The sequence below is a fragment of the Nicotiana tabacum genome, chromosome 19 (assembly GCF_000715075.1).
Source record: "Nicotiana tabacum cultivar K326 chromosome 19, ASM71507v2, whole genome shotgun sequence".
Lineage (NCBI taxonomy): Eukaryota > Viridiplantae > Streptophyta > Magnoliopsida > Solanales > Solanaceae > Nicotiana > Nicotiana tabacum.
In genome coordinates this window covers 141,255,628-141,327,716 of record NC_134098.1, presented here as the reverse complement: position 1 = coordinate 141,327,716, position 72,089 = coordinate 141,255,628, and positions in this window count along the sequence as shown.

Sequence of the window (72,089 nt, the reverse complement as noted above, 5' to 3'; positions counted from 1 at the left end):
GAACGGAGCACCATTATGGGTTAATTTGGTCAAAGGTGCTGCAATAGATGAAAAACCTTCCACGAACCAACGATAATAACCTGCTAAACCCAGAAAACTCCTGATCCCAGTCGCCGAAGTGGGACGATGCCAATTCTAAACTGCCTCAATCTTTTTGGGATCAACCTTAATGCCCTCGCCCGATATAATATGCCCCAAAAATGCTACAGACTCAAGCCGGAACTCACATTTAGAGAACTTAGTATATAGCTTTTGTTCCCGCAATGTTTGAAGCACTACTCTCATATGCTGCTCATGCTTCTCCTTACTGCGCAAGTAGATCAAAATGTCATCAATGAAGACAATGATAAACGAATCAATATATGGCCTGAATACCTTGTTCATCAGATCCATAAACGCTGCCGGGGCGTTAGTTAAACCGAAGGACATTACTAGAAACTCATAATGACCTTATCTAGTTCGGAAAGCAGTCTTCGGAACATCCAAATCCCGAATCTTCAACTGATGGTACCCCGACCTCAAGTCGATCTTAGAGAACATCCTAGCACCCTGCAACTGGTCAAATAGATCATCAATACAGGGCAACGGTATTTGTTCTTAATAGTGACTTTGTTCAATTGGCGATAATCAATACACATTCGCATAGTACCATCCTTCTTCATCATAAATAATACGGGTGCACCCCAAGGCGATACATTGGTCTGACGAACCCTTTGGCTAGTAACTCCTCAAGCTGTTCTTTTAATTCTTTCAATTCTTTTGGAGCCATGCGATATGGTGGGATAGATATAGGCTGGGTATCTGGAGCCAAATCAATACAAAAATCAATATCACGATTATGTGGCATACCTGGAAGATCTGAAGGAAATACATCGAAGAACTCCTGAACTACATGCACTGAATCAATAGTTGGAGTCTCTGCAGTAGTATCCCGCACATAGGCTAGATAAGCTAAACAACCCTTCTCAATCATATGTTGAGCCTTTATAAAAGAAATAACCCGATTAAATGCACTAACAGACGGACCCTTCCACTCCAGCTTAGGAAATGCTGGAATAGCCAAGGTAACAGTCTTGGCATGACAATCTAGAATAGCATGATATGGAGATAACCAGTCCATGCCCAGAATAATTTCAAAATCGGTCATCTCAAGCAATAGGAGATCTGCTCTAGTTTCATAACCATAGAATGTAATAATACAGGACTGGTAGATCCGATTCACAACAACAGAATCGGCCACATGAGTGGACACATAAACAGGAGTACTCAAGGACTCACGAGAAACAACCCAGAAATTGAGCAAATAGAGATGACACATATGAATACGTAGATCCTGGATCAAATAATACTGACGCATATTTGTCGCAAACAGAAATAATACCTGTAATCACAGCATCTGAGGCCTCTACATCTGGTCTGGACGGCAAAGCATAGAACCGAGCCGGAGTGCCAACTAGCTGGCCTCCACTTGACTGACCTCCACCTCTTGGACAACCCCTACCCACCTGTCCTCTACCTCTTGGTGGTCGGACTAATGGTGGAGCAACTGGTGCGGTAATCATAGGCTGCTGACCCTGCTGCACTGGCCTACCCCGAAGCCTGGGGCAGAATCTCTGTATGTGACTGGGATCCCCGAACTCGTAACAAATCTTTGGTGCGATGGCCTGCTGACTAAGTGTCTGGCCCTGGGGACCTGAATACCCACATGAAGGACCCTGAATAGCTGGTGGGCAATAAGAACTTTCTAGTATAACACTAAAATAATGTCGCACTAGAGCACCCCGAGGAGGTGGTGGTGCTGGATATGGGGGCCTGCTGGACTGCCCTCTCACGAACTGAGCTCTGCCCCCAGATGGAGCACCTTTGAACTCTCCAGAATACCTAAACTGCTTATCTCTAGTAACCTACTCTCGGCTACGCTGACGCACACCCTCAATCCTCCTGGCTATCTCCACGACTAGTTCATAAGAAGTACCCATCTCAACTTCTCGAGCCATAGTGGCCTGAATGACAGTATGTAAATACGCAACAAACCTCCGCACTCTCTCCGCCTCAGTAGGGAGTATCATAAGTGCATGGCGAGATAACTCAGAGAACCTCGCCTTATAATCAGTCACTGACATCTGACCCTGCTGGAGCTGCTCAAACTGAAACCGCAACTCTTCCCTCTAGGAGGGTGGAATATACCTGTCCAGGAAGATACGGGTGAACCTGTCCCAAGTCATGGGAGGAGAATCTGCTAGTCTACCAAGAACATAAGACTGCCACCATCTATGGGCTCTGCCCTCTAGCTGAAAAGTAGCAAAGTCTACCCCATGAGACTCTAATATCCTCATGTTGTACAGTCTATCCTTGCACCGATCAATGAAATCATGGGGATCCTCATGTCGCTCACCCCCAAAGACAGGAGGATGTAGTCTAGTCCATCTATCCAATAGTTTCTGAGGATCAGCGGCTGCAGCTGACCTGGGCTCAGGTGTAGCTGCTGCCACTGGCTGGGCTCCACCCATAGGTAGTGCACCCTGGGTCTGATATACAGCAGCTGCCTGTCCATGAGGATGCGCGGTAGGGGTCTGTGCTCCCCTGCCCGCCTGAGATATGGCTGGGTCTGCCAAAAATAAACCGTCCTGAGTCATATTGTCCATGAACCGCATCATACGACCTATGACATCCTGAAATCCCGGTGCAAATGTGAAATCCACCGGAGCTGGCTCTGCCATAGGCACCTCACCCTGTTTCTCAATAATGGGATTCTCTGATGGACCCACTGGCGGCATAACTGGAATAGTCCTGGGACATCCTTGCTCCCTACCACAGGCTGGAGCCCTCCCTCTGCCTCTGCCTCTAGAAACTGGGGGAGTAGCTCTTCCCTAGTCTAGAACCTCATTAGAGCACGTTCTCACCATCTGTGAGAGAATAAGAGAAGGATATTTAGTACTACATTAATTGCACGATGGAATATGAAGAAAGGTAGTTTCCTAACACCCTATAGCCTCTCGAAGATAAGTACAGACGTCTCCGTACAATTCCGCAAGACTCTATTAGGTCTGCTCATAACTTGTGAGACCTACGTGAACCTAGTGCTCTGATACCATGTTGTCACGACCCAATTTAACTTATATGTCGTGATGGCTCCAAACACTACAGCTAAGCAGGCCAACAAATAATTAAACATATATCAATTATTTTTAGAATAATTTTCTAAGAAATTTTATTATTTTACTAGCAATATTAAGAAATTAGAAAAGATACCGATTAACTTAAATCCAAGAAAATAATACAATTCCAAATTCTACCAATGTGTGTGACAAAACATGGTGTCACAAGTGTATGAGCATCTAGTAAATTATACAAAACTCCAAATACTGTATGAAATAAAAATAGACAGAATAAAAATGCAAGAAGAGGCACTGGTAGCTGCAGAACAACTCAGAAAGGCAGCTCACCACTACGCCTCTAGATAACGTAGATGTGCGATGATAGGCCCTCCACTAGTACCTGCCTCAGATCCTGCACAAAAAGTGCAGCAAGTGTAGCATGAGTTTGTAAACATCGTGTACCCAGTAAGTACCAAGCCTAATCTCGAAGTGGTAGAGACGAGATGACCGACTTTGGCACTCACTAAGAGTCAATAATAATAAATAAAATAAAAATATCAGCATCTAGATAATAATAAATAAAATAAAAATATCAATATCTAGATCAACATAATTTATAAAATTTACAAAGATTTTCTTTAACCAACAAATATAATTAAATTCCTTCAAATGCAACAATTCTCAATATATTAATTAGCCTCATTTACAAGGATAACAATAATTCCTTAACAAGCAGAGATAATTAATTCTTTAAATTCCAAAGATTTCCAATTTATCAATTAGCTTCACAAGCTCCAATAAACTATCAAAAGTATCGTGTAATTATTATTATTAGGCACGATTTCTGCCGAGGTCGTACGGGCCGATCCAGAGTGTCGTGTACACTGCCGAGGGACGTGCGGCGCGATCCATAGATGCATCTATCCTGCTGAGGCGTTCGGCCCGCTCCACAAGAAAGGAGGACATTTTCTTATGTACCCCCGGAAGGAGAGTATATTTATTATAAGATAAATTCGGGAGGAAGAATAATTTCTCTTAACAATTAATTAATTTAAACAGAAAATCAAGTATATGAGATTTCCATCCTTTAATATTTTTATCTAACAATTCACAATATATATATATATATATCAAATAATATTAATTAAACAAAGAATACAATTTACACAAGTAATTCATGCTTTGAGTCCTAAACTACCCGGACTTTAGCATTAATAGTAGCTACGTACGGACTCTCGTCACCTCGTGCGTACGTAGCCCCCGCAATTAGCAATAATTATTTAATTTAATCCCTATGGGGTAATTTTTCCCTCGCATAATTAATCTACTAGTAGACTCTTTCCTCGATTATCCAACTATGAATGGCTCGAATCTAACAAAAATAATTCAATACAGTCACCAAAAATTATAGAATCCGACAACCCATTCCCGAAATTAATTAAACATTCGTCCGTGGGGCCCATATCTCGGAATCCGGCGAAAGTTACGAAATTCGACAACCCATTCAATTACGAGTCCAACAATACCAGTTTCACTCAAATCCGACTCCGTATCGATACCGAAATCTCAAAAATTCGTTTCTATGAGATTTCTAAAAATTTTCCAAATTTAAATCTCAAAACACTAATTAAATGGTGAAAACAATTAAATATTCATGAATATTGACCAAATCCGAGTTAGAGTCGCTTACCCCAATATCTTTTCCTTGAAAATCTATCAAAAATCGCCTCTGCTCAAGCTCCAATTTGTTAAAAATGGCGAATGGGACGAATGCCCTCCTTTATAATTCTGCCGAGGCAGCCCTCGATCCTCGGCCTCGATCATGGTTTGATCATGACCCTCTAGCCTGGGTCTTCGATCATGACCTCGATCCTCGGCCTCGATCGTGGCTTCGATCATGGCCCTCGAGCTTTTGTCTTCGATCTTGGCTCTCGAGCATGGGCCTTTGATCATGACCCTCGATCCCTGCCTTCGATCATGACCCTCGATCATGGCCTCGATCTAGGGCCTCGATCTTGGGCTCGATCTTGACCCAGAATTTCCAGTAGAAAGGAAAAATTGCAGCAGCTATTTTAAGTCCAACTTTTGATCCGTTAACCATCCGAAACTCACCCAAGGCCCTCGGGACCTCAACCAAATATACCAAGAAATACTAAAACATCATACGAAGTTATTTGAAACCTCAAATCACATAAAACGACACTAAAACCACGAATTATGCTCCAATTCAAGCTTAATGAAACTTAAAATTTCCAACGTCTACATTTGATGTCGAAACTTATAAAAATCAAGTCCGATTGATCTCAAATTTTGCACACAAGTCATAAATAATATAACGGAGCTATGAAAATTTTCAGAACTGGATTCCGACCCCGATATCAAAAAGTCAACTCCCCGGTCAAACTTCCAAACTTAAATTCTTGTTTTAGCCATTTCAAGCCTAATTTAACTACGGACTTCCAAATAAAATTTCGAACACGCTCCTAAGTCTAAAATCACCATACAGAGCTATTGGAACTGTCAAATCCCGATTCCGAGATCATTTTCTCAAAATGTTGACCGAAGTCAAACTTAGCATTTTAAGGCTAACTTAAGGAACCAAGTGTTCCGATTTCAACCTGAACACTCCCAATCTCGAACCAACCATCCCCGCAAGTCATAAATTAATAAAAGCACATAAAGGGAGTTTTATTTAGGGGAACAGGGTTCTAAAAATTAAAATGACCGGTTGGGTCATTACAAGAAACCTAGTGCAAACAGTAATAACCGCACGACAGAAACCTCGTGCAACAATAACAACAACACGATAGAAACCTCATGCAAACAACCAAACGATCACCTTTACAATAACACGAAAGCCAAAACACAACTAAATAAATGATATTTCACAACTTACACCTTGCCTTAAAAGAACCACGGCCTTGCAATTCAACACCAAACTCAACAGCAAGATATTTCAAGGATAGCAATTTCAAGTTAGGAATTCCACAGTTAAGTAATGAATATGGAAATCAAGAAAAGCATATAATTCAACTAAACATGTGATACAAGTTGCAAATAGGAGATAAGACAAGTAGACACGTGAAATTAGACTAAACATAATGACTACAACATGCGAAAGTAACTCAATTAAGGCATGAAAAGGAAACAACGTAGAAAATACCGAAATTTCAACATTTAGCCCGTGCACGCACTCGTCACCTCGCGTACACGACCTTTACATATCACAAATTATCACCACAGTACTAAATCCTAAGGGAAATTTCCCCCAGACAAGGTTAGACAAGTCACTTACCTCAAACCACACTCAATCAATCAATTAGAAGGCCTTTCCCTTGATTTTCCAACTCCGTACGACTCGAATCTAGTCAAAACAATTTCATACTATAAATATAACTATAGAAAACTAGTTTAAATAATGAAATAATGATTTTTGCAAGAATTGAAAAACATCGCTCCAAAAATTTGACTTGGGCCCACATCTCAGAACCTGACCAAAATTATAAAATCCGAACACCCAATCGATATCGAGTCCAACCATACAAAAATTTACCAAATCCGACCTCATTTAGCCTTTCAAAACCCAAACACTTGGTCTAAGAACTTCTACTCCCCCCCCCCCAAATTTTTAAACTCCAAAACCATAATTAAAATGTGTAATTAACAGTAGATTCATGTGAATTAATAAAAAATGTCACGACCCCAAATTTATCCCTCCATAAGGTGTCGTGATGAACATATTGTGAATAGCCAGGAGTAGTACCACTCGGCATATACAAAATATATTCCCAAGACCCGGAATATCACTAAGTCATAAGCTACTATAATCTATGTAGCTCTATACAAAAGTCTGAAGATAATAAAGAAAGTCTCTAGGCGAGGGAGTAGAAGGGGACTCCGAAGATCTGCGGACGCAAGCAGTAGTACCTTGAAGTCTCCTAAAATCAGCAACACGCACTAACCCCGATGCTGATAGCTTGCACCTGGATCTGCACACGAAAACATGTGCAGGAAAGGGCATGAGTACACCACAATGGTACCCACTAAGTGCCAAGACTAACCTCGGTCGAGTAGTGACGAGGTCAGGTCAAGGCCCTACCGGGGTAAATATAATAAATTAAATAGTAAAAGATATAAGTAAAGTTTACTGTAACACAGTTAAAGAAATTCTCGAAAATTTAACAGTTAAGGGAGCCCTCGGCTCAGAACAAGGTAAACATAGTGGGGAAACTCCCGGGATACCGTCCCGTAGTTCCAAATGAATATGCCGTACAGAGGGATCTACCGGAATACGTCCGTAGTCCTAAAGTAAATATGCAGTGCTGGGGGATCTTCCAAAATACGTCCGTAGTCCCAAAGTAAATATGCAGTGCCGGGGGATCTCCCAGAATACGTCCGTAGTCCTAAAGTAAATATGCAGTACATGGGAGATCTCCCGGAATACGTCCGTAGTCCCAATTTAAATATGTAATGCAAGATGAAATGGCAGGTAAGGCATCGAGTTATACAGTTAATACTGGACACAGATAAGGGAACTAGGGACTTAACTAAGTATGGAGCACAGAAGGTCAATTAGGTAGTTAAAACACATAAGCATGCTTCTCTAATCCAAGTTTAACAATTAAACATATCCGTGCAATTTAATAAGGAAAAACACTTTATGATTTAAAAAGGAAAAACAGGATTTTTTGCAATAATAGCCTGTGTACGTACTCGTCACCTCACGTACACGGCGCCCACACATCAATTAATATCAAACATCCTAAGGGAAAGTCCCCAACACAAGATTAGGCAAGCCACTTACCTCGAACTGCTCAAATCAACTCGATATCACGTTCTTGCCACGAGTATTCGATTCCAAATGGCCTAAATCTATTCAAATTAATTGCATAATATAAATATAACTACTAGTAACTAATTTAGCTAATTAATTCAAAGCTAAAGCGTGAAATTAGGAAAAACGCCGAAAAAGTCTCCCCGGGCCCACATCTCGGAATCGGGTAAAAATTATAAATACGAACACCCATTCACTCACGAGTCTAACCATATAAAAATTTCTCAAATCCGACCACAAATCCCCTTTCAAAACTCGAAATCTTTGTTGGAGAAGTTCATCCAAAGTTTCCCAATTTCAACCCTAAAATCCGAAATTAAATGATGAAATAAACCATAGATTAGTGGAATATAACCATAAAAGAGTTAGGAATCATTACCCAAAAACTTCCTCCGAAAATCTCTCCAAATTTCGCCCTTTACCGAGATCTCAATCAATTTGTTTTGTGTTGTGAACTCAACCCTCGTTTTTGAACCTTAAATTCTACCCAGGTGCGTTCTTCTTCGCGAACGCGACATCACGATCGCGAACACGATGAACAATCTTCCACTAGCCCAAAATTCCTCCTTCGCGAACGCGAGGGGACTCTCGTGAACGCGTACCTTCCACTGACGGACCCTTCGCGAATGCGGGAACCTCTTCGCGAACTCGTAGAATTAATGCCCGAAGCTTCCTCTGCCCCGTTCCTCTACGCGAACGCGAGGAGCATATCGCGAACGCATAGGCTGAAGGTCCCACACCTTCGCGAATGCGGGAACAACATCGCGAACGCGAAGAACAACTTTGCTGCCTTTGCCAGATGCTCTATGCGATCGCGAGGTACCTCTCGCGAACGCGATGAAGGGTTTTTCTGCAATAAAACACCAGAAATCTGCTACTTCTCTAAGTCCAAAGATGACTCGTTGAGCATCCGAAACACACCCGAGGTCCCCGGGACCTCGACCAAACATACCAACCAATCCTAAAACATCATACAAACTTAGTCGAGCTCTCAAATCACATCAAACAACGCTAAAATCATGAATCACCCTCCAATTCAAACTTAAAGAACTTGAAACTTCAAAATTCTACAACCGATGCCGAAACCTATCAAATCACGTTCGATTGACATCAAATTTTGCGCACAAGTCATAATCAACATTATGGACCTACTCCAACTTCCGGAATCGAAAAATGACCCCAATATCGAAAATTCCACTAGCGGCCCAAAACTCCAAAAATTTAACTTTCGCCATTTCAAGCCTAAATGAGTTACGAACCTCCAAAACACAATCCGGACACGCCCCTAAACACAAAATCACCTAAAGGAGCTAACGGAACCGACATAATTCCATTCCAAAGTTGTTTTCACATAGTTCTGACTACGGTCCAAATCCTAAGGCTTAAGCTCTCATTTAGGGTCTAAGTGTCACAAAACACTCCGAAACTCAAAACCAATCATCCTGGCAAGTCACAATAGCATAAATAGATATGGGGAAAACAGTTAATAGGGGTTCGGGGCTCAAACTCTCAAAATGACCGGCCGGGACGTTACATCCTCCCCCTCTTAAAATAATCGTTTGTCCTCGAATGAGCATAGAGGCATACCTGAAGTGGTGAAAAGATGAGGATAACGGCTGCGCATATCCTGCTCGGTCTCCCAAGTCGCCTCCTCGACCGGTTGTCCCCTCCAATGAACCTTCACGAAAGCAATGTTCTTTGATCTTAGCTTTCTGACCTGCATGTCCAAAATGGCTACTGGCTCCTCAACATAAGATAGATCCTTGTCCAACTGGACTGAGCTGAAATCCAATACATGAGTCGGATCACCGTGATACCTCCGGAGCATAGACACGTGGAATATCAGGTGAACTCCTGCTAGGCTGGGAGGCAAGGCAAGCTCATAAGCAACCTCCCCAACTCGCTACAATATCTCAAAAGGACCAATGAACCTCGGGCTCAGCTTGCCCTTCTTCCCAAATCTCATGACGCCCTTCATAGGCGATACCTGAAGCAAGACCCGCTCACCAACCATAAATGCCAAATCACGAACCTTCCGGTCCGTATAACTCTTCTGCCTGGACTGGGCTGTGCGAAGTCTCTCCTGAATCACCTTCACCTTATCCAGGGCATCCTGGACCAAATCTGTGCCTAACAATCGGGCCTAGCCCGACTCAAACCATCCCACTGGGGACCGACACCGCCTACCATACAAAGCCTCGTACGGTGCCATCTGAATGCTGGACTGGTAGCTGTTGTTGTAAGCAAACTCTGCAAGTGGCAAGTATTGGTACCATGACCCTCCGAACTCCATCACACAGGCACGGAGCATATCCTCAAGAATCTGAATAGTGCGCTCGGCCTGCCCGTCCGTCTGAGGGTGAAAGGCTGTGCTCAGCTCCACCCTAGTACCCAACTCCTGCTGTACGGCTCTCCAAAACCGTGATGTGAACTGTGTACCTCTGTCTGAAATGATGGATACTGGAATACCATGAAGGTGAACAATCTCTCTGATATAAATCTCAGCCAACCTCTTAGAAGAATAAGTGGTTAACACTGGAATAAAATCGATCCACGATCACCTAAATAGCATCGAACCTTCTCAAAGTCCATGGAAGTCCAACTACAAAGTCCATGGAAGTCCAACTACAAAGTCCATGGTGATCCGCTTCCACTTCCACTCTGGGATCTCTAACCTCTGAAGTAATCCACCCGGCGTCTGGTGCTCATATTTGACCTGCTGACAGTTGAGACACTTGGCTACAAACCCAACTATATCCTTTTTCATCCTCCTCCACCAGTAGTGCTGTCTCAAATCCTGGTACATCTTCGCGGCACCAGGATGAATGGAGTACCGCAAGCTGTGGGCCTCCTCGAGAATCAACTCCCGAAGCCCATCTACATTGGGCACACAGATCTGACCTTGCATCCTCATCACACCATCATCACCTATAGTTATATCGCTGGCATCACCTCGCTGGACCCTGTCCTGAAGAACTAGAAGATGAGGGTCATCATACTGGCGCTCCCTGATACAGTTATAAAGAGAAGACTGATCAACCACACAAGCTAATACCCAGCTAGGCTCTGAAATATCCAACCTCACGAACTGACTGGCTAAGGCCTAAACATCCAAGGCTAAGGGCCTCTCAGCTACCGGAAGATATGCCAAACTCCCCAAACTCTCTGCCCGGTGACTCAAGGCATCGACCACTACATTGGCCTTCTCCGGGCGGTATAATATAGTGATATCATAGTATTTAAGTAGCTCCAACCACCTCCGCTGATGCAAATTAAGGTCCTTTTACCTGGACAAGTACTGCAAACTCCGGTGGTGAGTGTAAATCTTACAGGGAACACCGTACAAATAATGACGCCAGATCTTCATGGCGTGAACAATAGCTGCTAACTCAAGATCATGAACCGGATAATTTTTCTCATGCACCTTCAACTGTCTAGACGCGTAGGCAATCACCCTACCGTCCTGCATCAATAACCAGAACGCAAGTCAATCTTGGAAAACACCCTGGCATTCTATAACTGATCAAATAAATCATCGATGCGAGGCAAAGGATACCTGTTCTTCACTGTAACCTTGTTCAACTGCCGATAATCAATACACATACGCGTAGAACCATCCTTCTTCTTCACAAATAAGACCGGAGCACCCCAAGGTGATACAATGGGCCTGATGAAACCCTTATCAAGCAACTCCTGCAACTGCTCCTTCAACTCAGGAGGATCCATACGGTAAGGAGGAATAGATATGGGCTGAGTGCCCGGCAACAAATCAATGCCAAAATCAATATCTCTGTCGGGTGGCATGCCCGGAAGGTCAGCTGGAAACACATCTGGAAAGTCCCTCACTACTGGAACTGACTCGACTGTAGGGGTATCAATACTGACATCTCTCACATAGGCAAAATATGTATCACACCCCTTCTAAACCATTCGCTGAGCCTTAAGAAATGAAATGACTCTACGGGGAGTATACTCTAAGGTACCTCTCCACTCTAATCTCGGCAAACCTGGCATAGCCTGCGTCACGGTCTTAGCGTGACAATCAAGAATAGCATAATGGGGCGACAACCAGTCCATGCCCAAGATAACATCAAAATCTACCATACTGAGTAATAACAAATCGGCTCTGGTCTTGAAACCACTAAGAGCAATCAAACACGACCGATATACGCGGTCCACAATGAGAGAATCTACCACATGAGTAGATACATAAACAAGGGAACTCAAAGAATCCCGAGATATCCCCAAATGTGGAGCAAAATAAGAAGACACATATGAATACGTAGAGCCTGGGTCAAATAATACTGATGCATCCCTATGACAGATAGGGACGATACCTGTGATGACTGAATCTGAAATGATGACCTCTGAACGGGCTGGAAGGGCATAGTACCTGGCCTGGCCTCCCCCTCTAGGGCGACCTCGACCTCCCCGACCTCCGCCTCGAGCTGGCTGAGGAGGTGGGGTGGCAGCTGGTGCTGGAAGAATGGCCGGAGGACCAGATGGAGCACATGGAGGCTGATAAGTCTCTGAGGGTTCATCCCTCCTGGCCCTAGGGAAATCTCTAACCATGTGACGAGTGTCACCATACTCAAAACAACCTCTCAGAGGGCGCGGCGGCTGATACTGACTCGGACCTGGCCTGCTGGACTGGCCGGTAATAGCACCTCGAGTATGAGGCATACTAGATACTGGTGGTGTATAATAGGGCTCCTGAGGTCTAGGAGGAGCTGGAACACCGCTGGCTGCTGGAAGAGCTGAATAAACAGGGCGACGCACAAAGCCCCTACCATAGCGTGCTGCTGGTGCACGAGCTCCTGAATAATAACCAGTCTCTCGAGACCCTTGGCCTCTCTCTCCTCTCTGTCCCGGGCAAACATTCCCTCCACTCTCCTGGCAATGCTCACTGCCTGCTGATAAGTGATGTCCATCTCCAACTCCCTAGCCATACTGGTCCGAATACTGGGGTGGAGTCCCTCAATGAAGCGACGAACCCTCTCTCTGACTGTAGCAACCAGAGTCGGTGCATGGCGAGCTAACTCACTGAAACGGACTGCATACTCCGACACAGTCATAGCACCCTGACGCAGCTGCTCAAACTCTGCGCACCAAGCATCCCCGAGGCTCTAAGGAACATACTCACGCAAGAACATCTCTAAACACTGAGTCCAAGTGAGTGAGGCTGCCTTGTCCGGGCTACTCAGCTCATAGGCACGCCACCACTGATATGCCGCTCCCCTCAGCTGGAAAGCGGTGAAAGAAACCCCACTCATCTCCACATTGGCCCATAGTTCGGAGAATACGATGACACTCCTCAAGAAAACCCAGAGCATCATCTGAAAGTAGGTGGGTCGTACTTCTTATACCTCTCAAGTCTGAGCTGCTCTGCATCAGAAGTAGCTACCCTGGTCTCATGCTGAACCGGAGCCACTGGAGGCATAGGAATATACTCTGGGGACTGATCAACCTGGACCCTCTGCTCAAGAGTGCGGGTTGCAGGAGTCTGTGCCCCTCCCCCAGCCTGAGATATAGCGAGAGCTATCGGAAATAGTCTAGCCTGAGCCAGAGTGCTGAACATGCTCAAGAACTGAGCTAAAGTCTCCTAGAGGGCTGGAGTAGCAATAGGGATCTCCGGTGATGGCCCTCCAGTTAGAGCTGCTGGGGGCTCCTCTGACGCAGCTCTCGCAGGTGCTCGGGCTGCACCGCATGGTCTTCCTCTACCCCGACCCCAGCCTCCGGCGGCTCTGGCAGGGGGCTCGGGTGCCTGATCATCGGTCCTCCCGGTACGGGTCCTCACCATCTGTGAGAAAGAATAGAATAGAGTTTTAGAATTTTGATGTCAATAACTCGCACGACAAGGAAATCAAAGGAATATGATTGTTCTTAACAGTTACATAGCCTCCCAAAGATAAGTACGGACGTCTCTGCACCGATCCACGAGACTCTAATAAATCGGCTTGTGACTCGCGACTCCTATGAACCTAGATGCTCTGATACCAACTTGTCACGACCCCAAATTTAACCCTCCGTAAGGTGTCATGATGGCACCTAGTCTTTATGACTAGGTAAGCCTAATATTATGAAAAATATAAAGAAAACACAACATTTTGAAGATAAACAACATATTGTGAATAGCCAAGAGTAGTACCACTCGCCGTATACAAAATATTTTCCCATGACCCGGAATATCACTAAGTCACAAGCTGCTATAATCTATGTAGCTCTATACAAAAGTCTGAAGATAATAAAGAAAGTCTCTAGGCGAGGGAGTAGAAGGGGACTCCGAAGATCTGCGGACGCAAGCAGTAGTACCTTGAAGTCTCCTAAAATCAGCAGTACGCACTAACCCCGAGGCTGATAGCTCGCACCTGGATCTGCACACGAAAACATGTGCAGCGAAGGGCATGAGTACACCACAATGGTACCCAGTAAGTGCCAAGCCTAACCTCGGTCGAGTAGTGACGAGGTCAGGTCAAGAACCTACCGGGGTAAATATAATAAATTAAACAATAAAAGATATAAGTAAAGTTTACAGTAACATAGTTAAAGAAATTCTCGAAAACTTAACAGTTAAGGGAGCCCTCGGGTCAGAACAAGGTAAACACAATAGGGAAACTCCCGGGATACTGTCCCGTAGTTCCAAATGAATATGCCGTACAGAGGGATCTCCCGGAATATGTCCGTTATCCCAAAGTAAATATGCAGTGCTAGGGGATCTCCCAGAATAAGTCAGTAGTCCCAAAGTAAATATGCAGTGCTGGGGGATCTCCCGAAATACGTCCGTAGTCCCAAAGTAAATTTGCAGTACATAGGAGATCTCCCGGAATACGTCCGTAGTCCCAATTTAAATATGCAATGCAAGATGAAGTGGCAGGTAAGGCATCGAGTTATACAGTTAATACTGGACACAGATAAGGGAAATAGGGACTTAACTAAGCATGGCGCACAGAAGGTCAATTAGGCAGTTAAAACACTTAAGCATGCTTCTCTAATCCAAGTTTAACAATTAAACGTATCCGTGCAATTTAATAAGGAAAAACAGTTTATGATTTAGAAAGGAAAAACGGGATTTTTTGCAATAATAACCTATGTACGTACTCGTCACCTCACGTACACGGCGCCCACACATCAATTAATAACAAACATCCTAAGGGAAAGTCCCCAACACAAGATTAGGCAAGCCACTTGCCTCGAACCGCTCAAATCAACTCGATATCACGTTCTTGCCATGAGTATCCGACTCTAAATTGCCCGAATCTATTCAAATTAATTGCATAATATAAATATAACTACAAGTAACTAATTTAGCTAATTAATTCAAAGCTAAAGTGTGACATTAGGAAAAACGCCCAAGAAGTCTCCCCGGGACCACGTGTCGGAATCGGGTAAAAATTACAAAATACGAACACCCATTCACTCATGAGTCTAACCATATAAAAATTTCTAAAATCCGACCACAAATCCCCTTTCAAAACTCGAAATCTTTGTTGGAGAAGTGCTTCCAATTTTTCCCAATTTCAACCACAAAATCCGAAATTAAATGATGAAATAAACCATAGATTAGTGGAATATAACCATAAAGGAGTTTGGAATCATTACCCAAAAACTTCCTCCGAAAATCTCTCCAAATTTCGCCTTCTACCAAGCTCTCAATCAATATTTTTTGTGTTATGAACTCAACCCTCATTTTTGAACGTTAAATTTTGCCCAGGTGCGTTTTTCTTGCGAACGCGACATCACGATCGCGAACGCGATGAACAATCTTCCATTGGCCCAAAATTCCTCATTCGCGAATGCGAGAGGACTCTCGCGAACGCGTACCTTCCACTGACGGACCCTTCGCGAACGCGGGAACCTCTTCGCGAACGCGAGGACCATATCGCGATCGCGTAGGCTTAAGGTCCCACACCTTCGCGAATGCGGGAACAACATCGCGAACACGAAGAACAACTTTGCTGCCTTTCCCAGATGCTCTATGCGATCGCGAGGCACCTCTCGCGAACGCGATGAAGGATTTTTCTACAATAAAACACCAGAAATCTGCTACTTCTCTAAGTCCAAAGATGACTCGTTAAGCATCCGTAACATACCCGAGGCCCCCGGGACCTCGACAAAACATACCAACCAATCCTAAAAAACCATACGATCTTAGTCGAGCTCTCAAATCACATCAAACAACGCTAAAATCACGAATCACCCTCCAATTCAAACTTAAAGAACTTGAAACTTTAAAATTCTACAACCGATGCTGAAACCTATCAAATTACGTCCGATTGACCTCAAATTTTGCGCACAAGTCATAATCAACATTACGGACCTACTCCAACTTTCGGAATCGGAAAATGACCCCGATATAAAAAATTCCACTACCGGTCCAAAACTCCAAAAATTCGACTTTCGCCATTTCAAGCCTACATGTACTACGAACCTCCAAAACACAATCCGAACACGCCCCTAAACCCAAAATCACCTAACAGAGCTAACAGAACTGACATAATTCCATTCCAGAGCCGTCTTCACATAGTTCCGACTACGGTCCAAATCCTAAGGCTTAAGCTCTCATTTAGGGACTAAGTGTCCCAAAATACTCCGAAACTCAAAACCAATTATCCCGGAAAGTCAAAATAGCAGAAATAGATATGGGGAAAATAGTGAATAGGGGTTCGGGGATCAAACTCTCAAAACGACCGGCCGGGTCGTTATAAAGAATGAGTCAAGAATCCTTACCCTAACACTTCCTCCTAAAATTCCTCAAAATCCCGCCTCAATCCGAGCTCTCAAAGTCCTAAAACGCAAATGAAATCAAACCCTCAATTTTCCCCTTTTCTGCCCAGTTATGTCGCACCTACGGAAACATCATCGTAGGTGCGACCCTTACTTAGGCCTAGAAATCTCGCTTATGCGGACACCCTAAGCGCATATGTGCTTGCGATTCAGCAGAGGAAATGTCTCACCTACGACCACTGGTGCTTCTGTGCACTAGCCATCGCAAAATCAAAGCCGCTTCTGCGGAAACGATTCTCGCTTCTGCGACCTTAGCTGGGCAAGGCCAGCTTCGCCTCTGCGATTCAAAGCTCGCTTATGCGAGTCCGCACCTGCGGCCAAACTCTTCGCAGGTTAAAACACGATACGAACTTAGTCGAGGCCTGAAATCACATCAAACAACATCAAAAACATGAATCACAACCCAATTCAAGCCTAATGAACTTATAGACTTTTAACTTCTGCATTCCATGCCGAACCCTACCAAATCAAGTCTGATTGACCTCAAATTTTGCACACAAGATATAAATGACATTACAAACTTACTCCAACTTTCAGACTCGAAATCGAATCCCGATAGTAAAAAGTCTACTCCCGGTCAAATTTCCCAAAATTTCACCAATTTCTAACTTTTGCCAAAACACACCGAAATGACCTACGGGACCTCCAAATCAACGTCCGTAGATGCTCCGCAGACCAAAATGACCCTACAGAGCTATTGGAACCGTCAAAACTCCATTCCGGAGTCGTCTTCACACAAGTCATACTATGGTCAACTCCTACGACTTAAACTTCCAATTCAGGGACTATGTATCCCATTTCATTCTGGAACTCATCCGAAACCAAAACCGAACATCCTGCCAAGCCACATCACCACAGTATAACACAGAGAAGGCAATAAATAGGGGATCAAGGCTAATACACTCAAAATGATCGGCCAGGTCGTTACATAATAGATATGAACCTACAACTTTTAAAATATAATGAGTTCAATGTTAATTTTTTTTAAAGTTAAACACATAGAGTTTAAATCCTGAATCCTCCTCTATTTCTTTAAATGCATATCGCATGAACACGTTCTGAAATTGATCTTTTTGTATTCTATGTAGGAATATTACTTCTAGACTATTATGAGGAGATTATGTTCACTTTATTCTTTATGTTCACTTTATTCTTTCTATAAGATTATTTGTAGTAACTCTTTTTTATATCCATGGACAAAAGAGATGCCAACAATAGAGTGGTGGTGCTAAATATTAGGAAGCAAAAGTAGTTATTTGGGATGAAACACTTATGGGGAACCTTATATAAAATTTAATTTTTACCATAGAAAATGAATGATATCCTCTTAAATTTGTCCGAAAATAATTGCATGTATGCTTGTGTACTGCAATAACAATAAATAAAATACATAGTCAAATAATTTCAAATGTTAGACTATAGTTGATGCAACATATTTTATTATATTGACTATTATACATCGCATTTTCAAAAGGAAACAATACGAGTTTTAATCATAACAAACTACCAAAGTATCATAAGGGAACAAACACAAAAATATCGTATATAAAGAAATATAAGGTAATATATGATTATATTTTTTATTTCTATATTATTAATACATATATCATTTGCAGGTTTAGACAATGATGTCGAATTATTTTAAATTCAAGTATAATGTAAGTGTAATAATATTTGAAGATTGTTACATTTTCTTCCACATCAACTGTTGCATTCATATAGATAATATTTTAGGTAAATTTAATTTTTGGTTCCTTAATATCTATAAATAATTAATTGAGATTTACGTAAAAAGTATGAATGTCAAAATTTTAGCGATCAAAAATCAACGCACAATTGTTCTCGTGCAACGCACGTTCATAGAAACTAGTATTATTATAAAAGCATGAATAAAATGTTAGTTTACAAAAATAGCCTTATAATATTAAGCATAATAACTCACAACAAAAGGACATAACCGGAATTCTAGACATTAGCCTTGTAATACTATTAGTTTTAGGATATAATACTACACGTTAGGAATTCTACATGATTACCTTTAGGAATTCTATTAGTATAATTATTTTCGGGTATAGACATATAATAATATATGTTAGAATGTAAACCTAACACATCTAGGAACAGGTTAAGTTTACTATTATTGTTAGGATATACTTCTTAAAATTTTCTCTTACTAATTTAATTTGAAAAAGTATTATATTGTCTTATCACTAATTTAATTTGAGAATGTATCATACTATCCAAATCCATTTACAAAAGGAGAGCCTATATGATTATAAAAGCACGAATACAATATTACTAGACAACAATAGCTCTAAAATATTAAACAGAAGAACTTATAGGACATAACTGTATAAACCTATTTTTTGGACTATAATACCTTATATATTAAGTTTTTAAATATTTAATATTTTAAAATTAATGAAATTTTATCTATTAAACTCTTATTAAAAATATGAGGAACGTTTAATAAAATCAATTTCATAAGAATCCTCCGTATTGGCAATACTTTACCATTTCATAATGTCCAATACCAAAAGAATAATAAAAGTAATGTTAAATGGACTGAATAAAGCATTAAAATTGAGAAAAAACTATCCCCACGGTAAACTATTTTCATATTATATTTGAATTGCTTTTCTACTCAAATAAAAAAATTTATTATTAAGTTTTCATATAATATTAAAAAATATATCCAACTATTAAAAAGAACTAAGAAAATATTTAAGAATATAATGTGTGATAAAGAGAAAGAAAAATAGTTGGTAGAGTCAATACCATTAATGTTTATGCAAACATAAAAATCTAAAAGTGGAATGTCAAATCAATTTTTTTACTCTTGAAAATAAAATATATGGTGGATAAAATTATAATTATGATTAAATATTCAAAACAAGAGATGAACTAATATTAAGAATCTAAATCAACATAAAATAAATTATTTTCTCATTTTAAGACTAAATAATTAAATCTTTCAATTAATTATTTAGCAAGAGAATCTAATTCGATTATTTTTTAAATTCATCATATGGGTAAAATTACTTTTCAAGTTACAAAAAATTCTTTGGGTACATAAATGTGTTCCATAAAAAGAGTTATAGAGATTAAAAAAATTAGAACACAAAGTAAAAATGTTAGTAAAGTATTAAGAATCAAAAGATCATACAAGTCTTCGAGGAAGCACAATTCAACCTAAATCCAGAATAAGAACAAGTTTTCAAGACCATTATAAAGAGCCGACTCTAGTATAGCGAGATTATTCTTTGTAGATGCATACAACATAATCAAAATAATAATCATATGTCATGTATTACATTCAAATGCGAGATCAAAAGGCATGATACTATTACCAAGAATAACAAGTGGTGTACCATCAACGATTTTATTATGGGTCATTCAACTCACTTTAGATATGATATACCATTTCAAACAACTAAAATAACTATCACAAATTTATCAAAGCAGAGCAATGGCGCTAAATTTATAAGGAAAGAACAATTGATAATATGGGATGAATTGCTTATGGCTAAGTGTCAAACGCTCGAAATAATTGACCGGCGTTTTAGAAATACGTTGGATATCAATGAACTATTTGGTAGAAAAGTAATAATTTACAAAGTGATTTCTGTCAAGTTGTAACGACCCGACCGATCGTTTTGAGCTCTAGCACGTCGTTCAACGGTTTGAGGCCTTGAATAGCTTCACTTTAGGTATTATGACTTGTACGTGTGGTCAGATTTGAATTTCGGGAAGTTCGAAGTTAATTTGGAAAGAAAGTTCTAATTTCGGAAGCTTTAAGTTGGAAGAATTGACTAAGGTTTGACTTTTGAGTAAACGACTTCGGAATAGGGATTTGAAGGTTCCAATAGGTTTGTATGATGATTTCAGACTTGGGCGTAGGTTCGGGTTGAGTATCGGATCACCTGGGAGCATTTCAGCGCTTATTGTAGAAAGTTGGCATTTGGAAGGCTTTGGAATTTCTTAAGTTTGGTTTGAGGTGTACTTTGGTGTTGTCGATGTCCGTTTGGGATTCTGAGCCTTGGAATAGGTTCATATTATGATTTATGACTTGTGCGCAAAGTTTGGCGTCATTCTAGAATGTTTTGATATGAATCGGACGTGTTCGTCGAAGTTTGAAAGTTTAAAGAAAGGTTTCAATCGTCGATTCGCAACTTTGATCTTGTTTGGTGTGATTTGAGACCCTGAGTAGGTTTGTGTAGTGTTTTGGGATGTGTTGCTATGTTTGGATGGGGTCCCGGGGGCCTCGGGTTTGAAATAGATTGAAATTTGGATTTGAGGTAATGTTGGAAACTGCTGAAATCTGGTGTCACCGCACCTGCGGTGGTTTGGTCGCAGGTGCGGACACGCAGGTGCAATGGGGGACGTCGCAGAAGCGGAGAAAGCCGGCCAGGAGAAGGGTCACAGGTGCAGATCTTTGGCCACATCTGCGCAAGTGCAGAAGCGAAACCCTGGGCGCAGAAGCGGGTGAAGGAGCAGGAGAGGAAGAATCTAGTACCTGCGTTGCTGCAGAAGCGGGGAATGTTTCCGCAAGTGCCAGGCTTCGTGTGTGGGGGATTTTCCACAGAAGCAGAGGAGTGGTCGCAAAAGCGACACCGCAGGTGCGACGTTTTGTCCACAGAAGCGGACTTAACTGGGCTTAGTGGAAACCGCACTTGCGATGGGAATTTCCGCAGGTGCGGAGCAGCAGAAGTGGCTAATGGACCGTAGGTGCGAAGGCAAAATTGACGAGCTTAAAACACACACTTAAATAGGATCGCTAGTCGAATATAGTATAGAAAAATTATAACGACCCGACCGGTCATTTTGAGCTCTAGCACGTCGTTCGGCGGTTTGAGGCCCTGAGCAACTTAACTTCAGGTATTACGACTTGTACGCGTGGTCAAAAATTAATTTCGGGAAGTTCGGAGTTGATTTGGAAAGAAAAATTTCATTTCAGAAGCTTTAAGTTGGAAAGAGTGACTAAGGTGTAATTTTTGAGTAAATGACCTCGGAATCAGGATTTGAAGGTTCCAACATGTTTGTATGATGATTTTAGACTTGGGCGTATGTTCGGATCGGGTTTTGGCTGACCTGGGAGCGTTTCGGCGCCTATTATGAAAGTTGACATTTTGGAAGAATTTCATTAATTTGAGTTGAAGGGCATTTCAATGTTATCAATGTCCGTTTGGGATTTCGAGTCTACGAATAGCTCCGTATGGTGATTCCGGTATTAGGAGAGCGTCCGAAAGTGGATTTGGAGGTCCGTAGGTCAATTCGGGGTCATTTGGTTAAAATTAGAAATTTGAAGGTTTTTGGAGAGTTTGACCGGGAGTGGACTTTTTGATATCGGGGTCGGATTCCGATTCCGGAAGTTGGAATAGGTCTGTAATGCCAATTATGACTTGTGTGCAAAAGTTAAGGTAAATCAGACGTAATTTGGTAGGTTTCGACATCAATTGTAGGAGTTTGAAGTTCTAAAGTTCATTGACTTTGAATTGGAGGGTGATTCGTAGTTTCAATGTTTTGGGACATGTTGGTGTAATTGGTTGAGGTCCCGAGGGCCTCGGGTGGATTCTGGATGGTTAACGGATCGAGTTTGGACTTGGAAGAAAAGATGAGGCAGCTGATATCTGGTGTGATCGCACCTGCGCAAATAGAGCCGCAGGTGCGAGCCAATGGTCGTAAGGAGGTTTGGGCAAGTTGGGCAGTGACCGCAGGTGCGAAGGGATGTCCGCACCTGCGAGGTTGCAGATGTGGAGGTGCGTCGCAGGTGCGAGAGTGAGAGAAGAGTCTGGGAGCGCATGTGCGAGGGTATGTCCGCACCTGCGAAGGCGCAGATGCGAAAGGAAAGGCGCAGGTGCGGAGTCATGCTAGGCATAGGGAATGCGTAGGTGCGAGGTTTTGGCCGCACTTGCGAGACCGCGGATGCGACGAAGAGGCCGCAAATGCGAAAGTCGGGCTGGGCAGAATGCTTTTAAGCGGGGTTTGGGTTCATTTCACCCATTTTTCATTTTGGTTGGGCGATTTTTGGAGCTTTTGAAGAGGGGATTTCATCATCTATTATGAGGTAAGTAACTCCCACCTATTTTGAGTCAAATACATGGTTTTTATGTGGATTCAAACATGGAAATTTGGTAGAAATTTGGGATTTGAAGAAAAACCTAGAAATTGGTATTCTTGGATTTTGATCACGAATTTGGGTATGAAATTGAGAATAAATTATATATTTGAGTTCGTAGTGCTATCTGTAATGTTTTTCTTCGAAAAGTTTTGGAATCTGGGCACATGGGCCCGAGGGTTGCTTTATCAATTTTTCGAGCGGAGTTGGAAATTGTTATAAATTGATTAATTATGAGTATTAGAGTACATTTTGAGTGGGTTGCATCTTAATTGACTAGTTTGGAGCGACGGGCATCAGTTTGAGGTGTTAGAGAGGCTTTGGAGCCGGTTATGGAATTTCGGAGCGAGGTAAGTCTCTTGTCTAACTCTGTAAGGGGAAAATTACCCCTAGGTGTGGTATATTGATGTGTGCTACTTGTCATGGGGGCTACGTACGCGCGATGTGACGAGAGTCCGTACATAGCTACATTCATGTTATTGTTCGGGTAGGCTTAGGTTCACATCATGATGCAGCTGCACTATTTGAGCATTTTCTCGCCTATTAAATTCCCCTACTTTACTTTTCTACTTGAGACTAGACTTTCTATTGTACAGACTTCACGAGTTCATGATTAGTCACCGAATAACTTTAATCCCCTTACGTCATGTTTCCGTGATATATATACTTTATTGAAAGATTTTTGGTTAAAAGAAATTACAACTCACACGTTTATTCGTGAGTGGGGTCAAATACCCGTCAAAGCTTCTTATTCTAATGGGATCGGGCCGTTTGCCTCGACGGGATTATGTATTTCACTCTTATGGGATCGGGTCATTTGCCTCGACATGATTTATGCACCACACTGTCATGGGAGCGGGCCATTCGCCTTGGTAGTTTAATAGATGCATCTATAGTTCGTGCTGTTCGACTCTCGGCATTTATTATATCATATCCTCATGGAATTGTGCGTATCATTTGGCAAGAAGCTAGAGTATCTGTAAGTTTTCCCGATTTGGGTTATGTAAATCTATTTGATGAGATCCACTATATTCATATATATGCTCCGGTTTAAGGAGGGAATTTCTAATGGAGAGCTTGAGTTCCTCGTAAAGAGGGGTATTTGTACCACATGATCTATACTTGTTTATCTCACTTATTTACGCTGCCTCACATTTACTTACCTCTTTACTGTACATGATATATTGGACCACTAGTAAGTGTGGATGTCGACCCCTCGTCACTACTCCTCCGGGGTTAGGCAAGATACTTACTGGGTAGACGTTGATTACGTACTCATACTACACTTGCTGCACATTTTTATGCAGGTACATATGTGACTAGTGGTCTAGTGAGAGCAGAGGCGTGTATGCATGCGAGGACTTACGTGAGCTGCATTCCATATTACGACCCGCAGCCGACAGAGTCACCTTCAGAGTATTTATATTTCTCCTGTCTAAATTTGTATTCCGGACAGATGCTGTATTTTATTTTACATTCTTAGATGATGCTCATGCACTTGTGACACTGTGTTTTGTGGTGATTATGGGTTATTCTGTACTGAAATTGTTAAAAATATTGTTATTTACTCTAAAATTCCATTTTTTACTATTTAATATAAGGAAATATGATTTCAAAAATATTAAAAATGAGAACCAAATCAATATTTATTTTTAGCTTGCCTGGTAGCGGCGTGAAGAGGTTGTTATAAATTGGGAATCGAGGAATTTTAATGGCACTACAGATGTAGTGCAGGATGTTTCTCCCTGCATATTCGGTTGGGCTAATGTCGTCGCCTTGCGAAAAGATGTTCTGTCATTTCAGCTTAGTAGCTGTATTTCTGATGGTTTTGGGGCTATGCACCAATTGCTATGATGTTCATAAGTTGTTATCGCACAATATTTGTGGAATGGTAGGGCACTTGCCTATGCATCGAGGCAGTGAATAACTTGAAATGAGGTTTTACTCAGTACATGATTCAGGGGTTCAGTATTTTATTACCAGCGGAGGAAAGGTAATCGGACTAAGGATGTTCAGGTTTGGATTGATGGAGTAACGAGACTTGGTATTTTTGAGCGTGGTGGAATCTTCATCCGTGATGTGGTGTCGTCGTCCTTGATTGAATGTGTTAAGTTAGACGGTGTTACGACCTTCTTCAAATCGCCTTTGGGGCAGAGTATTGTGAATGGTGCCGGGGCAGCGGCTATTAAAGGTCGCAGTGTGATGTGGTTTTGGATCGAATCGGTGATCCTAATGTTGATGGCTCAAGGAAGATGATCTTCGGGGAGGTTTAGAGTTGGCGGCGATCTGTTGGTTCAAGTGCTACAGAGATGAATTTTTATTTAAGGCAACAACTGGGCAGCGAAGGATGAGGAAGGACATGTGGGAGGTGTCTTGCGGTGGTTAAACTTCTAGAAGGCTAAGTGTAAGAAAATAGAAGTTGAGTATTACTTAAAGAAGGAGGGTTTGACCAAAGTGGGAGAGTGGCAGATTATCATATAGGTTCTGTATCAAGATAGCTACACGCGTTGAGGAAAGCTTTAGGGTGATTTTGGGTTCATGGTGAACAATGACTAAGTCTACGAACTTGATTGGAAATATTAGCCACTATACGGAAGAAGATTGGATACGACGGAAAAGGAGTTGCTTGGTATGAAGAAGGATACAACATGACTTTGGATTTGGAAGGTATTGTTGCACCTTTAGATTATGTCAATGAGGAAGAAGGAATCTTGGTGGGCTCCAGGGCTATGTAATTGTAGCTTCAAGCTAAGTGGGAGATACCTACCGCCTACGATTGGATTGCATGGTTGTTGACTTAGGAGGTTCCTGGTTATCGGCATATTGGTGGGTTATTACGGCTAGGGAAAGAGAACATCGGTGGTGATTTGAGAAAAGGATTTGAGGAATGTGTGCTATAATTGGCCTTATCCATATTTGTTCAGGCTTTGGGAAGACTCAAGAATTATGCTTTTTGTAGATGTGATGTACAAGAAAGGTGATTCAGCCGGGTGCTTCTTTGAGAGGGCGTTCATATGCTAACGGAGCCTGATAGTTGATTGTATTCGGGACCAAGTCAGAGTGGGTGACGCTCAACAATAGTTCTAGTAGATTCAAAATTAAAGTGCGGTGCCTAAGTATTTCGAGTCCGTGGTATGGTTAAGTATCGGGCTTTGGCAGTGGATTATGAAAAAGGGGCTTAGAATGTTTTATGTTATCATTGGGTATGCGGTGCAGTATTGAAAGAAGGGAAGAAGTAGCTTCGGATTCGTGAAAGGTCTTACAGAATGGGTGTACCGGTTGGCGATGTTATTGTGCGCTTAAGGAGAACACAAAATGGTTCATGGGTATTGAGACGTCGTGGTCTTGGGAAATAAGGTCACCCAGGATGAGTGCGGATTGGGTTTGTTATATGTTGAATGGAGCTATTATTATTCCTAAGGCAAGTCCAGGGTAAATTAGAAGAAGTCGGATCAGTTAGCAATGGTTGAATCGGCATGATGTGGCAATGATCAGGTCCTTCAACGTGTTAAGTTTTACAGGTGGTTGTGGCGGTATGTGCGAGGTTTGACAGCTGCCGTAATTTGATTTATTTGGAAGTATTCGGTTATTATGGCCTGTTATGAGTAGATGGATCCCAAAAGGGACATGGTGGTTTAGACCACTACGCGAGGTTGTATTTTCTATGATTGTGGGAATTCAGTCACGTATGGAAATGGTTCTCCTGAACTGGGTTAAATGAAAGGTTTCTATATGATGAAGTGTGTTCCCTATTGGTGGTTCGGGAGTTATGATGAAATTCTTGTACTCTTGCGTATTGGTATGTTAGGTGCAATGAGCGGCATGGGAATTGGAAAGTTGAGGATCAAGGTTGCAGTTGAGGTCAATAGGGATGTCACGAGCTCAGATGAGCAGGGAAGGATTCAGATGTTTAGAGTAAGCTGGTATCGTCTTTAGCGTCACTTGGGATCGGTGTCCTGCATGAGAGGCTTTGTGTACTGATTTACGGATTTTTGATTGGCCTTACAACATTAATATGGCCGGCAGTATGGAGGTGCAGACTTGTTACCTAGTGCAGAAAGTCGTGGGAGTGCATCCCATGGGAAGATTTTATAAGTGTGACATGTAGTCACCTAATTGATTAAAGATTTAAAAACAAGTATGAAGATTCTGGTACTATCGATAATGTGAGAATTTATGCCTGAATGGCGCTCATTTCATTTGATTGTGGGCGGTGGAAGTTTGTTCCGGATTCGATGGTTGTTCATGCGTGTCACGGGAAAATGGTCATTGTGGATCCTTGAGAGGTTATTTGCCCAAGCATGGTATGATCAGGATCGGTTTGATGTTCGTTGATGGGTCCAAATGTGGATGTGTAATCTACACCAGCCTGGATGTGTTTATTCAGCATAGCATTCCTTATGGAAGAGTATTCAGGCATGGGGCGTTAATTTTGTCGCCGACTATTTCATGTAATACCCTATTGTGCCATGTGGGTTGTGAGACGGCTTGATTATTCGTACAATGTATTGAGGTCCCGTGTAGCGGCGGTATTATGTGAGCAAGATGGCTCTCGAGATGCAAATCATATATCGTACCTTAGTCGTGCTAGAGTTTTATAGCGTATGACGCTACCCATCTCCCCAGGATTTGTATTATGCACTTGGCGTGCTTATGGTTGATATTCGGGCATTTTATGAGTATAAGTGTTTCTGCTCGATGTGTGTTTTCTTTAGATTATTATGGTTGGATCGGGTGGCACGCTGCCACGGATATGTTGTTTGGATCGGGTGGCACGCCACCACAAGTATCATGGTTGGATTGGGTTGCATGCCGCAATGGTATCATTTGTGGATCGGGTTGCACGCCGCAACAATATGTTATTGAGTACAGTTTCCCATAGCTATTATTGTGTGTTTTGCTTCTCGCTTCCTGAGGAAGGTTCATAACATCTTTTCCGTTGTTTAAATTAGTTACATGGGTTGAGTAGCTCTTTCCAGAGTTCGTTTTCCTTATGTATCACATTCGAGTTTGTAGCTTGTTGGCACATTGTGGCATCATGTGAGATTTTTGGCAGTATCTGAGGTGGTTTATTACTTGAGCAGCCTATACTGGGTGAGACGAGATTATTGGACCTGGGATTAGTGCGATCAGATTTATATGAAGCATATTAAAAAGAAAATATCATTATTTGGTTCATAATTAGGTAATGGCTCTTGTCAAGAGGAGAAAAACTCAATGATTTGTTGACTCGATAGTTGGTCATGCATGTTTACACATCTCTTCCGTCGTTACTGCATTGCAAGAATTGGAACAAGACTTATATGTGTCTTGATGTATGTTGTGGGCATCAGATTCATGAAATTTTGGCTATTGTTATCGGAAGATATTACTTTGGTCATATGACTTATGCGGTGCATGGTGTGAATTCAGCATAGGTATGCAATCCGATATTGGTGCATCGTGTAGTGATCGATATGGGTTGTATGTTGGAAACAGGTCTGGTCGAGAATTTCAGATGTTGGAATTTGGCTTTAAGGCTTATTTGACTAAATAAAAGGGAGGATCTTCATACTTACTCAAGCTAATGTGCTCAACTGGGTTGTGGTAACACGGTTAGGTGTACGTGGTGCTAAACAGTAATTTTGGACAACTCCAGAATAGTTCTTAGCACGTTCGAGGACGAACGTGTATTTAAGTGGGAGAGAATGTAATGACCTGACCAGTCGTTTTGATATCTAGCACGTCGTTCAGCGGTTTGACACCTTGAGTAGCTTCACTTCAGGTATTACGACCTGTACACATGGTCGGATTTGAATTTCGGGAAGTTCAGAGTTGATTTGGAAAGAAAATTCTAATTTCGGAAGCTTTAAGTTGGAAGAATTGACTAACGTTTGACTTTTGAGTAAATGACTTCGGAATAGGGATTTGAAGGCTCCAATAGGTTTGTATAATGATTTCGGACTTGGGTGTAGGTTCGGGTTAAGTATCGGATCACCCGGGAGCATTTCGGTGCTTATTGTGGAAAGTTGGCATTTAGAAAGCTTTGGAATTTTGTAAGTTTTGTTTGAGGTGTACTTTGATGTTGTCGATGTCTGTTTGGGATTCCGAGCCTTGGAATAGGTTCATATTGTGATTTATGACTTGTGCACAAAGTTTGGCATCATTCCGGAATGTTTTGATATGAATCGGACGTGTTCGTCGAAGTTTGAAAGTTTAAAGAAAGGTTTCAATCATCGATTCGCAACTTTGATCTTGTTTGGTGTTATTTGAGACACTGAGTAGTTCGTGTCGTGTTTTGGGATGTGTTTCTATGTTTGGATGGGGTCCCGGGGGCCTCGGGTTGAAACGGATTGAAATTTGGATTTGAGGTAATGTTAGAAACTGCTGAAATCTAGTGTCACCGCACCTGTGGTGGTTTGGTCGCAGGTGCGGACATGCAGGTGCGATGGGGGATGCCGCAGAAGCGGAGAAAGCCGACCAGGAGAAGGGCCACAGGTGTAAAGCTTTGGCCGCATCTGCGCAAGTACAGAAGCGAAACCCTGGGCGCAGAAGCGGGTGAAGGAGCAGGAGAGGAATAATCTAGCACCTGCGATGCCGCAGAAGCGGGGAATATTTCCGCAGGTGCGAGGCTTTGTGTGTGGGGGATTTTCCATAGAAGCAGAGGAGTGGTCGCAAAAGCGACACCGCAGGTGCGGCGTTTTGTCCGCAGAAGCGGACTTAGCTGGGCTTAGTGGAAACCGCACCTGCGATGGGAATTTCCGCAGGTGCGAAGGCAAAATTGACGATCTTAAAACACACACTTAAATATGCTCACTAGTGGAATATAGTATAGAAATATTATAACGACCCGACCGGTCGTTTTGAGCTCTAGCGCGTCGTTTGGCAGTTTGAGGCCCTGAGCAGCTTCACTTCAGGTATTACGACTTGTACGTGTGGTCGGAATTTAATTGCGGGAAGTTTGGAGTTGATTTGAAAAAAAAATTCTCATTTTGGAAGCTTTAAGTTGGAAAGAGTGACTAAGGTGTGATTTTTGAGTAAATGACCTCGGAATCAGGATTTGAAGGTTCCAACAGGTTAGTATGATGGTTTTAGACTTGGGCGTATGTTCGAATCGAGTTTTGGATGACCCGGGAGCAATTCGGCGCCTATTATGGAAGTTGGCATTTTGGAAGAATTTTATTAATTTGAGTTGAAGTGCATTTCAATGTTATCAATATCCGTTTGGGATTTCGAGTCTGGAATAGCTCTGTATGGTGATTCCGGTATTGGGAGCGCGTTCGGAATTGGATTTGGAGGTCCATAGGTCATTTCGGGGTCATTTGGTGAAAGTTAGAAATTTGAAGGTTTTTGGAGACTTTGACCGGGAGTGGACTTTTTGATATCGGGGTCGGATTCCGATTCCGAAAGTTGGAATAGGTTTGTAATGCCAATTATGCCAATCAGATGTGATTTGGTAGGTTTCGGCATCAATTGTAGGAGTTTGAAGTTCTAAAGTTCATTGAGTTTGAATTGGAGGGTGATTCGTAGTTTTGATGTTGTTGGATGTGATTTAAAGGCTCGACTAAGTTCGTAATGTGTTTTGGGATGTGTTGGTATAATTTGTTGAGGTCCCGAGGGCCTTAGGTGGATTCCGGATGGTTAACGGATCGAGTTTGGACTTGGAAGAAAAGATGAGGCAGCTGATATCTGGTGTGATCGCACCTGCTCAAAAAGGGCCGTAGATGCGAGCCAATGGTCACAGGTGCGGTTTGGGTGAAGATGGGTAGTGATCGCAGGTGTGAAGGGTTGTCTGAACCTACGAGGTCGCAGATGCGGAGGTGCGTCGCAGGTGCGAGAGTGAGAGAAGAGTCTGGGAGCGCAGGTGCGAGTGTATGTCCGCACCTGCAAAGGCGCATATGCGAAAGGAAAGGCGCAGGTGCGAAGTTATGCTAGGCAGAGGGAATGCGCAAGTGCGAGGTTTTGGCCGCACCTGCGAGACTGCAGATGCGACGAAGAGGCCGCAGGTGCGAAAGTCGAGCTGGGCAGAATGCTTTTAAGAGGGGTTTGGGTTCATTTCACCCATTTTTCATTTTGGTTGGGCAATATTTGGAGCTTTTGAATAGGGGATTTCATCATCAATTATGAGGTAAGTAACTCCCACCTATTTTGAGTCAAATACATGGGTTTTATGTGGATTCAAGCATGGCAATTTGGTAGAAATTGGGATTTTAAAGAAAAACCTAGAAATTGGTATTCTTGGATTTTGATCACGAATTTGGGCATGAAATTGAGAATAAATTATATATTTGAGTTCGTAGTGCTATCTGTAATGTTTGTCTTCGAAAAGTTTTGGAATCGGGGCACATGGGCCCGAGGGTTGCTTTATCAATTTTTCGAGCGGAGTTGGAAATTGTTATAAATTGATTAATTATGAGTATTAGAGTACATTTTGAGTGGGTTGCATCTTAATTGACTAGTTTGGAGCGACGGGCATCAGTTTGAGGTGTTAGAGAGGCTTTGGAGCCGGTTATGGAATTTCGAAGCGAGGTAAGTCTCTTGTCTAACTCTGTAAGGGGAAAATTACCCCTAGGTGTGGTATATTGATGTGTGCTACTTGTCATGGGGGCTACGTACGCGCGATGTGACGAGAGTCCGTACATAGCTACATTCATGTTATTGTTCGGGTAGGCTTAGGTTCACATCATGATGTAGTTGCACTATTTGAGCATTTTCTCGCCTAGTAAATTCCTCTGCTTTACATTTCTACTTGAGACTAGACTTGCTATTGTAGAGACTTCACGAGTTCATGATTAGTCACAGAATAACTTTACTCCCCTTGCGCATGTTTCCGTGATATATATACTTCATTGAAAGGTTTTTGGTTAAAAGAAATTGTAACTCACACGTTTATTCGTGAGTGGGGTAAAAGACCCGTCAAAGCTTCTTATTCTAATGGGATCAGGCCGTTCGCCTCGGCAGGATTATGTATTTCACTCTTATGGGATCGGTCCGTTCGCCTCGACAAGATTTATGCACCACACTCTAATGGGAGCGGGTTGTTCGCCTCGGCAGTTTAATAGATGAATCTATGGTTCGCGCCATTCGACCCTCGGCAGTGCACAATTTAAATTTTATGTTGGAGCGGGCTGTACGCCTCGTCATTTCCTATATTATATCCTCATGGAATCGTGCATAATATTTGACAAGAAGCCAGAGTATCTGTAAGTTTTCCCGATTTTGGTTATGAAAATCTATCTGATGAGATCCACTATATTCATATATATGCTACGGTTAAGGAGGGAATTTCTAATGGAGAGCTTGAGTTCCTCGTAAAGAGGGGTATTTGTACCACATGATCTATACTTGTTTATCTCACTTATTTACGCTGCCTCACATTTACTTACCTATTTACTGTATATGATATTATTGGACCACTAGTAAGTGTCGATGTCGACCCCTCGTCACTACTCCTTCGGGGTTAGGCAAGATACTTACTGGGTACACGTTGATTACGTACTCATACTACATTTGCTGCACATTTTTGTGCAGGTAAATACATGACTAGTGGTCTGATGAGAGCAGAGGCGTGTATGCATGCGGGGACTTACGTGAGCTGCATTCCATATTACGACCCGCAGCCGGCAGAGTCTCCTTCAGAGTATTTATATTTCTCCTGTCCAAATTTGTATTCTGAACAGATGCTGTATTTTATTTTACATTCTTAGTTGATGCTCATGCACTTATGACACCGGGTTTTGGGGTGATTATGGGTTATTCTGTACTTAAATTTGTTTAAAATATTATTATTTACTTTGAAAATTCCATCTTTTACTATTTAATGTAAGGAAATATGATTTCAAAAATATTAAAAATGAGAACCAAATCAATATTTATTTTTGGCTTGCCTGACAGCGGCGTCCGGCGCCATCACGACCTTTAATGGATTTTGTGTTGTGACAAAAATTATCCTCCTAACTAGGTCTACTAAAAATTATCCTCCTAACTTAGTGGATTGATCTTTAGAAGAACTTCTTTCGATCATCCTCCTAACTAGGTCTAATGATAATTCAACTAGCCTCTTTTGATTACTAAGAAGAATCAATGAATTTAACCAACAAGATAATTCAAAACATCACAAGTTATGCCTCTTTCGATTACATGAACATGTGAAAATAAATGCAACAATTAAAACACCCAAAACGATTCAATACATAAAAACTAGAGTTAATATCCCCAAACAATTCTCAATACACCAAATCCATCAATCCCTAAAGAGAACTACTCCATAGATATGGAGTAATTTATCACAAATAAGTTTAAGTTAAAGGAAAACATACAATGATCCAAACTCTTGTCGTGAGTGAGGATTGAATGATGAAATCCCTTGTGCTCTTGCTTCTCACAATTCTCCTTAGCCTCCTTAGGTCTTAGATGTGTCAAAAGTCCCAAAAATACTATTTTTCCATGTATATATACCAAGTAGGGTCGGGCCTAAACGAACACACGTTTTCCTACGCAAAATACTGCTCTTTCCGGAATAGGACGTCACGACCGCGTACCTGGGAGGGTGCTCGCGCATATGGCCGCACACTTTGGATGGTGTTCTGCCTCATATGCGTGCCCAGTGCACGCTCGCGCACCTGGGTGACATCCTGCTCGATTCTTCGTTTCTCTAATTGAATGCACAATTGTCCGTTGATCCCCGAACTCGATCCCAACTTAATCCTTGAGATTTTACTCAGATTCAAAGCTCCAGAATAGCTTGAATTCATTCCATAATATCTACATAGCTCGCGATTACTCCTACAAGACATAAAACACACAATTAGTGTAAAACACTAGCGATTTATGCTCAAACTCAATTAAAGTACAATAAATTAGAGTGTGATAAGCAACTAAAACACGCAATTATAGCCTACCATCATCGGGATGGGCAATGTGTTCTTTTAAAATGGGGGTTTGGCTCAATTCCACTTTATTTCGTCCATGAGAGCCAATTTTGGAGTGCCATCTTCATCATCTATTATAGGGTAAGTGATTTCTTCACGTTATGAGTTAAAAACATGGTTTATATATGGATTTAAGCATGATAATTTATAGAAATTTGGAATTTTGGTGGAAAACCTAAAAATTGGTATTTTTGAATTTTGACCACGATTTTGGAAATGGAATTAGGAATAAATTATATATTTGAGTTCGTGGTGTTATGAGCAGAGTTTATCTTCAAACATTTTCGAAATCCGGGCATGTGGGCCCGAGGGTTGATTATTGACTTTTAGAGCGAAGTTGGGGATTTTTATGAATTGATTAATTATAAGCATTGGAGTATATTTTGATTGAGTTGCACATTGTTTGACTAGTTACGGATTAGTTGGCTTTGAGTTGAGGTGTTAGAGAGGCGTTGGAGCCGGTCATGGAACTGAGGAGCGTGGTAAGTCTCCTGTCTAACCTTGTGAGAGAGAAATTACCCCTAGGTGATATTTATTATTATGTGCAAGTAGTTGTGGGTGCTATGTACGCATGAGGTGACGAGAGTCCGTACGTAGCTAAAACATGTTTATGTCCGGGTAGACTTAGGACTTTATCATGTAATAACTGAATTATTTGAATTAGTTCTTCCGGATTAATTAATTAAAGTTATAACTAAATTTGATTTAAAAATAAATATATGTATAATAGGCCGAGCCTTAACACTTTGAGTTGTGGGCGAGTTATTTGAGAAACGGAAAAGATTATATTCGTTCTGTGCTCATGTACTGTATTGTAAACACGTATCTCGTAATTCGGTAACTTTCTTCCTTTCTTGTGGAGCTGGCCGAACGCCTCGGCAGTATAATAGATACATCTATGGTTCGTGCCGCTCGACCCTCGGTAGTGTACACATTATTCTGGATTCGGGCCGAACGATCTCGGCAGAATCGTGCGTTATATCACTAGTAGTCTGAATGTTCACAAGATAAACCTTCCACTGATGCCCGGCATTTTTATGGTATTCCTTATTTATTTGATATTGACATTTGGAATTTGCTGAGCTATTAAGGTAGAATACAAGATTGAGAAATTTATACTTTAAAAGAAATATTTGTAAGATTAATAAATTTATAGATTTACCCTACTATCGCTGTGCACTTCATATCTGTTATGAATTATTATATTATTTTGTTTGACCTCTAGTAAGTGTTGATGTCGACCCCTCGTCACTACTTCTCCGGGGCTAGGCTAGATACTTACTGGGTACGCGTTGATTTATATACTCATGCTGCACTTATGCACTAAATGTGCAGGATTTGACAGGTTCATTTGATGATCATCTTGGCCTGTAGGCATATCTATTGAAGAGACTTTACGTAAGCTGCAATTCAGGCTATGCATCGCAGTCCAACGAGTCTCCATCGTACTATTTATTTTATCATGTCTTATTTACATTTTGGACAGATGTTGTATTATTATTGTACTCCTTAGAAAATGCTCATGCACCTGTGACACCAGGTTTTTGGGGGTTATACTAGTTGATGCTTAGGGTTTTGTACATTATTATCGCCTTTTATTTCTTTTATAAATTACAAATGTTGTACGTTCCCGTGCCTTGGAGGTGTAAATCTCCTTTTCTTATTAAAATTTGTGATTTCGACAGTAATAAATTGAGCAATCAAATTGGTAAATCACAGTTGGCTTTCCTGACGGCAGCGTTAGGCGCCATCATGACCTATAGTGGATTTTGGGTCGTGACACAAGTACTACTATGTCACGACCCGTAATTCCCACCCTCGGGACCATGATGGCATCTAACATTTCACTTGCTAGGCAAGTCAACATTAGCTATATCTATTAACCATTTTTAACAATTCAAATTAAGTGACAACACTGAAACTGAATAGTCTGAAAATAAGGTGAATAAACTAACAAGCGACAAAATCCAAATACAAATCACGGAAGTGATGTCACGAATACATGAGCATCTAGAGTACTACAAATAATAGTCTGAATAAAATAACGTAGCTGTATGAATCAAAATAAACAACTAAGATGATATAAAAGGGGACTTTATGGCTGCGAACACCGTGCAACTATACCTCAAGTCTCCACTGATAGCTAGATCCGAGCAAACCTCACTCAGCGCTGTTGGGACCAACTCCAGTATCTGCACAGGAAGTTTAGAGTATAGTATGAATACAACCGATCCCATGTACTTTGTAAGTGCCGAGCCTAACCTCGATGAATTAGTGACGAGGCTAAGACTAGTCACTTACAACAACCTGTACTCAATAATAATTATAACAGAAAATAAAGAAATGGAAATAAAGTAGTTAACTCATAACAATGAACTCAAAACCAAGTACCAGAGAGTCCAAAAATACAAGTCTTATGAACTCATCTCAAATACCGAAGGAAATCCAACAGTCACAAACAAATCCGATTTATGCGATCCGTTATTGTAACGACCTGACAGGTAATTTTGAGGATTAGTATCCCGTTCGGAGGCTTCAGGTCTCAAGCAGATTTGTATTATGTGTTATGACGTGCGTGCGTGGCCGAGTTCGGATTTCGGATAATTGAGCGTTGATTTGGAAGAAGGATTCTTATTTTAGAAGCTTAAGCGGTAAGAGTTGATCGGAGTCTTGACTTTTATGTAGATGACTCCGAAATGGCATTTTGTTCATTCCAATAGCTTCGTATGGTGATATTAGACTTAGGCGAGCATCCAGATTTGAATTTGGAGGTCCGTAGAGTAATTTGAAGCATTTCGGCAAAAATTAGAAAGTTGAAGTTTTTAGAAGGTTGAGAGGTTTGACCGAGAGTTGACTTTGGTGATATCGGGGTTGGATTTCGATTCCTAGAGTTGGATTAGCTCCGTTATGTAACTTGGGACTTGTATGCAAAATTTGATGTCATTCTGGGTTGATTTGATATGTTTCGGCACGAGTTTTGGAAGTTAAAAGATTTGAAAGTTCATAAGTTCGATTCGTGGTGTGATTCGTAGTTTCGACATTGTTTGATGTGATTTGAGACCTCGAGCGGGTCTGTGGTATGCTATGGAACTTGTTGGTATATTTTGATGGGGTCCCGAGGGCCTCGAGCGTGTTTCAGATGGGCTACGAGCCATTTTCTCATGCTTTGGATGGCTGTTCTGATATCTGGTGTCCCCTTATACGCGATCCCGAAGTTCATTCTGCGTTCGCGTAGGCCGTTTTGGTTGCTGAGTCTTTTCTTCTTCGCGTTTGCATAATTCTGCCTCCGATCGCGTGCGAGTGTATGCTCCTTCATCGCGTTCGCTTTCACAGTTCCATGTTCGCGTAGCACAACTCAGCAGTTGGTATATTTTCTTTTTCGCGAACGCACGTTCTGGTTGATCGCATAGTACATTTCTTGGAGGCATCAGTTGTTCCTTTATTCGTGATCGCATGAGTTCATCCATGATCGCGTAGTATATTTTTGGGGCAGTAGTTATTTTCTTCTTCGCGATCTCATTATTTCTTCTGCGATCGCGATGTGCAAATGCTTGGGCAGCAGAATATATTTTCCAAAATCGTGGGTTTTGTCCTTTTTTCATCTTTTGAGTGAGAGACCTCATATTTGAGAGATTTTGAGGGGTTCTTGATGTGGTTGTTTGGGGTAAATGATCTTTACCCGGTTTTGATTTTATTTCATGGTTTTATCTTTGTTTTCATCATTAAATTAGAGAATTTAGTTGGAAATTTGTAAAATCTTTCAAAAGTGTAAAATGATGATTTGAACGACGAATTTATATCGGAAGTTGATAATTTTGGTAAGGTTGAACTCATATCGGAATGGGTGTTCGGGTTTTGTGAATTTTATCGAGTTCCGAGGTGCGGGCCCGGGGGTTGACTTTTTAGTTCTTGTTAAAGATTGAAGTTTTATTATTCGAAATTGTTTCCTATGAGTTTTATTTATGATTTGAAGTTATTTGGCTAGATTTGAACCGTACGAAGGTTGTTTCACTCGAGAAGGTCATTTTAGTGTAACGGTCTAGCTTCCTTGAGGTAAGTATCTTGGCTAACTTTGTGTGGGGGAACTACCCCTTAGGATTTAAGTCATTTGTGCTAATTGTGTCATGTGGAGGCTGTGTACACGAGGTGACGAGTATGAGCTCAGGCTTATTTGTGGAAATTTGACCGTTTAGGACTCTTAGGTTCTTGTGTCCATTAAATATGAAGTTGTTTTGTCACGTTTGATTTTCCATTTACTAAATTCACCCTTATGTGTCTTATTTGGAATTAATTTCTTTATGTTTTACCCTTATTGTCGATTAAACTCTTATGTGCCTTAACTAAAGTTGTTGCCTCTTTTATTGCCATGCTATCCTTTCCGTAATTGTTTATCCTTGATTGAAGTTATTATTATCTTTTCCATAATCTACTTATCCTTAATCGAATTTGTTGTATCTCTTCCGTAATTGCTTAACCCTAAATAAAGTTTTGTTATCCCTTATCATTGTTGACTTATCCTTAATTGGAATCATCGATTCATGTTATCCCTCTTATCGTTGAATTGTACTTTTATGGAATCATTGCTACACATTATCTCTTCCTTGTTGAGCTATTCTTGTTGAAACCATTACTCCCTGCTGTGTCTCTCATTGCGAGCTTGTTCTTCAGTTTCATTATGTTTTGAAGTTCCTGAGTTGATTTATTTGTCGTATTCTCATATTATTATCATTGTTGTTATTATATTCAGTGTTGTTGAACCGAGGTCTATGTGTGGTTGAGATATTAAAACTGTTTTGAGGAAATGTTGTGGCATAAGGGCACATATTGTGAAAGTCATTTATCTGAGTTGTTATGTTTTGGCATACGTGTTATTGTTGAGATAATTGTTATGTTGTTTGCACGAGGTTTCTGCTGTGCCGTTGTTATTGTGTTTGCACGAGGTTTCTGCTGTGTTGTTGTTATTGTGTTGCATGAGGTTTATGTCGTGTTGTTGTTGTTATTGATACGCATGCGGCGGTATGAGGTTTGGGTATTGAAACGCATGCGGTAAGATAAGGTGGGTTTGAATTGCGTGGCTAATAGGGGAACTACTAGAAGCCATGCGGTGTGATAAGGTGAGCTAAAACGCAGGATGCTATTTCGGGAAAATAATTATTTTCAAAAACTAAACATAAAGGCTCCCGCGGTGATATAAATAAAGTTTGTGATTCATTTTATGATTTGAGACTACGAGGCGGTACCTCGGTAGGGTTCTTGTTGTTATTTCCCCATTCTTTTGTACTTGTCTTTGATTGTTGTCTCCTTAGCATACTATTAATTGTCGTCCTACGTGTTGCACTATTTTCTTAGTACTATGTAGCTAATCTTGTTGTGCTAGTCGTTGCTTCAAACTTCATTACTGCCTTTATTACACTGTACATTGTGTGGTGATCGTTTATTTTGTGTCATTCATTGTCTCTGCTATTATTTGTTGACTTGAATTGTGGTAGAATACTTGCACAAGCATACACGTAGTTAAATCACCCATATCGATTTTAGAAGATTAATCCTGACGTCATTGACCATTATACGTACTCTTTTCTGCTTGCCTTCTGTGTGAGGATTGTCTATTGGCACGTGAGTCGTCCATGCAGTTATGAGTTATTGTACCCTTCTTGATTTGTACCCTTCTTGAAAAGCCTTAAAAATCTCATTTTGTACCCTTCTTGATTTGCGTGCCCAGTCCGGGCATGTTTCCGGAAAGCTTTTATGTTGAAAATTGATGAAAATAAGAATTTATGCCTGAAAAGTTGATTTTAGTTGACTTCGGTCAAAATTTTGGTAAACGGGCCCCGATCCATGCTTTGACAGTTCTGGTAGGTCTGTATCAAATTATGGGACTTTGGCGTATGCCTGGAATCGAATTCGGAGGTCCCTAGCTTGAGTTATGAATTTTTGATGAAACTTTAAAGTTTGAAAATTATTTGTTTTTAAGAATTGATTGATATTTGGCATTGTTAGTATCGGGTCCGTATTTTGGTTCCGGAGCCCGGTACAAGTTTATTATGATATTTAAGACTTATATGTGAAATTTGGTGAGAAACAGAGTTGATTTGACGTGATTCAGACGTCCAGTTGAGAAAATAGAAATTTTAAAGTGTTCTTGAGAATTTCATTTGATTTGGTGCTAAATTCATAGTTCTAGATGTTATTTTGGCAATTTGATCGTACGAGCAAGTTCGTATGATGTTTTTAGACTTGCGTGCATGCTTGGTTTGGAGCCCCGAGGGCTCGGGTGCCATTCAGGCAATGCGCGAGTTGAGTTCAAACCTCAACAAGGCCGCTGGTGCACCAAATCTGGTGTGCCCGCACCTGCGAGCCTTTGGTCGCAGGTGCGAGCGATAGCCCCGCAGGTGCGACCCAGGCCTGGACTTCATTATTCCGCAGATGCGGACTTCTCTCCGCAGAAGCGGAACCCTGTCCGCAGGTGCGGCCCCAGTTGGCCCAATCCTTTTTTTGCAGAAGCGCATGTCCTGTCCGCACGTGCGGATGCGCAGGTGCGACCAAAGCACCGCAGGTGCGACCAAAGCACCGCAGGTGCGAAGGTCGCTGGGCAATGAGTTCATTTAATTCGGACTCCAGCCATTTTTCTTCTCGTTTCAAAAGGATAGGAGGCCTAGGGCGATTTTTCAAAGACATTTTCTTCCCCAAATCATAGGTAAGTGTTCCTTAACTCGTTTCTTTCAATCTTTTACTTCATTTTACAAGAATTTAACCTAAAATCTAGACTTTTCATGGCAGAATTAGGGGTTAGGGTAGAAACTAGGGATTTCGGAAATTTGAGGATTTAGACCCCAATTTGAGGTCGGATTCCAAAACTAATTACATATTCGGGCTCGGGGGTGAATGGGTAAAAGGATTTTGGTCCGAACCTCGGGTTTTGACCAAGGGGGCCCGGGGTCGATTTTTCAACTTTTTGGAGGAAAATTTGGAAAACTTAATTTATGAAATATAATTGATTCCTTTAGCAATATTTGATGTTATTGAGTCATTTTTGAATAGATACGAGTGGTTTGGAGGTGTATTTCAAAGAAAAAGCTATGATTGGGAATTAAGTGGCCTTCAGAGCGAGGTAAGTGTCGTGTCTAACTTTGGCTTGAGAGAATATGTATTATGTGTTCATTTGCTATGTGTTTGGTTGTTAAATACGATGTATACATGAGGTGACGAGCATCTATACGTCGTTGTCGAGTCATAGCATGCGAGTGAAATTTTATTCTTGCCTATTTTATAGCCTTAAATTCTACTATCCATGCATATCGGGTTATTTGAAATGATAGGTGACTCATATCTGGTTTCACTGAGATTTGGTAACTTTAGAATATTGATTCAAGGTTGAGATTACATTGTGCTATTGATTATGGGTAAAATACTGGTTTCTTTGTGATACTCTTATCTATCCGTTGTTATTGATTTTGTGATTGGTGAGGAGGAGTGTAAAGCACGAAGGGTGATGCCGTACATGCATTATTTACATTGTGAGGAAGAGTGTAAAGCATGAAGGGTGATGCCGTGCATGCATTATTTACATAAGGAAGAGTGTAAAGCACGAAGGGTGATGTCGTGCATGCATTATTTATATTGTGAGGAAGAGTAAAAGCACAAAGGGTGATGTCGTGTCGTTCTATTTATTTATTGGGTGAGGTTGAGAGTAAAAGCACGAAGGGTGATGCCGTGTAGTTTTCCTTTGCTGTTTTAATTGCTCAATTCGTTTAAGGATTTTCTGTTCAATTCTGTCTTTTCATTATTCTCACTCTTTATGTTGTATTCCCCCACTGTATGTCCCCTTCCCATTATTTCTGCGTTAATGCTTTATTTACTGTTGTTGCCACTAGCATGATTATACTGCTCAGGTTATATGTGGGTATCTTGTCCTAGCCTCGTCACTACTTCGCCGAGGTTAGGCTCGACACTTACCAGTACATGGGGTCGGTTTTACTGATGCTGCACTCTGCACTTTCTGTGCAGATTTTGATACCGGCTCAGGTTGATCGAGATTTGCTACTGGTCCGTTGTCCGGAGACTCAAGGTAGATCTGTCGGCGTTTACAAACCTTGAAGTCCCTGTCTATCTTTTATGTCCTACTGTTTTCTTTCATTCAGACAATTGTATTTCTTTCAGACTATTACTTGTAGTAAATTCTAGAATGCTCGTGAATTGTGACTCCAGATCCGGGTGGTAGAAATTAATACAGTTTTATGATATTCCGCACTTATTATACTTCATCTTAGTTAATTATTGTTATTTACTAAATGGAAATAAGGAATTGGTTTAACGATTTTTCTAACGTTGGCTTGCCTAGCAAGTGAAATGTTAGGCGCCATCACGGTCCCGTCGGTGGGAAATTTCGGGTCGTGACAGTATGTTTCTGCACTTTAACTGACTCGCTTACTCTAAAGCATTATCACCTGATTGTTTCCTGTTAAATATTGTTGTTATTAGTGTATCATTGCAAGTATTAATATGTGTTCCTTATCCTGCTTAGCGTTATATTAATATTATTTCCTTTGTTAGTTCACCTTCACACTTGTTTAGGTTGTTTAGTCTGGTAGGTGTCTTGACTGTCCCTCGTCACTACTCTACTAAGGTTAATTTTGATACTTACTGGGTATCGCTCTGGTGTACTCATACTATGCTTCTGCACATTTTTTAGCAGATCCACGTGCCTCGAATATTTTTGATTATTAGCTATCTGGTCAAGCATTATTGTGGAGACTCAAGGTAAACCCGTCGTTGCGTTCGCAGGCCTCAGAGTCACCTTCTGATATTGTACTTGTACTATTTAATCCTTTTCCGAAAAATTGTATTTATGGATTTTTCTAGTAAAGTCAGTAGAGATTATGACTTGTACTACTGGTTTTGGGATTTTAAGTTGTGTAATAAGGTTTCTATTTCATATTTATCAGTGGATAGTTGAATTCTTTTATTAATCCAGTAAGTGTTAAGCTTACCTAGTCTTAAGGACTAGGTGTCGTCATGACATCTTAAGGAGGAAAATTTGGGTCGTGACAAGTTGGTATCATAGCTATAGGTTCATAGGTGCTACGAGTCATAAGCGAGTTAGTAGAGTCTTGCGGATCGGTACGGAGACGTCTGCACTTATCTTCGAGAGGCTAGGAAACTATTAGGACAGTTTTACTTCCTTCATTCCTATCGTGCTAGTTTATTGATCTCGGAGTTTGAACCCTTGTCATTCCATTCTCTCACAAGTGGTGAGGACACAAGCTACAGTTACAGACGATGCTGCCCCTAGAGCCGGTATTGTTAGGGGCTGGGGCAGAGGCAGAGGTCAAGGAGGAGTATGTACCACATCTAGAGCACCTGTCAGAGCAGCAGCTGGTAGTTACTGTTGGGGGACAGGTACCGGAGGCGCCTGTTGTGACCCCCGGACTTCAGGAGACTTTAGCACAATTCCTGAGAATGTTTGGTATATTGGCTCAGGTAGGGTTGATTCCGGTTGCACCAGCTACTTTACAGATCGGGGAGAAGATCTCAAACTCCCGCCGCCTGTACTCCAGAGCAGCGAGTCCACGCTGGTCAGGTTCCGGGTGTCATGCCGACACAACCTGTTATCCCAGTTCAGCCCGTGGCTAGGGCAGCTGCATCTGAGGAAGAACAACTTAGACTTGAAAGGTTCAAGAAGTATTACCCTCTTACTTTCTGTGGTTTGGATTCAGAGGATGCGCATACGTTCCTAGGGGAGTCCTACCGTATTCCCGCACTATGGGTATTGTGGAGACAAGTGGGGTTGCTTTTACTATATTCCAGCATAAGTGAGCGACATACCAGTGGTGGCGAGCGTATGAGTTGGGTAGTCCGGCCGATGCAGCTTCACTTTCATGGACTCAATTTTTAGAGGTGTTCTTGAGAGAATTTGTTCCCCAGATCCTTCGGGAAGCATGGCGTGCGGAGTTTGAGCAGCTACGCTAGGGCACTATGTCGGTGTCAGAGTATGTCGTTAGATTCAGTGATTTATCCAGGCATGCACCTGCTTGGGTTTCTACAGTCAGAGAGCGAGTCAGTAGGTTCATTGGGGGGCTCAGTCTAGATATCCAGTTCAGCATAGCTCGGAGTAAGAGTCGAATGTTCTATTCAGAAGGTAGTAGAGATCGCCCGCCGAATAGAGGGTATACGGGGTCAGGAGAGAGAGGGCAGGGAGGCTAAGAGGCCTCATAGACCGGGAGGATATACTGGTCCCAATTTTGGAGTCAGACTACGGTATGGTAGAGGTTTTGTGAGTTATCCAGTTCAGTTTGCACTTCATGCTTCACCTAGTATTTCAGGTACCCATGGGTCATAAGGCACCCGTACCGGACAACTTCCACAGCCATGTCAGCAGAGGGGTTGCTTTGAGTATGGAAATACCAGCCACATGGTAAGAGATTGTCCCATATTTCGGACAGATGTGTCACAACGGGGTATTCAGGCTATGAGTTCTGTTCCAGTTACTGATATCCCTGCACCGCCAGCTTGGGGTGCAAGTCAGGAAAGTAGAGGGAACCCAAGAGGGGAAGACCCGACCCGTTGATGTGTTTTCTACGGTAGGGCTGAGGCCGCTGCATCAGATGATATCGTACAGGTATGGGTTCGAATTGTTATAGAGGAGCATCATTTGTATTTTGTTTCGGTTATGCTTATCGGGGTGAGTCCTCCTATTTTGCTTCACATATGGGTGAGTTTTGTGATTTGGTACTCTTCTTATCTGTTTACCCCTGTTGGGAGATTCTATAGCTATAACACATGTCTGTTGTGTTATTTTAATTCATTCTTGAGAGCTATGAGACTAGAAGTGACTTTCTGTTACCCATTACAGTAGGTTTTGATGTAATTTCTGGGTGGTTGGTTATGATTTGTGATTTAAATGCTCTACTGGTGTGGGAGTTCAGTATGTGTTGTTATTTTCTTGGCGGAATTAAATTAGAGAAAGGTTTCGATTGGTATGATGAGTATTCTACTTGTGATTCAGAGTTGAGGGTGATACCCTTGCGGTTTCATGTGATTTGGTGTGTTTGAACCGGGCTGTGTGCCACGGTGGAGTTATATCAGGATGAGAACCTTGTGATTGGTTCATGTGTTTTGATTCTCCCTTGTGAAATTTATTCGTAGTATGGTACCGATAGGAAGTTATGCATGTCGGGTTTGTTTGATAGTTAGTTCCTGTGTTTCCTTGTATATTCAATCATATTCGTGTTGTATTTATTGGGTTTTAGCTTGCGAGGCCCAGGTGGCATTAGATGTGACTTGTTGTTTTGGATGAATAGTTATGCGGTCTTCATGTTTATTGCATCATCGTCAGTGTTGTGGAAGCTTGGAACGGGGTTCTAAAGGATATGGGGTTAATTGCCGGTGCTGGATTTGATTATGGGTAGCTATTGTGATCAGAGATATGGTCATGGGCATATGTTTGATGTGTTACATCGTGTGGTTTTACCGTGTGGGTGTAGGCATAAGTTTTTGCAGCTAGTTGAGATTGGTATCATGTGTGGATGTAGGAATCAGGCCTTTTGGAAGTAAACGGATGGTGAGAAATTTGGTTCTAAGGCCTATCAGTATGGGTGAAAGGAATAATCTTCAGTTGAGATGATGTCGTCGGGCCTATATGGATTGGAGTGACGTGGGATCACCCGCGAGTATATGTATGGTAAGTTCATTTAGTGATTTGAGGACTTTGAAATGGTTCTTGGCATTTTTGAGGACGAACATTTATTTAAGAGGGGGAGAATGTAACGACCCGACCGGTCATTTTAAGGATTAGCATCTTGTTTGGTGGCTTTAGGTCTAGAGCAACTTTGTATTTTGTGTTATGACGTGAGTGCGTGGCCGAGTTCGGATTTCGGATGATTCGGGATTGATTTGGAAGAAGGATTCTTATTTTAGAATCTTAAGCGGTAAGAGTTGATCAGAGTCTTAAATTTTGTGTAGACGACTCCGAAATGGCATTTTGTTGATTCCAATAACTTTGTATGGTGATTTTGGACTTAGGTGTGTGTCCGTATTTGGATTTGGAAGTCCGTTGAGTAATTTGAAGCATTTCGGCAAAAATTAGAAAGTTGAAGTTTTTGGAAGGTTGAGAGGTTTGACCGAGAATTGACTTTGGTGTTATCGGGGTCGAAGTTTGATTCCGAGAGTTGGATTAGCTCTGTTATGTCATTTGGGGCTTGCATGCCAAATTTGACGTCATTCCGGGTTGATTTGATATGTTTCGGCACGAGTTTTGGAAGTTGGAAGATTTGAAAGTTCATAAGTTCGATTCGTGGTGCGATTCGTAGTTTCGACGTTGTTTGATGTGATTTGAGACCTCTAGTGGGTCCATGGTATGTTATGGAACTTATTAGTATATTTTGACGGGGTCTTAGGGGCCTCGGGCGTGTTTCGGATGGGCTACGAGCCATTTTCTCATGTTTTGGATGGCTGTTCTGATATCTATTGTCCCCTTATACACGATCACGAAGTCCATTCCACGTTCGCATAGATCATTTTGGTGGCTTGACCTTTTCCTCTTCGCATTCGCATAATTCTTCCCGCAATCGCATACGTGTGTATCCTCCTTCATCGCGTTTGCGTTCACAGTTCCGCATTCGCGTAGCACAACTCAGCAGTTGGTATATTCTTTTCTTTCGCGATCGTGTAGTCCATTTCTTGGGGGCATCAGTTGTTCCTTTATTCTCAAATTGATGCCAAATGATCTAAAACTAATGTGTAGCAATGATTCTCTAATTCAATGATGAAAACAAAGATAAAACCATGAAATAAAATCAAAATCGGGTAAAGATCACATACGATGTAGGTGCTATATTTATTATGTGCTACATGTTGTTAGAGCTACGCACGTATGAGATGACGACTGTCGTGCGTATGCTAGCATTCCTGATTTTGTCCGGGTAGACTTAGACTTACGTCATGATTTAATTGTACTACTTGAGTTATTCTTGCATGTTTAAATGCTTTAATTTCCATTTAGCTTGAGACTAGACTCGCGTAGAGTATCAGACTTTCTATTTTAGATACTTAACGAGCTACTTCATTACCCGTGAAAATTATACTTTCCTTTACGGATTTCTTCAGCATTGTGCGTATTCGTTCGATAGTTTTTCTTGAATTTTATAACTCACACGTATATCCGTGAGTATGGTCAGTGACCCATCAAAGTTTTATATTCTAATGGGATCGGGATGAATACCTCATCAATACTCTTATAGGATCGGGTCGTTCGCCTCGGCAGTATCATGTAACACACTCTTATGGGATCGGGCCGTTGGCCTCAGCAGTATCATGTAACACACTCTTATGGGATCGGGCCGTTCGCCTCGGTGTTATCATGTAACACACTCTTATGGGATCGGTCCGTCCACCTCGGCGGTATCATGTAACACTCTTATAGGATCAGGCCGTTCGCCTCGGCAGAGTAATATATTCTTATGGGATCGGGCCGTTTGCCTCGACAGGACTATGTATAACACTCTTATGGGATCGGGCCAATCGCCTCGGCAGAAATCGTGCGAAATACTTTATAAGGAGTCCGCATACTCATGAGTTTCCTGAATTGAGATGTGACAATTGATTTGGTATTGACCATTACGTATTCCATTTGAGGAGACTTTATGTTCATTGTTCAGTTGTAGACCATATTATTTGCCTATATTTATTCTCCTTGTTTACTTACCATGTTTCATACTTGTCTACCTTATATATTTGATTTATTGGACCTCTAGTAAGTGTCAATATTGACCTCTCGTCACTACCACTTTGGGGTTAGGCTAGATAATTACTGGGTACGCGTTGATTTATGTACTCATGCTACACTTCTGCACTGAATGTGCAGGTACTGAGGCATGTACATTAGGTGGTCATCTTGGCGCAACTGTTTAGGGGACTTTATAGTGAGTTGCATTCTATGCTACGATTCACAGCACACAGAGTCTCCATCTTATTCAGTTATTATATCTTGTCTATTTTATATTCCAAATAGATGTTGTGGTAGTGTTGTATTGTTCTAGTAGATGCTCATGCTCTTGTGACACCGAGTTTTGGGTGTTCCTAGTGGATGTTTATTATTTTATTTCAAGCTATTATTATCACTTCACTTTATGATTTATTTATATTCGGAAATTTGGTAAAGAAAAGCACATGTTTCTATGAGTGCTAGATTTTATTCTATTTATTTAATGAAAATCCTGATTTTAAAAATTTAAAATGAATAATTAAGTTGAGGTTCCCACGATGGCTTGCCTAGCAGCATAGTTGGGCGCCATCACGACCTATTATGGGATTTGGGTCATGACAGCTTGGTATCAGAGCGCTAGGTTCACTTAGGTTTCACGAGTCATGAGCAAGTTGAGTAGAGTCTTGCGAATCGGTACGGAGATGTCTCTACTTATCTTCGAGAGGCTACATGGAGAACTTCCCTTCTCGATTTCCTCATCGTGCGGTTTGATTTCATTGAAGCTTATGTCTTCATTTCCTTCATACTCATTCTTATATGATGTTGAGTGCTTGTTATCAATTGGGCGTCAATGAGTTGTAGTGGTGCTACAGATATGGTGCAAGATATATTTCCTTGCATATTCGGGCGGACTATTATCGACACCTTGTGGAGGGGTGTTCTGTCATTTCAGCCCAGTGTTAGCATTGCCTATAGTTTTGAGGCTATGTACAGTGTATTGTGATGTTCATGCGTTGTTATCACACCGTGCTGGTGTGAATGGTAGGATGTATACTTATGTTTCACGATAGTGAATGTCCCAATAGGAGGATTTTTCGGTTCATGGTTTAGAGATTCAACATTTACTTCCAGCGGAGAAGAGGCAATCAAACTATGGATGTTCAGGCTTTGGTTGGCGGAGTAGCGAGATTAGATATTTTTGAACTTGGTGGAATTATTGTTTGTGATGTGGTGTCGTCGTCCTTGTTTGAACGCATTTAGGCTCGTTGGTATGATGGTCTTCATTGGTTTTCCTTCGGGGCAGGGTGTTGTGAAATGGTACCTAAGAAGTGGGTATCAGAGATGGCAGTGTGTGGCAGCTTCAGGGTCGAATATGTGTTTCTAGTGTTGATGTCTTGATAAAGATGATCTTTATGGAGGCTTAGAGTTGGTGGCAATTCATTTGTTTGGATGCTACAGAGATGGATTATGATTTGAGGTAGTATTTTAGTAGCGAAGTACGAGGAATGACATGGAGGGTTATGTCTCGCGGTAGATGAGATATTGATTTGGCAGATAGTTATGACTTTCTACACATCTCTTTCATCATTGCAATGTTGTGATGGTTGGAACAGGGCTTATATATGTTATGAGGTATATTGCGGGAATCGGCTTTGTTAATGTGCAGCTATTGTGGTTCGAAGATGTTATTATGAGCATACAAATTATGCGGTGCATTGCATGAATTCAGCATGGGTGCATAATCATGTTTTGGTACAGCGTGTTGAGATTAATACGGCGTGTGTATGTTAGAATCCGACCTGGTAGAGAATTTCGGTTGTTGGAATTGGTTCTAAGGCTATGGGCTAAGGTAGCAGGAATGATCTTCAGTCTGGCTTGAGCTAATATGCTCATATGGGTTGTGGTGGCATGGGTAGTTGCACGAGGTGTTAAACAATGATTTTGGGCAACTCTGGAACGGTTCTTGGCATGTTTGAGGACGAACGTATGTTTAAGTGGGGGAGAATGTAACGACCCGACCGGTCGTTTTGAGCTCTAGCATGTCGTTCGGCGGTTCGAGACCTTGAGTAGCTTCACTTCATGTATTATGAGTTGCATGTGTAGTCGGATTAGATTTTTGGGAAGATCAGAGTTGGTTTGGAAGAATAATTCTCAATTCGGAAGGTTTAAGTTGGAAGAGTTGACCAAGATTTGACTTTTGGATAAACGAACTCGGATCGGAGTTTTGACAGTTCTGTTAGGTCAGGATGATGATTTTGAACTTAGGCGTATGCCTGGATTTGGATTTGAAAGTCCGTAGGCTGATTTGATGCTTTTTGGCAAAAGTTAGAAGTTTGAAGGTTTAGAAGGTTCATAAGTTTGATCGAGATTTGACTTTGTTGATATCGGATCCAGATTATGGTTCCGGGAGTTGGTATAGGTCCTTTGTGTCATTTGGGACTTGCATGCAAAATTTGATGTCATTCTGGGTTGATTTGGTATGGTTCGACATGAGTTTTAGAAGTTTAAAAGTTCATTAGGCTTGAATTGATGTGTGATTCATGATTTTGATATTGTTTGGTATGATTTGAGGCCTCGAGTAGGTTCGTCTTATGTGTTTGGTACTGGTTTGTATGATTGGGCGGGGTCCCGAGGGCCTCGAGTGTGTTTGGATGTGTTTGGGTTGTGTCGCGCTCTTATTTGATGTTTCAGCATCGTTTCTTTGGGTATAAATGGTACTATACTGATAAAACGACCTTGATTTATGATTAGATTGAACCATTAGATCTGTATCGTAATTATGGAACAATAGCAACAAGAATCGTCGAATTCTGAGGTTGTATGAGAGAGTTATGCCCATTTCCGTGTCAGGAAAGATTGCTTGTTTCTGGTGCGAACTTTTGTTCTTCGCGAACGCGAGAAAGGTACAGCGAATGAGAAGAAGGATTTCTGGGTTGACCGGTCAATGCGAAAAATTGCTCCTGCGAAGGTGATGAACAAAAATCATCTGGACAGTGTTTTAAACCGAGAATTTTAGTATTTTGAGCATATCTTGAGTTCTAGAGCTTCGTTTGAGGAGATTTTCACGGTGTAGTTCTCGTATCAACAAGGGGGTAAATATCTGACCTTTATTTAGATGTTTTTCCATGATTATTTTCGGTGATTTTTATTTTTATCCATTTTTGGATTGTAGAAATTGAGGTTTTGAAGCCCAAAGTTGAGAAATGATAAATCATTGATTTTAGGTTCAATTCGTGGATGAAATTGGATGATTTTCTGGATATATACTATATAAGTTAAGGGTAATACTTATTTTTGATAATATTTGGAATCCGGGCACGTGGACCCGGGTGTTGACTTTTTGAGCGGAGTTGAAAAATGTTAAATTACGAGTATTGTAGTATATTGTAATTGGTTTGCACGTGGTTTGATTAGTTTCTGATCCTTTGGCATCAAGTTGAGGAGTTAGAGATGCGTTGGAGCCGGCTATCGGATTTCGAAGCGAGCTAAGCCTCATGTCTAACCTTTTGAGGGGAAATTTATCCCGTAGGTGTTATATTTATTATGTGCTACATGTTGTGGGAGCTACGCACGTATGAGGTGACGACTGTCCGTGCGTATGCTAGAATTCCTTATTTTATCCAGGTAGACTTAGACTCACGCCATGCCTTAATTTTACTATTTGAGTTATTCTTGCCTGTTTAAATGCTTTAATTTCCATTTAACTTGAGACTAGACTCGCGCAGAGTATTAGACTTGCTATTTTAGATACTTGACAAACAACTTGATTACCCATGGAAATTGTACTTTCCGTTACGGATTTCTTCCGCGTTGTGCATATTCGTCCGATAGTTTTTCTTGAATTTTATAACTCACACGTATATCCGTGAATGGGGTCAGTGACCCATCAAAGTTTTATATTCTAATGGGATTGGGATGAACGCCTCATCAATACTCTTATGGGATCGAGTCATTCGCCTTGGCAGTATCATGTAACACACTCTTATGGGATCAGGTCGTCTGCCTCAATAGTATCATGCAACAGACTCTAATGGGATCGAGCAGTTCACCTCGGCGGTATCATGTAACACACTCTTATGGGATCATTTCGTTCGCCTCGGCGGTATCATGTAACACACTCTTATGGGATCAGGTCATTCGCCTCGGTGGCATTATGTAACACACTCTTATGGGATCGGGTCGTTCTTCTTGGCAGAGTAATATATTCTTATGGGATAGAGTTATTCACCTCGACAGGATTATGTATAACACTCTTATGGTATCGGACCGTTCGCCTTGGCAGTTCTATAAAACTCTCTTATGGGATCGGGCCGCTTGCCTTGGCAGAATTGTACAAAATACTTGATAAGGAATTTGCGTACTCATGAGTTTCTTGACTTGAGATGTGACTGTTGATTTGGTATTGACCATTACGTATTATATTTGAGGAGGTATCCAATAATTGAGGACTTTGTGATCACTGTTCAGTATAAAATTACTGAAAAAATAGTATAAGAAAAGCCCTTAAAAACATACAAGAGTTTTATTGACTGAACATTTAAAACATTGCAGCGGGAAAATATGAATAATACAGAGGGGAGAGGTCTTAGAAATTTGGAGAAAATTTTCCGATGCCTCTTACAATTGGAGATGGGAGTCTTAAATAGACTAAAGAAAAGATGCCTTTAATCTTAGGCGTACAATTGTGCGGTCTGATTTAATCGACAAACTAAAGTGGTCGACCATCAGAAATGGGTGGTTCAATCTTTTAAAAAGCAAACAGTGAAAAATTGTCTTCTTTTTTAAAAGGTGAATAGTGGAAGGATAGGATTCCTTTGCTGGTGGGGACTCTGTCGGTCTTTGCTGATGGAGACTCTGTCGGTGCAGACTTAGTCGTAATTTGGGTCCATGTATGCCAAAGTAATTCCCTTTGGATCGCACATGTCACTATTACTGCTTTCTCCTGTGGAAGCAGCATCTTCAATCAATTGCATGATTTGATTTTCTTCATAGTCTTCTATGTTTTGTAAAGCTTGTTTCAGCTTTTCTTTGAGGGCTGCCTTGGAAGGTGAAGCTTTCTGAAAGCTTTGTTGAACGGGTTTTTGAACTTTGGGGACTTGTTGTTTAGGAGTCCATCCCTTGATTTTGACTTCTTTAGATAGATATTTGATTCTATCAAATTCTGCCTTAATGAAGTTCCAGCTGACAATGAAGGATATTCTCTTCTGGATAAAGTATTTGCATATTTTAATGTGCTCTGGTAGAGTAGAAATGGCCTCCTTGGTCTGAAAATCATCAAACCTGTTGAGGAATTGTTGAGGAAGGATTTCTCTGTTTCCTCCGAATAAGTTCCACCATTCGTAGAACCATCTAGGAATTACAGCCTTAGTAATATCTAAGCTATACTTGACAAACCAAGTATGTCCTGGTCTAAGATACATAAAATTAAACCATGCTGCCTTGTAATCGTGCCAGCAATAAGTCTGGGGACGATGTGTCATGGTAAGTGCAACTGGTGTGTGCAGATGATCTGCGAACCACTCAAAAGGTGATAAAATTTTCTTAATTGTGAACCTAGAATAATTAATAAATCCTGGTCTATTTTGACATAAAGTATGTTCTACTTCAATGGAATCTGTATCGATGAGGATGGCTTCGTAAAATCTCCTCATTTTGTATGGACTTTCAGTATTCACATAGTTGAAATCCGTGTAACATGGTTTGATTAGGTCTTCGAACTTTTCTTCTTTATGAAGATCTTCTTGCGGTGTCTTCTTGACTGTAGGATTGACTGCTTCTACAAAAGTCTCTGGGACTTTCATGGCATAGCTCTCTTTTGTCTGAACTGTAGAGCTAGATGCTGAACCTTTTTCTAAAGGCTTTGGTTGGGGGTTGGTAAGTTTCTCTGAGGGAACTGGAATTGGTGCAGGTAATTTTGGGTATTCAGCTAGAGCTGTATACCGGTTTTGGAAAGAAAGTTGTGGCCTTTGTGGGGCTGATGTCTTGGTAGGAGTAATGGGAAGAGGGACAAATTGTCTGGCCATTTGAGGTTTGCTGATCTCCTTTCCTTTGGAAGGAGCGTTAGGTCTGAAGGGCCTCATTTTTTCCCTGTAGAAATTCTCTTGTTAGAAAATCGGGTAAGGAGTTTTCTTCTCCTTTAATAAAATCGATTTTAAAATAAAATCTAGACAGTAGAGCTTGCCATCTAGCAAATATTTGTTTTGAAACAAGGTTTTTGACATCCTTTTGAAGAATTTCTCTAGCAGATTTACAATCTACTCTAACCAAAAATTCTTTGTTAATAAGATCATCTTGGAATTTAGTGATACATAGCACTATAGACAAGACTTCTTTGTTAACCGTAGAATAATTTTTCTGGGCGAAATTCCAGATTCCTGAAGTAAAGCAAACCAATTGTTCAGAGGACTCAAGGGAAATCTTTTGTTTAAGGATACCTCTGTAACCTATATCTGAAGCATCTGTTTCAACTATCATAGAAGCTTCTGGGTTAGGGATTCCTAAGCAAGGAAGGTTTTGAACAAGTCTTTTAACTTGGATGGCAGACTGTGTTTGTTCTAAACTTCAGGGGATAGGATTCTTCCTAAGTCGTTTGTAAAGAGGTTCACAGACCTGTCTGATGTTAGGGATAAAATCAACAACGTAGTTGAGGCTTCCTAAGAATTTCTGTAGTTGGGTTTTATCAGTAATCTCATTAGAAAATTTGGATGAGAACTCTATAGCTCTGCAAATAGGCTTATAAGAACCTTGGTAAAGGTCGTGTCCTAAGAATCTAATAGAGGTTTGGAAGAGCTTAATCTTCTGGGCGCTAACTACCAAACCATTTCTCTTAACAATTTTCAGGAAGGTGTTGAGATGCTTGAAGTGAGAATCTATGTTATCAGAAAATATAAGAACATCATCTATATAAACAATAGACATGTAACTATAATCATTAAAGATAGAGTTCATGATATTCTGAAACTCAGATGGGGCATTCTTGAGCCTAAATGGCATTACATTCCATTCGTATTGACCGAAAGGAACATTAAAAGCCGTTTTGTATCTGTCTTTCTCAGCTACTTGAATTTGCCAGAAACCAGATTTCATATCGAACTTACTGTAAACATTGACTTTGTAAGTTCTTTTTAAGAGATCCCTCTTGTTAGGGATAGGATATCTAATCCATTTAAGGACAGCATTCAACGGTTTATAGTTTATAACTAATCGGGGGGCACCTCTCTCTTTCTCTGCACTCTTGTTGACATAAAATGCAGAGCAACTCCAGGGAGATTTAGAGGGACGAATAATGTTGTTTTTGAGGAGATTTGAAATCTTATTTTTGCAGATTTCCATTATCTCATGATTCATCTGAATAGGTCTTGCCTTGGTAGGGATGACCTGTTCATTGAATTCTTCAATGTAAGGGAGTTCAACTAAATGCTTTTTTCTTTCCCAAAAAGCGTTAGAAAAATCAGAGCATATTTCTTTTTCAAAATTATTTTGAAGATTAGCTATTTTAGTAACTATCTCCGGGGTTTTTAAAATCTGCTCGATTTTCTTAACTTTTATGTCATCCTTTAAAAAGGTGATATGCTGAGACAGTTTATTTATACGAAAAACAGTATTTTTTCTAATAAAATCACTTTCATGTTGTGAAAGGTTTTTAACAAAAGGAAAATATAATTCTTTTCCTAATATTTGAGTAGAAATACCGTCTAAGCCAGTAATGAAAGGTTTTATCTGAGTGATAAAAGGAATTCCAAGAATGATATCTTCATTAATATCTTCAGTAATAATAAAATCATTTGTTAAGCAAATACCATTATTACAAATATGAGCTTTGGAAAGCTTGTAATTAATACGTAGTTGTTCACCTGTAGCGGAGTATAATTTGAAAGTACTTTTTTCTAAATACTGGGTTGGAACAATACCTTTCATGATGCAGTTACGATCTGCACCACTATCAAGCAAGGCGATTTTGTTAATAGCGAAGTGTTTGCTAATAACAATCTTGATAGGAATATGGTGACTCTGAGGTTTGATACTTGTGATGACTGTAAGGCCGGGAGCTTGAGATGATGAGGTCTTATCCTTGGTAAGACGAAGGTCGATAGAGTCTTCATTCTCAGAATGATACTCACTTTCATGAAGTTTGGGTTCTTTCTCGTTTTCTGACTTATATTCATAAGTCTTGGCTTGTTTAAGAACCTGTTCTGTTAAGATATCAACTTCGACTTTTCCAAGTCTAGATTTAATATCTTTGATTTCGTTTTTAAGCTCTGAGACTTCATGTCTCAGATCCGAAATCGAAGGTTCAGCTGGTTTATCGAAGCGAGCCATAACTTGCTTCATGCTGAATGGTTCAATAACTGACCTAGACTTAGGTCTATCATTATGATGAGTGAGGATAATATTCTTGAGTTCAGTCAAGTATTTTCTTCTGGACTCATCATCTGCGATGTGTTGGACAACATCAAATAGAGCTTCTTTGGAGCTATCTGAAAGTACTTTGATAGAAACCTAGGTTTTATCGCAAGTACAAAAAGCTCCAGAACAATGGCATTCATTGCCAGATTGGCTTGAGTCAGAGCTATAAGCGATGTTGATATCCTCTTCATCGCTATATTCATCTGAAGAATAGTTAGGAGAAGAATCTGAATTGGGTTCTTCTAGGATGGAGAAGAGTTCCTTTTTGGTATCTTCACTGATTTCTAGAAGATTGATTTTCTTCTTCTTTCTGTCTGATTTACACTGGTTTGCTCTGTGACCAGTTTTACCATAGTTCCAACAGACATCTTTGGTTTTGGAAGAAGGTCTTCAGAATTTGGATTTCTTTCTAGGAGGGTCATCAAGATTTCTCCTAGTTTTATGGCGACGGGTCTTTCTGGAAGACCTGTAAGCTTTGTCCTTCTTGGAAGAATGAGTAGAAGGAGCGACAATGTTGGTGTAACTGAAGTCTTGATAGAAACTTCCTAATTCTTTTCTAGAAGAGTGTTGCTCTTTTTTGAGCTGATTTTTGAGCTTAATGTCCGTGCAGAGTACGAGCCCTACAACGTTGATGATGCTAACAATGTCACCATAGGTCATCTGATGGTAAGGAATTTTACCTTCACAACAATCCTGAATTTTGGTACGAACTTTGCTAGCAAATAAAGGAGGAAGACCGCTGATGAAGCGTTCTTTCCAGAAATCTAGATGACAGTCAGGTCTAATCATAACCTTGCTGATAAATTGGTTTTTATACCAGATAAAGTCAGGATAGATTATTCAAGATTTGTAAACTCTTGTCTTGGAAGAGTTTAGGTTCTCCGATGAAGTGTTTTGCTATGTGATAGAGAAGGGTAGCACATGCATCTTCTCTAGTTATTTGTGAGGTAGTTTCCATGGGGGTAACAGTCCCACCTATAACCATAGCAGTGGAGGTAGTTCCTCTATTTTGACTACGGTTTCAATAGCCGTAGCAGAGTAGATGGCTTGTCTAACATCTTCAGTGAAATAATTATCCCACCAATGTTTCAACATGCCCGTGAATCCAGCTACAATCATAGAGGCGGCTTCCTTATCAGAAGATCCTCTTTTCTTGTAAGCTGTAATACAAACTCCCATTTCATAAAGTTTATGGTATATTTGGTGCTCTGCTAAAGCATCAATGTTCCACTCGATTATGCTTCTTCCTTCGTGAGAAGTAGAGGCAAGAAAGTGATTTTCCTCGTATTGGATATCTGGGAACGAGGGATGCTTATGATAATTTTTGTAGTTATGAAAGCGTTCATTTGTAAGTTTTTGGAGGAGATCTTCCTTTTCTTGGATGGTGGATATTTTACCATCTTTAGGTTTCTCCTTTGAAATATTAAGATCAGCCAACTGTTTGTTGATTTTGTCAAGAACATTACCACTGACTTCAAAGGTATCTTTGAGTTTTGGATATTTGTCCTTAGAAAACTCAGCGATTTTGAAGCCTGGGTTTGGTTCAATATTCCGACTGGAACTTGCTTGTGAAAAGGTTGGCTTTCCACTAAATAGAGACTTTTCTTTGGAGTCTTCTATTTGTCTAGAGATGACATGAAGGAGTTGATCCGAGTAATTGTTTTGTTCAATAACTCGATCGAGATCAGAACAAGCAACTGTATTTGTAGGTTTCTCACTTTTGGTTTTAAAAGGAGAAGCAGAGACAACAACGTTGGAAACTGGGATTTTTATTCCTTCTAGAGGAGGAGTGACAGATTCAACAACTTTGTTGTTGGCTGTATACCATTTGTTAATGAGGACTTGCAGGCAGTCCTTCTGGTGTTCGTATTTGCCAGATATTTCAAACCACTTAAAGAAATCGATTTCACATCTCATTCTTTTCATGTCTGATAACCAACAATCTCTAAAGTCTTTTCTCTGTTCAAGAGAATATGTGGCAACATACCATTTTCTTTTAGGTATGTTATCAGGGTGAGACCACTGACGATCAATCTTCTTTTGATCCAGCTTATAAGGATCACCAGATCTGATCATCTTGAGATGTTCAGGGACTTCTTCCTGAGGAGGATACATATCGCTAGGGGTTGGACTAGCGGGATGATTTTGGTAATAAACTTTTGGGACTGTATGGGAGAAATCTACTCCCGTAACTTTCCCTTTGTCGTTACCAGTAGTTGGAACAGAAGTATCAACGTTTTCAATTACGTCTTCTTCCGGGGGTTTAAAAGAAGAAGGTACGGAAGGAACAGTAGTCATTCTTCTAAAGAAGAATCCTATCCCCTGGAGTTCAGAACAAACACAGTCTGTCATCTAAGTTAAAAGACTTGTTCAAAACCTTCCTTGCTTAGGAATCCCTAACCCAGAAGCTTCTATGATAGTTGAAACAGATGCTTCAGATATAGGTTACGGAGGTATCCTTAAACAAAAGATTTCCCTTGAGTCCTCTGAACAATTGGTTCGCTTTACTTCAGGAATCTGGAATTCCGCCCAGAACAATTATTCTACGGTTAAGAAAGAAGTCTTGTCTATAGTGCTATGTATAACTAAATTCCAAGATGATCTTATTAACAAAGAATTTTTGGTTAGAGTAGATTGTAAATCTGCTAAAGAAATTCTTCAAAAGGATGTCCAAAACCTTCCCAAAAGTTTATTACCAAAATCATCCCGCTAGTCCAACCCCTAGCGATATGTATCCTCCTCAGGAAGAAGTCCCTGAACATCTCAAGATGATCAGATCTGGTGATCCTTATAAGCTGGATCAAAAGAAGATTGATCGTCAGTGGTCTCACCCTGATAACATACCTAAAAGAAAATGGTATGTTGCCACATATTCTCTTGAACAGAGAAAAGACTTTAGAGATTGTTGGTTATCAGACATGAAAAGAATGAGATGTGAAATCGATTTCTTTAAGTGGTTTGAAATATCTGGCAAATACGAACACCAGAAGGACTGCCTGCAAGTCCTCATTAACAAATGGTATACAGCCAACAACAAAGTTGTTGAATCTGTCACTCCTCCTCTAGAAGGAATAAAAATCCCAGTTTCCAACGTTGTTGTCTCTGCTTCTCCTTTTAAAACCAAAAGTGAGAAACCTACAAATACAGTTGCTTGTTCTGATCTCGATCGAGTTATTGAACAAAACAATTACTCGGATCAACTCCTTCATGTCATCTCTAGACAAATAGAAGACTCCAAAGAAAAGTCTCTATTTAGTGGAAAGCCAACCTTTTCACAAGCAAGTTCCAGTCGGAATATTGAACCAAACCCAGGCTTCAAAATCGCTGAGTTTTCTAAGGACAAATATCCAAAACTCAAAGATACCTTTGAAGTCAGTGGTAATGTTCTTGACAAAATCAACAAACAGTTGGCCGATCTTAATATTTCAAAGGAGAAACCTAAATATGGTAAAATATCCACCATCCAAGAAAAGGAAGATCTCCTCCAAAAACTTACAAATGAACGCTTTCATAATTACAAAAATTATCATAAGCGTCCCTCATTCCCAGATATCCAATACGAGGAAAATCACTTTCTTGCCTCTACTTCTCATGAAGGAAGAAGCATAATCGAGTGGAACATTGATGCTTTAGCTGAGCACCAAATATACCATAAACTTCATGAAATGGGAGTTTGTATTACAGCTTACAAGATAAGAGGATCTTCTGATAAGGAAGCCGCCTCTATGATTGTAGCTGGATTCACGGGCATGTTGAAACATTGGTGGGATAATTATTTCACTGAAGATGTTAGACAAGCCATCTACTCTGCTACGGTTGTTGAAACCGTAGTCAAAACAGAAGGAACTACCTCCACTGCTATGGTTATAGGTAGGACTGTTACCCCCATGAAAACTAGCTCACAAATAACTAGAGAAGATGCATGTGCTACCCTTCTCTATCACATAGCAAAACACTTCATCGGAGAACCTAAACTCTTCCAAGACAGGAGTTTACAAATCTTGAATAATCTATCCTGTCCATCTTTAGATGACTTTATCTGGTATAAAAACCAATTTATCAGCAAGGTTATAATTAGACCTGACTGTCATCTAGATTTCTGGAAAGAACGCTTCATCAGCGGTCTTCCTTCTTTATTTGCTAGCAAAGTTCGTACCAAAATCCAGGATCATTGTGAAGGTAAAATTCCTTACCATCAGATGACCTATGGTGACATTGTTAGCATCATCAACGTCGTAGGGCTCGAACTCTGCACGGACATTAAGCTCAAAAATCAGCTCAAAAAAGAGCAACACTCTTCTAGAAAAGAATTAGGAAGTTTCTGTCAAGACTTCGGTTACACCAACATTGTCGCTCCTTCTACTCATTCTTCCAAGAAGGACAAAGCTTACAGGTCTTCCAGAAAGACTCGTCGCCACAAAACTAGGAGAAATCTTGATGACCCTCCTAGAAAGAAATCCAAATTCCGAAGACCTTCTTCCAAAACCAAAGATGTCTGTTGGAACTGTGGTAAAACTGGTCACAGAGCAAACCAGTGTAAATCAGACAGAAAGAAGAAGAAAATCAATCTTCTAGAAATCAGTGAAGATACCAAAAAGGAACTCTTCTCCATCCTAGAAGAACCCAATTCAGATTCTTCTCCTAACTATTCTTTAGATGAATATAGAGATGAAGAGGATATCAATATCGCTTATAGCTCTGACTCAAGCCAATCTGGCAATGAATGCCATTGTTCTGGAGCTTTTTGTACTTGCGATAAAACCCAAGTTTCTATCAAAGTACTTTCAGATAGCTCCAAAGAAGCTCTATTTGATGTTGTCCAACACATCGCAGATGATGAGTCCAGAAGAAAATACTTGACTGAACTCAAGAATATTATCCTCACTCATCATAATGATAGACCTAAGTCTAGGTCAATTATTGAACCATTCAGCATGAAGCAAGTTATGGCTCACTTTGATAAACCAGCTGAACCTTCGATTTCGGATCTGCTACATGAAGTCTCAGAGCTTAAAAACAAAATCAAAGATATTAAATCTAGACTTGGAAAAGTCGAAGTTGATATCTTAACAGAACAGGTTCTTAAACAAGCCAAGACTTATGAATATAAGTCAGAAAACAAGAAAGAACCCAAACTTCATGAAAGTGAGTATCATTCTGAGAATGAAGACTATATCGACCTTCGTCTTACCAAGGATAAGACCTCATCATCTCAAGCTCCCGGCCTTACAGTCATCACAAGTATCAAACCTCAGAGTCACCATATTCCTATCAAGATTGTTATTAGCAAACACTTCGCTATTAACAAAATCGCCTTGCTTGATAGTGGTGCAGATCGTAACTGCATCATGAAAGGTATTGTTCCAACCCAGTATTTAGAAAAAAGTACTTCCAAATTATACTCCGCTACAGGTGAACAACTACGTATTAATTACAAGCTTTCCAAAGCTCATATTTGTAATAATGGTATTTGCTTAACAAATGATTTTATTATTACTGAAGATATTAATGAAGATATCATTCTTGGAATTCCTTTTATCACTCAGATAAAACCTTTCATTACTGGCTTAGACGGTATTTCTACTCAAATATTAGGAAAAGAATTACATTTTCCTTTTGTTAAAAACCTTTCACAAGATGAAAGTGATTTTATTAGAAAAAATACTATTTTTCGTATAAATAAACTGTCTCGGCATATCACCTTTTTAAAGGATGAAATAAAAGTTAATAAAATCGAGCAGATTTTAAAAACCATGGAGATAGTTACTAATATAGCTAATCTTCAAAATAATTTTGAAAACGAAATATGCTCTGATTTTCCTAACGCTTTTTGGGAAAGAAAAAAGCATTTAGTTGAACTCTCTTACATTGAAGAATTCAATGAACAGGTCATCCTTACCAAGGCAAGACCTATTCAGATGAATCATGAGATAATGGAAATCTGCAAAAATGAGATTTCAAATCTCCTCAAAAACAACATTATTCGTTCCTCTAAATCTCCCTGGAGTTGCTCTGCATTTTATGTCAACAAGAGTGCAGAGAAAGAGAGAGGTGCCCCCCGATTAGTTATAAACTATAAACCGTTGAATGTTGTCCCTAAATGGATTAGATATCCCATCCCCAACAAGAGGGATCAGTTAAAAAGAACTTACAAAGCCAATGTTTACAGTAAGTTCGATATGAAATCTGGTTTCTGGAAAATTCAAGTAGCTGAGAAAGACAGATACAAAACGGCTTTTAATGTTCCTTTCGGTCAATACGAATGGAATGTAATGCCATTTGGGCTCAAGAATGCCCCATCTGAGTTTCAGAATATCATGAACTCTATCTTTAATGATTATAGTTACATGTCTATTGTTTATATAGATGATGTTCTTATATTTTCTGATAACATAGATTCTCACTTCAAGCATCTCAACACCTTCCTGAAAATTGTTAAGAGAAATGGTTTGGTAGTTAGCGCCCAGAAAATTAAGCTCTTCAAAACCTCTATTAGATTCTTAGGACACGACCTTTACCAAGGTTCTTATAAGCCTATTTGTAGAGCCATAGAGTTCTCATCCAAATTTCCTAATGATATTACTGATAAAATCCAACTACAGAGATTCTTAGGAAGCCTCAACTACGTTGCTGATTTTATCCCTAACATCAGACAGGTCTGTGAACCTCTTTACAAACGACTTAGGAAGAATCTTATCCCCTGGAGTTCAGAACAAACACAGTCTGCCATCCAAGTTAAAAGACTTGTTCAAAACCTTCCTTGCCTAGGAATCCCTAACCCAGAAGCTTCTATGATAGTTGAAACAGATGCTTCAAATATAGGTTACGGAGGTATCCTTAAACAAAAGATTTCCCTTGAGTCCTCTGAACAATTGGTTAGCTTTACTTCAGGAATCTGGAATTCCGCCCAGAAAAATTATTCTACGGTTAACAAAGAAGTCTTGTCTATAATTCTATGTATCACTAAATTCCAAGATGATCTTATTAACAAAGAATTATTGGTTAGAGTAGATTGTAAATCTGCTAAAGAAATTCTTCAAAAGGATGTCAAAAACCTTATTTCAAAACAAATATTTGCTAGATGGCAAGCTCTACTGTCTAGCTTTGATTTTAAAATTGATTTTATTAAAGGAGAAGAAAACTCTTTACCCGATTTTCTAACAAGAGAATTTCTACAGGGAAAAAATGAGGCCCTTCAGACCTAACGCTCCTTCCAAAGGAAAGGAGATCAGCAAACTTCAAATGGCCAGACTATTTGTCCCTCTTCCCATTACTCCTACCAAGACATCAGCCCCACAAAGGCCACAACTTTCTTTCCAAAACCGGTATACAGCTCTAGCTGAATACCCAAAATTACCAGCACCAATTCCAGTTCCCTCAGAGAAACTTACCAACCCCCAACCAAAGCCTTTAGAAAAAGGTTCAGCATCTAGCTCTACAGTTCAGACAAAAGAGAGCTATGCCATGAAAGTCCTAGAGACTTTTGCAGAAGCAGTCAATCCTACAGTCAAGAAGACACCGCAAGAAGATCTTTATAAAGAAGAAAAGTTCTAGTACATTACCCTCCAGGTATTACCTATATTAGCTCTAGATAAGGAATATGAAGGTCTCAGACTAGAAGACCTAATCAAACCATGTTACACGGATTTCAACTATGTGGATACTGAAAGTCCATACAAAATGAGGAGATTTTACGAAGCCATCCCCATCGATACAGATTCCATTGAAGTAGAACATACTTTATGTCAAAATAGACCAGGATTTATTAATTATTCTAGGTTCACAATTAAGAAAATTTTATCACCTTTTGAGTGGGTCGCAGATCATCTGCACACACCAGTTGCACTTACCATGACACATCGTCCCCAGACTTATTGCTGGCATGATTACAAGGCAGCATGGTTTAATTTTATGTATCTTAGACCAGGACATACTTGGTTTGTCAAGTATAGCTTGGATATTACTAGGGCTGTAATTTCTAGATGGTTCTACGAATGGTGGAACTTATTCGGAGGAAACAGAGAAATCCTTCCTCAACAATTCCTCAACAGGTTTGATGATTTTCAGACCAATGAGGCCATTTCTACTCTACCAGAGCACATTAAAATGTGCAAATACTTTATCCAGAAGAGAATATCCTTCATTGTCAGCTGGAACTTTATTAAGGCAGAATTTGATAGAATCAAATATCTTTCTAAAGAAGTCAAAATCAAGGGATGGACTCTTAAACAACAAGTCCCCAAAGTTCAAAAACCCGTTCAACCAAGCTTTCAGAAAGCTTCACCTTCCAAGGCAGCCCTCAAAGAAAAGCTGAAACAAGCTTTACAAAACATAGAAGACTATGAAGAAAACCAAATCATGCAATTGATTGAAGATGCTGCTTCCACGGGAGAAAGCAGTAATGGTGACATGTGCGATCCAAAGGAAATTGCTTTGGCATACATGGACCCAAATTACGACTAAGTCTGCACCGACAGAGTCTCCATCAGCAAAGACCGACAGAGTCCCCACCAGCAAAGGAATCTTATCCTTCCATTATTCACCTTTTAAAATAGAAGACAACTTTTCATTGTTTGCTTTTTAAAAGATTGGACCACCCATTTCTGATGGTCGACCACTTTAGTTTGTCGATTAAATCAGACCGCACAATTGTACGCCTAAGATTAAAGGCATCTTTTCTTTAGTCTATTTAAGACTCCCATCTCCAATTGTAAGAGGCATCGGAAAATTTTCTCCAAATTTCTAAGACCTCTCCCCTCTGTATTATTCATATTTTCCCGCTGCAATGTTTTAAATGTTCAGTCAATAAAACTCTTGTATGTTTTTAAGGGCTTTTTTTATACTGTCTTTTCAGTAATTTTATACTGCAATTCGTTCCGTCTCTACTTGGTATCAGAGCCATGTTGGCAGTATGCGTACTTAGTATGAGCAGCTAAGTACATATACTGTCTAGGACATGGCAAAAATACTTTCACGACCATTACGTATTATATTTGAGGAGGTATCCAATAATTGAGGACTTTGTGTTCACTGTTCAGTCGTAGACCGTATTATTTGTCTATATTTGTTCTCATTGTTTACCTACCATGCTTCATACTTGTCTACCTTATATATTTGATTTACTGGACCACTAGTAAGTGTCAATGTCGATCTCTCGTCACTACCACTTCGGGGTTAGGCTAGATACTTACTAGATACACGTTGATTTATGTACTCACGCTACACTTCTGTACTGAATGTGCAGGTACTAAGGCATGTACATTAGGCAGTCATATTGGCGCAACTGCTTAGGGCACATTATGGTGAGTTGCATTCTACGCTACGATTCGCAGCACACAGAGTCTCCATCTTATTTTTTTTAAAGCAAATATGCCACTCGGCTTGATGCCTTGTGGTGAATATATTAATAATAATCCAAAATAGGAATCCAGTTAATACAATGTATGTAAAAATGCAAATGAAAGTAGGAAAAAACAATGTAATCTAGTTATTACAAAAGTTTGACTTGAACATGTTCCAGCCGAAGGTGCTGTTTGTATCCTCTAGCCAAGTGCAAAACCTCAGTGTAGCACCTCAAACGCTCTCACTGGTGCCATGTTTTGCGTACCAAAAGGATTAGGCCAACTTGAATCGCTAATGTACACCTCCAATTGTTGTTGTTGTCCAAACTTATGATGGGGTGTGCAAACAATTTGAGACCTTTGTCTTTCCAATTGTTGTGACTAGTCGACTGGTAGATTACCCACAACCCTTATCCCACAATAACTTGGCCATCTTCTATTGAAAATAAAAATTCCAGCAGAAGACAATCAGTTGTACTAAACAGTTGATCCATAAACCAGAACAAATGTTACAGTTTCTTCCCGTGTGGTGCTATACATTTCCCAGAATGAGAATTATACAATGCTAATACCACTGGAAGGTGATACAGCACCATACGTTAAATAACTTGTCCAAAGATTTTCAGCTTAATCAGTGTAATAAAGTTGCCAAGACCATTTCTGTTACACCAGTAATGCAAGCTTGAGGATGAGTAACTGATGAGTAAATGCAGGGACTATCTTGTGTTTGATATCTTGGAGAAGCCATTATATTTAACATTAGTACACAGATGTACTGATTCATTAATCTGGAGCTCTCCTTTTTGCAATCCTAACCCTTAGGTTAGGAGTTTGTAGCTTGTCAAGATTTAATATTCTCCTCCCTGTACTGGGAAGTTCAGAGAAAGAGAGGAATTGATTTGTACCTGCACCAGAAAACACTATGTTAGCTATAAAATCTGCGAGAGTATTGCCTTCTCTGAATATATGTTGAAGGATCATATTGAAATGATTTTTCATCTCCTTAATTTTCTGGAATTCTGCACTTATACACCAGGGTGAGTCCCATTCCCCTTCTATGACTTTCTTCAAAGTCAATGAGTCAGTCTCCAATATCAGTGGGTGCTTCTCGTGTGTAACACAGTATTCCAGTCCTCGGAGTATTGCTTGTGCTTCAGCTACAACATTTGTGGTCACACCTATGTCGACTGACTTTGCATACACTAGATCTTCATTCTCATCTCTAACACAGAATCCAGTTGAGTTAGGCCTTGGGTTTCCTTTCGAGGTTCCATCAGTGTTACACTTATACCAGCATGCATGTAGAGGTTGTCAGTTAACTCTCTTAGTGATCAATATTGGCTTGTATGCTTCAAAGAATTGGATCATATCTGGCCACAAAGGAGGTATGTTTGTTAGCTATGGATACCTTGTCTTTGCCAAGTAATGAAGTGTCTTGTTGACTTCATGTATGACTCTATTTTTTGAGACTGTTCCTCCATACTTTCTTGTGTTTCTCCTTTTTCCAAAGTTCCAATGTAATGATAGCTGGTGTAGCTTGAAACAAAGGTTGCAATTTTGGACAGCATTTTACATTCCACCATGCTCGTACCACTTGCTTCACTTGTATTACTGGTTCAGTAATACCTGCAGCTGCCATAAACTGTTTCCATACCTTTGTTGTTGTGTTGCTTGTCAGAAAAATATGTCTATATGTCTCTTCCTGGGGATGTTGACAGCACCAACATATGGAAACACATATGTATCTCTGTTTCCTCCATAAGTCATCAGTTGACATTTTGTGTCTCCGCAGTCTCCATAAAAAGAATGAGATCTTGAATGGTAGTCCTTTTGTCCACATTTTTCTGAATTCCTGATTTGGATTTACTCGATGCCTCGGGATTTGCCAAGCACTATTGATAGTAAACTTGCCTGATGAAGTTGGCATCCAATATGGTTTATCCCACTGCGCCTCTCTACTATCATAATGGATCTTTTTATATGTTCAGCAATGTCTTCTAGGAAATTCTGGTCAATTAGTGTGCCATTTCATTCTCTTCCTTGCCTCAGTTCTACCACCTCTTGTAAGTTCTCCTCAATACTAAAGTCTGGAGGTAGGACATGATACAACCCAGTTCAATTTTCATGCCATATGTTTGTTGTGCCACTCTTCATCTCCCATAGTATCTCATGCTCTACTTGTTCCTGCATTCAAAATATGTTTCCACACATGGGATACTTGTTTGAATTGTACTTCAGTAGGTAACTTTTTTTTTTGCAGTATTTATTCCACATGTAGATCGACCACAAATATTTTATAGTCCTAAATCTCCACCACAGCTTCCCAAATAATGCCTTTGATACATCATTCAATGATCTAAAGCCAAGGCCTCCTTCTTCTTTAGGAGTACATAGCTTCTGCCAACTTGCCCAGTGCATGCTCCTCCCTTCTTCATTGATGCTCCAAAAGAATCTGGCAAATATTTTGTGTAGGTGTTTCAGAATATTTTGAGGTGGATCCAGTACTGAGAGTAGGTACACTGGCATACTTTGCAGAACACTAGTGATTAGTGTTGCTTTTCCTCCAGATGATAATTGCTTCCCTTTCCAAGCATGTAGCTTAGCCTTTACCTTTTTGAAAAGATATTGATAATAGTCTTTCCTTCTTCTAGTGTAGAAGATGGGGCACCCTAGATACATGAATGGAAACTGACCTCTTGTGAATCATGTGATGTCTTCCACTTTCTATATTAGAGCATTAGTAGCATTTGCAAGCATTTGGTAGGAGCTCTTAGCCCTGTTGATTTGCTGACCAGAGATATGTTCATAGCTGCTTAATACTGTCATGATCTTCGTCAATGAGGGTTGATGAGCTGATGCAAAAATTATGGTATCATCAGCATATGCTAAATGGTTTAGGTATTCTGTCCACTTGGGCATACTAAATCCCCGAAATGATTCATCCTCAAATAATATGTTCAGTGATATAGAGAATACCTCTGCAGACAGTATGAACAGTGTTGGGGAGAGTGGATCTCCTTGCTTCACTCCCCATGTTGATTTGAAGAATCCTAACGATTGTCCATTAACTAGTACTAAGTACCAATTGTTGGATAATAGGTTCCAGATCAGGGTGATGAAATGTTCTGCAAACCCCATTTTTCTTAATACCTGCATCAAATAATTCCATGATACTCTGTCATACGCCTTCGATATGTCAAGTTTAATCACCACATTAGCAGGTTTACCCCTCTTCCTTATGTCTATGACTATTTCCTGTGTAAGAAGTATGTTTTCAAATATACTTCTTCCTTTCACAAATCCAGATTGATTTGGAGAGATATACTCAGGTAAGAACTTTTCTAATTTGTTATGTAGACATTTGGATAGTACTTTGTTGATGAAATTGCTCAAACTGATGGGTCTTAGGTCTGAAAATGATTCGGGTCTTTGTTTCTTTGGTAGCATAACCAAGTTTGTGTTTTGGTAATGCTGCCCCTCCAAAGAAATGTAATACCATGTTGTGAATGTCATTGCAGATGATCTCCCAGCATTCTTGATAAAACATGCTAGTGAATCCATCAGGGCCACTGGAACTGTTTCCATTTAACCCAAAAGCAGTTGCTTTAACCTCTTCCAACGTTGGATACCTACATAACTCCAAGTTCTGATCCATAGATACCATAGCAGGAACATTGTTAAGCATTGAAAATTCTGTAGGGTCTCCCTGTTTTGAGAACTGATTTTGAAAGAATTCAACTGCGGCAATAGCAATTTGATCTTGGTCTTCTAGCCAATTCCTTGTTCCATTATGGATCATTTTTATTTGTAACTTCTTCCTCTTGCCATTGACATGATTGTGGAAGAATCTCGTATTTCTATCACCCTCAGCAAACCAAGTCATTCCAGCTTTCTTCTTCCAGTACTGCTCCTCCAAACTTAGGTATTTCTACCTTCACAATACCTTATAGTATTGCCAATTGTTTGAATATATCCCCAAAGGTCTGCCTACTCCATTGTGATATTGATGTCTTTACTTTCTTCAGCTTGTGCTTGAACATCAAAAAGGGGTCTCCAATGAAATATGCATGCCAGTTCTGTTTTACTACTTCCATGAAGGTTTCATGCTTTGTCCAAAAATTCAAGAATCTGAATGGTCTAGCAAAGTTTGCAGCTTATTTTCCTCCAGTCATCAGTAGTGGCGCATAATCTGATCCAGTTCGAATTAAGTGCTTAACTTCTATTGTAGGAAGCATATTTTGAAATGGTAAATTCACAAATATCCTATCCAATCTTTTGAATATATAGGCTGCATTAGGCCTGCCATTCCACCAAGTGAATGGACTGCCCTTGTATCCTTGATCAAATAATCCACATGAGTTTGTACAGAAGGCAAAATCATCATATTTTGGTGGATGTACTGGTAAGCCCCCTATTTTCTCATCCTCATGTAACACCATATTGAAATACCCTCCTACTAGCTAAGGTAACTTCATATCACTTGCCAAATAATACAGATTATCCTAGAGTTCCAATCTCTCCAGAGATGAGCATTTTGCATACACAAATGTCATTATTAACAATTGTTCAAGTTCTTGATGTAATACCTTCACTGTTACCTATTGTTTTGTATCCATGACCAATTTCCACTCCACCACATCGTCAAAGAATAACCATATCTTCCCATTGATATTTGAAAATGCACTATCCATATTTAGCCTTCGTTTGTACCTTTGAATATGCTTTGCATTCTGGAAAGGTTCCATTAATGCGATGACAAAGAATTTGTGCTCCCTTTGCATATTAATCACCCTTGGAAAGGCCTGTTGAGTGTTGACAGACCTGATATTCCAAATGAGTGTTTTAATCATTATTTGGAGTGTGATGTTGCCCTCCTGGGAAGTATTCTGGTTGGTTTTTTGTAGCTCTTTGTTCTGAATTTGCTTCTTTGACTTCTTGCCTCATTTTGAATTAAATCTAGGGGATATGCCAGCTTCTCTTTCCACTTGGTGGAAATTCCCATCATTTGATTCATTATCCTCTTCTTTTTTCAAGTTGATGTTGCTCCAGTAGAACCATGTCAATAGGTTCCAAATTGTGAGTGACTAGGTCGTGCAGTGTCTGTAATGGTGACTTCACTGGAGCATTTAGTTGCAATTGCATACCCTGTTCTGTGGCTGATGAACAAGCTATTTGCATATTTCCAGATTCCCTTGTAACAATCGGCCGATCCTTATTCACCTTCTCATATTGCACCAACACCCTATTAGTCTCATGTAATTGAGAGCCATCTCCCCCACCCCACCTCTCCCCCCCAGTCATGAAGCTGGTCACTATCATATTCATCACCAGAAACTAATTTTCTTCAGCCTGCATATGCTTGTGTTCATCCTCCTTTAGCCCAGAAAGAGAAGATTTGTTCAATTGGCATTGTTCCACTATTGTTGCAGTTGTTTCATTTTCGTTGGGGCCTGCTTCCTTAAGATTAGTTGTGGGTGACTCTTTTGCCATTGTTCTTATTGTCTCAAATTGAGATGAGTGTGCTTCTGTTGGTCCAACTCCCACTTCCTTGGTCCTAGATGGTGGTGCTATTTGAGATCCATCCTTTACTGCTACTGCTTCCTCTGATTTATTTAATGCTACTGCAGATGATGAAGGTGCATTATGTGTTTTAGTGATAGTCAATGCAGTTGTTTCCCTTTGCCTTGTCAATTGCCTCATTTTATTTTGGTTGGGATTAGTTTTGGACTTGGACATAATTGTTTGTATCTCCATAGCTTTTCCTCGATCTATCATACTCTTATGATCTTCCTCCTGCGAATTGATAATCTGTCCCAGTTCAGTCCATGTATTAACTATCCCAATGTTAGCAAGTCCTTCAGCCCTTTCCTGCAAACCATGAGGCTCATCAACTCTTCCTTCGACATCATCAATCTCCACTCTTTCATGTGCCTTTTTTGGGTCCTCTAGTTGATTGGAAATCATATTTGTTGTCTGGGTGATCTCGGGTGATTGGTTCTCATTAATTATGTGCATTGGTTGATTGTTTTTCTGTTGTTTGGTCTTAACATTAATACTTTTGAAATTCTTCCTCTTTTGTGATTGCCACTGATCCTTGGAATGGTTATTCCTCACTGCTAGTTGTATTGCTTGCTTCTGTTTGTGTCATTTTGTTGCTTTTTTATTTTGATCCTGTGTTACTTGCTGTTGCTTTTCAGTTTTGTCCTTGTCTTGCATTTGTACTATCTGATTCGGTGGTTGTTGCATGTCTGTGCTCCCAGAGTTGTCTGGGGGGTTCTGGGTGCAATCTTGTCCTACTACTTCAACTCCGTCCTTTCTCTTTCCCTCCTCCTCTCTTCTTTTGATTGGACAGTATTGATTTTCATGCCCCAAATGTTTGCAATGTAGGCAGTATGTAGGCAAATCCTCATATTTCACTTCAAGCCATTGACTATCCCCACTCACATCTTGTTCTTCATCAAATCCAAGCCAGGCATGTTGTGGCCTTTGTTTTGTCAAGTGAATCTGCACCCTAACTTTTGCAACACTACCCCTTGTCTTCTGCATTGATGCGACATCAAGATGCAACACCTTACCTACTGGTGATAGCAGGACAGTGAGGACCCCTCCATATAGTATAGGTGCAAGGGTAGTTCTGGTACTATCACCCAAGTAGGAACAATAAGTGAGTCTTCATTTGCTTTAAAGTTAGGTATCCATGCTTGTAGTTGCATTCTCTGTCCCTGTATAAACATGAATTGCTTTGTCCAGACAGTGGTGTGATCATACTCATTGTCAAGGTCAATGTAGACTGTTCTAGCATTGAAATGAATTATTTTGACTCCTCCTTTGAGTTCTGTCTGTGCAATGAAGCTCCTCCTGATTTGTTCCATCCTAGGCATTGTGTGAAGGAACTT